This window comes from Sceloporus occidentalis, unplaced genomic scaffold (genome assembly GCF_023333645.1).
Source record: "Sceloporus occidentalis isolate IW3139 unplaced genomic scaffold, rSceOcc1.0.p SCAF_79, whole genome shotgun sequence".
Taxonomy (NCBI): domain Eukaryota; kingdom Metazoa; phylum Chordata; class Lepidosauria; order Squamata; family Phrynosomatidae; genus Sceloporus; species Sceloporus occidentalis.
In genome coordinates, this window is record NW_028317059.1 from 1,373,084 (window position 1) to 1,445,172 (window position 72,089).

General features: G+C 40.3%; 1 pseudogene; it reads right to left on the reverse strand.

Annotated features, from left to right (window-relative positions):
- Positions 1-1,309: 1,309 nt before the first annotated feature.
- LOC149285376 (nuclear RNA export factor 1-like) lies at positions 1,310-19,474 on the reverse strand (annotated as a pseudogene).
- Positions 19,475-72,089: the final 52,615 nt, after the last annotated feature.

Genomic DNA, 72,089 nt, shown 5'->3' on the forward strand with positions numbered 1-72,089 from the left:
GAAAAGATGTAAACTTACATAAACGTAAAAAGATAAGTCCTCTGAGGTCTCAAAAACCACACATTTCTCCTGCTACTCCCGCCAAAAAGGCAGCGTGATGCGGGACCGCCCATCAGTACCTGGTATGTCCTGGTCCGCAGGTACCATGTGACCAGGAAGTACCAGGTACGTTCCAGTCTTGAAGGGTTTAAAGTATATTCGATCAAGATAAATATATAAATACATCAAATACAATCAGTCTTGCATATATAAAGCTTTATACATAGTTATATACAATATGCAAAAAAAAATCACGATAATTGGGCATATAATTCATGGATCAATGATCAGAGTGTACATAAAACCAAATTCATTAGTTCATCAGAATTAAAAGTAGATTAATATGATTAACATATAAAAAAAAGACTTTATACATACAAAACAAATACATGTAAATAATCAGAGCAATTTTATATATACAGGGACAATTGCCCCCCAGGCCGCCCTGAATCTGAATTTAAGGAAGCCGCAAAGTTCAAAACTAAGCAGCTGGGAGCAGGACTGGCCATCGTTCCGGTATCGTAGCTGGTAGGGGCGGTCCGCCCGGGGTGCCTCTCACTGAGGGGTGCCACCACGCCTCCAAAAACGACGGGCGTAGCAACTGTGGCTGTGCGCCGGGACTTGATGTCAAAACCCGGCGCACAACACCAAAGCCACGCCCACTTTCTTCCGTGGTCGCTGCACCGGAAGGACAGGACCCAAAAGAAGAAGAGGAAGAGGAGGAGGAAAAGTGACAGAGGTAGGACAATATTCAGGGAGAATGGATTAGTAAGTGTGTGAGAGTGATGGGTGTTATGCTGTAGTTTATGCTGAATGTTTGTGAATGAGGGTTTCAGATAGCATGGATGTGTAAGTGTGGGGGGATAGCATGGCATGTGATTGCTGCTATCTATTTTTTTATTAAAAGTAAATTACATGTGAAAATTGGACAGATAAATTCAATAACAGTATTAATATATATGATTGCAAACAGCAATCACACTCCTATCATGCTAAGTCAGCCAGCACATGCTAAAACCTGGGCATGATAGGATTGTGATTGCTGATTATATATATATATATATATATATATATATATATATATATATATATATCTATAATTATTATTATTTTTTTTGTCTAATTTTGGTGTGTTACTTTTAACAGCTTAGATGCTCCAGAACAATGGTGATATGCAGTATCACTTTTACTGCATATACTTTTAGATTTCAGGTATTTTCAGAAGGGATGCAGCATAATAAAAGTTGATAAAAGCTGATGCTGAATGATGTTACTTGATGATTGAAACATCTGGAATCACGCCCTCTGCCTGCAGATCAAAGAAAAGAAAACTGAATTAATTATTCATTATCGATTAGAAACTACAAAAAAGTAAAAAAAAAAAAAAAAGCATAGGAAAGAGAAAAGCGTGCATTACTTTAAACTTCATAAAAATCTGGGCTGCCCGCTCAAAATCCCATGCATTTTCCTGAAGACACCTAAATAAATAAAAAGCATATGACATCTGGCTATGAACAGCATTTAGGAAAGGACTTTAAGCAATATCTAAGTCAAAAGAACAGTCTTGAGAATCATGTTTTCACACTTTTGAGACCACTCTGCATTCATGCCCGAGAACTGAATAAAAGCTTGAAGCATGTCCTGAGGCAGAGCCGGCCTTAGGCGTTGTGGCGCCCTGTGCGGACTACTACTCTGGCGCCCCCCCTCACCCCCCCCCTCTCTGCCCCTTCAAACTACCCCCCCTCTCTGCCCCTTCAAACTACTTTTTTTTGTTTTTTTTTAAACTGTATTTAACATGAATGATGTTAAATAAAGTTTAAAAAAAACCCAAAACAAACAAAAAAAACGATGTTTTAAGTTAAGTCCCGGGCAGGCGCCCCTGCTACCATGGCGCCCTGTGCGGTCGCACAGCCCTAAGGCCGGCCCTGTCCTGAGGTACAGGTGGTTGGGCAGGTACAGCACTACTGGTAGGTGTGGGAGCTGGAGCAGCAAATGCTCTGTGCCTCTCTTCGGTGGTGGCATTCCTTATGAATTGTTCATCATTGACCAGCAGGAGCCTGATTTAAAAAAGGAAGAAGACATATTTGACTACATGTACATTTATATTTTCATGCAAAAAAACAAAAAAATAAGATCTTGAAGTTCAAACGTACCCTCCATCATGGCCAGGCACAGTTGACTGGCCATCAACTGGAAAGAGACATAATTTGAGTACCATGTTTTTTTCATAACATAGACATTTTTCTTAATGTGTTAAATTAGGATTTCTTTTTCCATATCTGATAAACATAAAAGTATACATTTTGTTCCCAACAAGACAAGTAGGATATTTTCTTAAAATTATAGAAATAGATAAAATTAGCTCTGATATAATGGTATATAGGTACCACTGGTAAACAACAAATCAATTTGTTTGGCATCATTGGTTTACAGTAATACTACATCCCTGAATTGTATTTCTTTAAAAAAAAAAAAATTTTACTTGTGGGGGTAGACTTAAAAATATTGGGCTGCATACATGGAAAGTGCATGGAAATATACCAGTTAAAATACCAGCATTTGAAATACCTTTGGGTGTTTATTTTAAAAAAAAATATGGTTTGATGGGGTAAATTGAATTGGCCGGCTTCAAAGGTGCCCGAAATAGCACATAGGGCAGAATGTCCAGATTTGGGGAAAAATGGTTCTGAAATAGCAAAACACTACTGGTACTTATTGACCCATAACATGCAGGAGAAAAAAAAAAAAAAAAAAAGATTGGGTATTTCAAAACTCAGGACAAATAGTAGGATCTCCTTAGCAGGTATTTTCATTGGTTTTAGTAGATGAGTAAAAGATTTAAAAAACAAAACAATCATCATATTTTAGCATTTTTTATTGTAAATTAGATATGATAAAAATAATGGTATCTAAAGAAAGCCCCACTTGTCCTGAACAAAATATATAATGTGTGTGGGTGCACAAAATGAGAGAAGAAAATTACAGCTAAACAGTAACACTGAAAAACTTTGTCCCAAAATGTACTACGAGTAAGAAACAGTCTTGTCATTAAAGGGTTAAGGAATCTGAGATCTACTTACTTTTAAAAATTCCATTGACAGTGAAGCAAAGCAGTGTGTTTTGTAGTAAAAAAAAAAACCAAACCAAAAACATTTGATTTATAGGCTGCTCAAGTAAGTTCTCAGGTAAAGTTAAGATACTGAATAGGAAAAGAATACGAAAATGGGATAAGATTATTATATGCCACTAAGGAAAAAATATACCAATGGAAACAATGATTAAAGAATAAAACACATCAAAGAATAAACACAAATTAATAAAAAAAAAATCTGGAAGAGATAAGCTGAAATGCAAAGATGGGAAAGGACAAAAGAGAAAGTGACAGAAGAATTGCAAGAAACTGTTACAAATAAGAGCAAGTGCAAACTAACCGACTGGGAAACCATATCCACTACAAAGTTCAGGAAGCCAACAACATTCGGGCGCTTGTGTTTAATTAGTTTACTACAGACAGCTAAAAAAGAAAAAAAAGGAACTTTTTTTTTTAGGTGTGGTTAAGGTTTGTACATCAACACACAATGGTATTAGGTCTGAGAACTTACATGGATCTTTGAGTTTCTTAATATTTCGACTTTTCTGCAAATACGGCTCAAGGCTGCTCCTATGTGTCGAAATATAAGGATTAGTTGGAGAAAACGTTTTGGATCTTGAAACGGAAAGCATGGGGCAGGAAATTACTCACGTGGTGGGGTTTTGCCCTTGAAGCCAGGGAATGCTGATGGAGCAGCACACTTCATCATGGAGAAACTTCAGCAGGCTCTGTCTATCTTCTCCTTCGTAACAGGCATAATATCTTCATTAGGATTGGGGGAATAGAAGAAAGATGAAAACAGATAAAGAGAAAAGTAATACCGGGAACTATGGGAAGAGCTGGAGAATACGAAGGTTCTGGGTGGGGGACTCGATCAAACAAAGTCATCATTGTAAAGAAAAATTAGAATTGTGATTTCAAAACACTGCCTTGTGCTGACAATAGGGTGTACTGTTTGGCAATGACAATGATAATAGACTAATTCCACCTGAAATATATTGCAAAGAATGAACTTGACAGACCTATGTAAAATTCAAATATTAATATTAATAACATTTTGTGACAGAAAACAAAAACCAAGAAAAAATTGGTTGTGTGTGTAATGGGAGGTTGGGGATACTCACTGCTCTAGAAATTGTAGAATGAAAACATACAATTCATCGCTGTTCACGAAACTCCCCTGAGAACAAGAAGCAGGTACATATGATGTAAATAGCATTGAGCATCAGAACCACACCCTATGTACAGACAGACAAACTCACCTTGCTTGTAGGGAGTGTGAGAGTTTCATCCTCAAATATGATTGGTGGTGGAAGTTCAAGACCATCCTAAAAAATAAAGAGGACACTGTTAAAAGGAAAACATCTTCACTAGTATAAATCAAGGCCAATACATAACAAAGACTCACCAGGCGCATTAGTTTGGGAAAGCGTTGACGCACAGCTCTGTCATCCACGGTGAGTGGGCACCATGTAAGAATATACAAGAGAGAAACATACAATGTCAGTTCCAGCACCCAACAACACCCATCTCAAAGAATGCAAGCTCAGTGACTAGGAACTCCCTTTTCCATTACATGAGGGGTGGTATAACCACACTGACCGGAGGAGATGCAGTAAAATTGACTGATTTAACTGAAGCAGCCAGTCATTATTATGTTTAGAATGTAGTCCGTTTGGTAGCTTTTGTGGACATGAAGCACCAAAGTAATACATCTCATAAAAGCAGAAAATGGTAATTTCACTGGTGCAGGATAATGTTTTGTAGAATACATTTTCTCCCACAGCTGCCTACTAGACTCGCGCAAGCGGACCATGAGTCGGTCAAATACGTTTTGTTTCGTTTTTGGTCTGTTTTCAAAGAATTTTGGTTTAGACACAATTTGGAGGGCTTTTCCCATTTTAAACCAAACGTGTTATTAACCATTTCATACTCTCTCAGAGCACTTCCAGAGGTGGAGCCTTTGGACGCGCCCTCATTCCTCCAATCGAGGAGGCAGGATAAGGCTGTAACAAAAAGCTCCACCCTTTTCTGTAAGCACCTGGAGGCAGGAATGACACAGATTCATGGGGAGGTGCAGAAACACTGTTTACAAACCTGTCAGCAATGTACTGATCTCCAAGAGTACTACAGCAAAACAGTGAAGCAACATGGACATCCTCTCCCATGTCCTACCAATGGAGGAGAGGTTGTGCTCAGAGGCTCCACTTTTTGGACGTACTCCTGGAGGCCCGATTCATAGAGCCGATACCCGGAAGAAGCAGACAAAGACAGAAAGTGAGAGGCAAAAAATAAAACCAGTGCTACGAGAAAGGACATTCATAGAAATTGGCAAACTTAATTCAAATTAAATTGTACAAAATTCCAATGCACAAGTATACTGCCACCCATATTTTCCTTGCCTTGTAGACATCATTGTGGCACAAACAGCATTTAATCAACACCTTTCAATAATTCTTCCTTAAATTTGTTTTAGCTGCCAATCATCTGGGGTGAATTATACAAAGACTACCATGCAGGGGAGAGGAGCTGGTATTCTAAATTATACTATCGAACCAGAAACAATTTCATTTTAAAGAGCTTTTAAAAAACGTTCCATCAATTACACAGTGGATCACACTGTTTAACCACAGTGGAAAGGTCTAGCGTTATATATAATGAGTAACCAAAAGTGTTAAAAGCCCAAATAAGGTCCTGGGAATGGACCGAATCTTAACTCCTCGGCATCGATGTGCGCTAGATAAAGATGACATCAGAGCTCGGCAGATAATATAGGATAGAATCTTATGTGATGGGAGTTGGAGTAATCAGTACACTAAAAAAAAAAGTCTTCATACACGGGACGCCTGAAGCCACAATTTACTGCCACTGATCCTTTTTAATAAAATACACAGATTGAAACAGAGTAAATAATAGACTTGGGCGCTGGCCAACTCGAGCGGAAGCAGGAATGGAAAGGAAGGGGCGTGTCAGGACAGACACTCGGGGGAGTGGCTGAGAGAGGCGGTAGATGGCAAGGTAGTCTCTCACCCTCCCTCCCCCTGTCTAGCTATTGGTGCTGGTTGCTGCAGGGAAGCTCCGCCCTTTTGAGTAAGTCTGCTGCCGGTTCCCCGTCACGAAAACCAAAATACCGGCTTCAAAGCGCTGATTACCGGGGTGGGGGAGGGGCGGTAGTTGTAAACTCATGGGGAAATGGGGAAAGGGGTAGATTTTCAGAATTTTACCCCAGTCTGAGTCTTGGGGTAAATGGGTAGATTTTCAGGAACTTTACCCCAGCCTGAGTCTTGGGGTAAATGGGCAGATTCTCAGGGTTGTTGCCCCACTTTCAGTATCTTCGGTTATTTAGCAAATTATCAGCGTGTTACCCCCAGTTTGAATGTCTTGGGGTGAAATAGGCAGATTCTAAGGAGTTTTACCCCAGTTTCAGACTCTCGGGTGAATACACAGATTCTTTATGTTTTTAACCCAATCTGTTTTTTCAGTGTACTCTATGGGTGTGGCTTGGAAGTGGGTGGGGCTTTCCAAAACACACTCATAAAAGATCCTTCTCAAAAACTGTCTGCTTAAAGCCACGCCCACTATGCCATACACCAATCATTCCTGGTGTTCCGTCTGCAGCCTCATTGTGATGTCATCAGTAGCACAGGGTGTCGATAGAGGGTGACTCGTAAACTGGTCATTGCTCAACAGAGCAGGCGACAGTGAAGATGTGCAAAGCCCAGCGCGATGTATATCTGAGCGAACTATTGTGTTTGGGGTACATTGGAGCTTTTATACTCCTCTGTATCATATTATTAATACGTAAAAAGAGAGAAGACTCCGAGAGACATCAACATGGATCCGGACACCATCTGCACCTTGTGCATTCTCTGGTGAACATCAACAACTCCATGTTCCAGATGAAGATGGGACACAGACGGTCCATGTCCTTTCTTGTGGATAGAGTCTCAAATCTGGAAGAACATCTAAATCCAGAAGGTGACTACAGGTGGAGGTATGAAAACCAGTCACCGAGACACCTGAGAGAGCATCGTGCGACCAGCTCGAGAAGCTCTCAGGTGTCACCAGATCACATATCACAGAATGATTTCAATCTGGCTGAGGAAAAAGACCATGGCCTGTCTCAGGAGAAAAAAGAGCTCCAGGCAGTTATCAACAGCCTTCGTAGGCAGAATGAAGAGCTGGTAGAGCGCCTGGAAGACATGAGCAAGAAAGTCACTTTTCTTCAAGAACTAAAGAATTCCAAAGACTTACAGACTGAAGACCTTGAAAAGAGACTTTATGCCATGGAGATGTCCGCATCTGAACATCTTGATGCTGCTGAAGACCTCACGATTGAACTGTTCAAAGCTGAATACACCAATGAGGACCTCATTGAGGACAACATTGAGTTACACCAACAGCTATCTGCTGAGAAACAGGACAGGGAGAATGTGGCCAAATACCTTGAGAAGTTTGAAGATGCTGTTGGAGCAATGAAAGCCTCTCTTCTAAGGGACGAACAGCTGAGCAATCCAGTTAGCACTCAACTTCGTGTGAAGATGGAGCAACTGCTCTCCGAAACACAAGGCTTCGGGTCCACACAAATCCCAATAACCGATGACCCTTCATGTTGTACGGGGCCCTCACCACCAAGCAGGCTGCTCTCTAGGGAACCATCACCCAGCCCTTAGATTCCTGCCTGGCCACGGCAAAGGAGCAACCTCTGAAATCTCTTCAATGTTCTTAACCGTCTTCAGGAGGATGCTCCCTTGGTCACCAGTTGCCAATCAAAGAACATCACAAGTTTCTGTCTGTACTGTGATTTCTTCCATTGATCACAAATTTCCAGCCATTAATCAATTTGGCAATAAAATTTAACATCTAGTATGGATCATACCATTTATTATACAGAAAATAGGGGGGGTTCACAAATTTGAAGTGAAACCTTCTACAAACCTTCTAATAGGGTGGCTCCCATGGTATACACATAATACAGGGTTCTAATACATATACATGCACGTTGTACAGCGCTGCAGAATGTGACGGCGCTATAAAGATCATTACATAGGTATGTTTATTGATTTATATCCATACCTGGCAACTTCCTGCTGTAGAGTACCTGGCGCTCTCCTTCTTCTGGTAGTGATGGCATCATGGGGGAGGGGCTATCTGTGCATAGGCATAAGTGGGCGGGAAGTAGGAGGGAAAATGGGGACCCTGCCCTGGAGGAAAAATCCTGAGAAACTATCCAGTCAAACAAATAAATCCTACCATCAAAACGTAACTCTTATTAGGAAGCATAACATATGAGATCAATACAAAGTATCTAAAAAGTGTCAGTCACCGCTCAACATAGAGACTCCTAACGACAGACACTATGTAGAACTATTCACCCTATCTCTCCTCCCTACATCTAATAAAGCTACTCGCCCATAGTGACATTCTCCATAGCAGATGATGTAGACGGTGCCCTAATCTGTCAGTCTGTCTCGCCTACAAACATCCTAGGACTGCCTGCATCAAATAGAAAAATTAAAAATAAAAGCAGCATATTGCATCATTCCATCAAGGAGTGGGGCTCCCCACTTCTGCATCACATATCAAAATAATTTTTTCATATTTAAGAAAAGCTATGATTGAGACAAATATTTTTTTGTTTTTATTTCCTTTTATTTGCCAACCTGCCCCCCCCAGTTATGCACATCTGCCCCCAGGCTTGCCACTGTGCCCCCAAATTTTTTGAAAAAAGGTGCGTCTTATACATGGGGAAATATGGTATATCGGCAGCAGGGTCTAATATTAAAGAATGAAAAATAACTGCCTGTTTGTGGCACAAACAGCATTTAATCAACACCTTTCAATGATTCTTCCTTAAATTTGTTTTAGCTGCCAATCATCTGGGGTGAATTATACAAAGATTACCATGCAGGGGAGAGGAGCTGGTATTCTAAATTATACTATCGAACCAGAAACAATTCTCCTTCGAATATTTGTATTTTAAAAGTGTTTCAATTTCATTTTAAAGAGCTTTTAAAAAATGTTCCATCAATTACACAGTGGATCACACTGTTTAACCACAGTGGCAAGGTCTAGCGTTATATATAATGAGTAAATAGAAAAATATCTTAAAAAAAGGTGTAGAGATTAAAAGAATAAGAAAAAGCTGTAAAGTTCATACCATGTAGCGTTGACATTAGTTTATTGCAGGATGTGCGTGCACAGAGATGGTGTGGGGGTAGAACAAAGATTGGCACATGAGGAATGCAAAGCTTTCAGACCTCCGGACGTCCACAACCCTCATCCACCTCTTCCATGTTTAATTTGCTGCTTCAGCTACATTATGGGGCCCAAATAGTGGGTAAGCGCCACAATACAACTCTCTTAGGGCATTAAGACATGTCGCATTGATCTCCTCTCAGGAAGACCTTATTCTAGGTTTCTAAACTACCACATCACATGTGGCTTGTAGTTTTCTCCCTCTCCTCGCAGGAAGCGGGTGTATGCATGTGCAAGGTGGAGAACGACAGCAGATTCAATACTCTTACTGACCAACTTCTGAACGCCAGCCCCGAACTCAAAACGCTTCTCACGGCTGTTTTCAGGTCTGCCTTAGGTTGCCCCCCCTCTTCAAGGGGTGTCTTACCCGTCATAGACCAAACAACCACATTCATCAAGAGGGAGGAAAGTTCATAAAGTCGGAAATTGGGGTTTATTTTCATTTTATTGGTTAAGGTACAGAGTGAGGGTACTTATTGGTAAAAGAACCCCAACAGCATTGCACAAGGAAGGTGAGAAGGATGAGGAGAGGAGGCTGGTGCAGGTTCCAGTATGTGCTCATGAGTATGTGTTGTAATGTCTATGATGCAAGTAGAACAGGTGTGTGAAAATGTGATGGTGAAAACACAAAGGCAGAAAATCAACAAGAAAGATGATGCAATGAAATAAGGATGAAAAAGAAACTTCTGCAATAAAAAAAAGGTATATATTATCCTACAGCGTAAACTCTGACACTCAGGCCAAATATGGATGTTAAGCAATTATTTCACAGAAGTAATTACATTATAGGGCAGCTCTTTTTCAAAGTGGAAGTTACAAATCAGAACTATGTAAACATCCCCCCAAATAAGTATATGTGCCCCAATCCTGCATGGAAATCCTTAGATAAACCCAGCAATACGTATATATATATTTTGTTCAAGTGCTCCCCTATGTTTGCAACCAGTCAAATGTACTAAAGAGTGAAATTACATGGCAAACGCCACAATGCACAGACGCAAAGCATTTACTACAAAATTTCTTGAAATGATAAGTCTTGCCAAAAGGTTTTTCTTGGTTAACCGGATTTAACCCCTATTATTTTTTTGGGTTTTAAATACAAATCACAGATTCATATCAAGCCTTCTCTAGCCACTCCCAAAACCATGAGGAGCTGATCTTACAGTATTTACAAGCTGTGAATTCCCAACATTCTCCTTATCTATCTACCAAGTTGTAGAACCGTTCACTGACCTGATGTAGACTGCCTCATCATAGAAGTTGCCACAAAGTGGGTTTCCATCAAGCCAAAGTTCCTCAAGCTTCAATCCCTTGATTACATCCAGCTCACGCTCAGTCTTCAACTGCACGAAGCAAAAAGAATCAGAGTGACTTGTACAGACCATTCCTGCACCTACACTTAATTCCCCACGTGAACCTGGGCAGCTGGCTGGACACACCTTCGTTTCTCCACAGACATCCGTGATATCCTTTTATTTAATCTGTCCTTTCCCCTTAAAGTACTTTTGCAGAGAGCTATTCTGTCTTTATGATGAGGCCTTAACAGGGCACTCAGCACAGTAATTAAAAGGTGACAGTTCATTAAACGCCTGTACTATCCATGCTACATAAAAGGGGAACAATTTACTAAATACTCCAGATAAGTACGGTAATTGTGCTTCTCAAGTATGTAAGTAAATGTAAATGGCCTTACCATGTTGTTGGACAAGCGCAGGATCTTTAAGTTAGGTGCTTTGTTATGAATTTCAGCCATGTAATCCAGTTTGTAGATTTTATTGTTGCTAATATCCAATGACAACAACTGGAAGAATAAAGAACAATGGATTTATGGGAAGTGTGTGGGGGCCATGACTGTAGACAGAAACAATTTAAACGAAGGTGCTCCTAAACCTCCCTTTGCAAATTCTTGGGGTGATTCTGCAGAATCTCCCATATGCATTCCCACCTTCCAGCTGTTTTCTGTTTAGAAGATAAGTTCGAATAAACTTGTGATAAACTTACTGTTGCTTAGGACGAGCAGACTGTCACAGTTAGTGGTCCTACACAATGGGAGTAATTTAATATGCACTCTTTATTTGGACTGTTACTTTAAATCCTCAAGTATTTCAGAATAATGCGTGCATTGGTTCGATTGAAAGGAGAATGTGTGAATGTATGCTGCTGTGGTTGAGAATGGAATTGTATTTACACTGGTATAGCGGAGAACGGTCAGTATGATTTAAAGTGGTCAGTGAGTTTGTGTTTTCATTAGCATAAGGTAGTCAGTAGGTGCGTGTCAATCGAGCTGAAAACAGTGTGTGAGTTTGTGGGTCTCGGAATGGTCAATATGGTTAACAGCGGTCAGAACGTATGTGGGTCAGTCTAACGAAATGATTCTGCTTGCAGTTATCCACGGACAAGGAATTATCTCAGCTTGCTTTAAGTCCCTGTGTGCTACCACCAACGAGACAGTTTAGTGAGGTCCAGCTAGACAAATTCTCCACCTCACAGAACAGCAAATTTCAGGCCAAAATTCTCAGTTATTTCAAACAAGCCAATATACCAAATACAACACATTAGTTCACATATGTATCTTCTGTATGTCAGAAATAAGAGAAGTCTATGAAGGTAACTGGGATATACATACCTCTGGTACATGTTCCTCTATAATCTGCAGCATTGCTTGCATACAGCACCTTCTGTTCAGAACCAGATCTACTTTGTTTGCAACCAAGTCTAGTTAAGAGAATGCAAAAAAAAAAAAAAAAAAGTCACAAAATGAATAAACAGGAATAAAGCAAATACATGGGATGAAGCGGGATAAGAGAGGCGTCAGTACCTGGGTCACTTCTCAAAGATTTCATATCCAGTGGCACCATCATATCTCTTCTGCAGGCAGTTCTGAGGAAGATATAAAACAAGTAAATAAAAGGCAACATTGCAGATTAAGGTGGGGAAAAAGTAAGGAAAACTGTAGTGATCGTATGAACGCCAAACATAGGTTACTAAAAAAATATGACAATTTTCCACATTTCAGGTGACTTTAGAACCCCATAAACCTAACATCCAACAATCCATTTATAGGTGTACCTTAAAATGTCCTATTTCTTCATCTTTCATAAAAACACGAAACTGCTTGGCAACAGGACATAGACACGGGCGCGTCAAGACCGTAATCTAATAATAAAAAAGTAAAGCTATGGAATACAATGTTTGAGAACAGAAGAGAGACAGAAAAAAGATATATATATATATATGAATAATATATTACAATTACAAAGACCTTTTTCTGTCAGAGGTAGGAGTGTGGAAAGAAATACATCAAGATAAGCCTAATGTGTAAGGTCACTAACGTTTACCTTAAAATTCTCCCTGTCCGTGCATGTCCTGGAGATATCTTTCAAAGCTTTGGCAACGGCAGCATCATCCACATAAAAGTGAGCGTGGGAATGATGGCAATGATACTGCATGAAAATACACACCGCATGGGTAAAGTGTACAAGGTGGGCAACAAGAGCCAAAAAGAGAAAGCAAAGTAGAAAAACTAGTACAACAAAATATACAGAACTGCAAGTACACGAAAAAGGAAAACTATACCTGAATTGGAATAAATGTCAGACTGCAGGCATTTTGCAACAGGCTAATCAACCAGTCTCTCTCATATTTTTCTCCATGAGGAACCTGGATGGGATAAAGAAAAAAAAATGTGAATTGTTTGTTTACATCATCATTAACCGACATAAGAAACATCCAGGAAGCAGGGAATTAAGAGACTGCTGGGACAGGAAGGAATATCAAGTTATTCTGGACAAACTGCTTGATGCTGTTGACAGGTCAGTATATTATCTTTATAATAGGGCCACATATTCCAACACATACACCCATTATTACCGTTATTTTGTGCCACGACCATCAGCCTCTGCTCTGTTAAGGCGAGTGGCATCGGAAGAGTGTATCTTATGTTTTCTTCCCAAACGTCCAAGTTTATTAGGGCGAGAAAAAAAAAAAGTAATTAGGAACCGTTCTGTGCCATTCTTCAAAAGTCCATAACGTATTAACTCACAATCTTGAATGTGAAGAGCCATGAGCATCACTCATAGCTGTATCCAAGTCATCATAATCCAACTGAGAACGGGGATTGGGTCCATAACCACCACCTCTTTGATAGTTGTAGGAGCTTTCGCCCAAGTTTGCCTCTAAAGGACCCCCCTCCTTTGAGTTTCTTCATAGAAAGTCCTAACCGGTCACCGTACTCTGACAAAGCAGGAAAATAGATCATAAATATAATTTCAAAATACCAGCAAAATAAAATAATTGCACTTTATCTCCTCTCTTTTAAATCCAACAACTTCATTCAATAAACATAATAATAATAATAATAACGTGACACGCTTGGATTAAGAAAGAACTGCTGCCCGCAGAAACTTTTCTGCTACTTGGAGCGAGACACATCAGGGGGCAGAGTGGCATATAGGAGGAATACGGCATATCTGGGGCAGAGTGGCATATAGAAGGACTACGGCATATCTGGGGCAGAGTGGCATATAGGAGGAATACGGCATATCTGGGGCAAAGTGGCATATAGAAGGAATACGGCATATCTGGGGCAGAGTGGCATATAGGAGGAATACGGCATATCTGTGGCAGAGTGGCATATAGGAGGAATACGGCATATGTGGGGGCAGTGGCATATAGGAGGAATACGGCATATCTGGGGCAGAGTGGCATATAGGAGGAATACGGCATATCTGGGGCAGAGTGGCATATAGAAGGAATACGGCATATGTGGGGGCAGAGTGGCATATAGGAGGAATACGGCATATCTGGGGCAGAGTGGCATATAGGAGGAATACGGCATATCTGGGGCAGAGTGGCATATAGAAGGAATACGGCATATGTGGGGGCAGAGTGGCAAGCTGGGGGTCAGATGTGCATAATTGGGGGGCAGGTTGGCAAATAAAAGAATACAAACAAGAGGCATTTTTCTCAAAGTTTTTTGTATTAAATCTGAAAAAAATAGTTTACGTATGAATATTTACCAATAAAATTTTAGGTATTGAACCTAGTTTTGGAATTATTGTATTTGGGTTCTTGTAGCTATATTTATTATGTCAGTAAAAAAAGAAGGCGAATAGAGAAATGTCATTGTGATAAAGAGCATTAATTAAAAATGTTAATGAAAATTTTAAGTTCCTTATTTTTGCTGTTTTGTTGTTTTTTTTTTTCTTTTTAACACCCAGTTTGTATATTTAAAAAAAAAATAGCATATTGAAAATAGTTGTAGCCCTAAAATCATTTTTGTATCAGGACAAATAGATTGTGCCGAGGGCTACCATTTTAGTCCATAGGACAAGTAGTTTTTTTACATTTCCATTTGGAGGGAAAATTAATTACCCCAAATTATCCGTTAAACAAAAAAATAGTTTTCCAAATATGACCGATTCACCTATTAAACTGAAATCAGTTGTCTTTACAGACAAGTTGTTCTAAATATGAAATCTTCACCTGGCAGCAAGAATGAGTCTTTACATTTAAAAATCAGGATTTTAATCAAGTATTACTGACTGGCGTTTTAAATTGACTTGATTTAAATCAATGGAAACCTAAAATTGCTCAATAAATAAAGCAGAATAAGATGACAGTAAATGGGACATATAAAGAAGGCATCAACCAGCAAACACAACTTTCTGGCTCCTCTACCCTTTCAGCTTCTATACACAGAAAACCCAAATGTTGACAATAACTAAATGTTGCATCACCATCTTGTTACCACCTCCTTATTACAGTTACCTAGCAACGCATAATGAAGAAAAGGTCTCGCCATTCTAAGTAATAAAATGTTTGACAAACACATTTGAAATCACTATAAGCAAAGCATAACAAAAAACACATGCGGTAGCGGTAATAATTTAGGAATATTGGCTGAGATAACGGAATTTAGGGGTTGGATTCCAACTATTTTACAGGTTAATGCAAAGATTTCCTATTAAAAAACCCAAGCATTCAAAACTCAAAATATTGTGGATCACCTCCAGACACAAATGTGTTCTGGTGTCTAGCAAGGTTACAACATCATATTAAACCAGCTGTTCAGCACAAGGTGAAGATGCGCTCTCATTACAACGGAGCTAAATGCATTTGAATAATATGTGACAGTTAGACTCACAAAACACCTACAAGTTCCCAACTTCCTGCCATCATTTCATATGCTTAGAAATACGAACAATCAGCCAAACCAATACTAAATCCCGCCTTTACTACGGCAAAACACAAATTCAACTACAAAATACAACAGGTGAGCCTTACGGCTATAGGATCGGCGACCATCCGCCAACCCGGTCACTCGCCGACTCACTTCCCTTGAGGAATCGGCATTCCACGTCCACCGAACGCTTGTCTGGGAAACAATTTAGGCTGCGGCCGGAGACAAATACAGCTACATTAGAATGAGGCACTCACAAAACAACAACACAAAGGTAATCACATCGTAACTGGCGTACGCAGATTTCAGTAATGCATGCCTTTGTGACATTAGTACGCATGCGTGTCGGGATGGTGGTTAGTTTCAATTGTATTCCGAAACTTTATTTGAAGTTACATTGACAATTGACAGACGTGAGTAAACATGACAAATACTTCAGAAGGCTGGAGAGACGCACACACTAGTGGAAGCGCGACTAGTTGCAAAGGGTAAATAATATAATATATCCAAATATATATGGCTTACCATTTCCAGTTCAATACAAGGGCGAAGACGAGTAACGCTCTTGTGGTAGCGTTCATTTCATGACATTTTTGTCAATCTAATCTCTCATGCATTTTGGACGGGATTGATTGCAGTGGCAACACACCTGTCCATGTGTCCTGGGGTTTAAAGAGCAGGTATCATCTCCTGTTTGGGGCAAAAGGGCCATCACTATGCAAGGTCAAGGGGGGTGGTCTCAGCTGCTGCGGAGCCTCCTAGCAATTATTGTTAATTAGAGAAATATTCGCTAATGAATTTGCAGCATGGGGGATGTAGTTTCACATTAACCAGTATCTCTGACTAGCAAAATGTTCTGCACCAGGTGTTAATGTGTATTTTTCAACTTGTCCAAAATCATTAAAAATTAAACCAGACTTAATTGCAATCTGTCCACTGTATGAATAATGGAAACTCAAGAGACAGCGCTAAGATAAGAAGTATAAAAACAAATATTTTCATAAATACCGTATTTGCTCGATTATAAGACGACCCTGATTATAAGACGACCCCCCAAAATCTGAATATTAACTTAGGAAAAAAAGAAAAAGCCTGAATATAAGACGACCCTAAAGGAAAAAAGTTTTACCAGTAAATGTTAATTCATGTAAACTATTTTTTTTAATAAAAGCTATGATTGAGAAAAATATTTTTTTTGTTTTTATTTCTTGTATTTTCCAACCTGTCCCCCAGTTACGCACATCTGCCCCCAGGCTTGCCACTCCAATATGGCACTGTGGCCCATGATATGCCTTTTAACCCTCTATATGCCACTGTGCCCCATGGTATGCCTTTTGACCCCCTATGTGCCACTCTGCCTCCAGAAATGCCTTATACCCCTATATGCCACTCTGCCTCCAGAAATGCCTTATACCCCTATATCCCATTCTGGCATTTAGGGGGTTAAAATGCATATTATGGGGCAGAGTGGCATATAGGGAGGTATAAGGCATTTCAGGAGGCAGAGTGGCATTAAGGGAGTTAAAAGGCATTGTATAGAGCACTCTGCCTCCAGAAATGCCTTATACCCCTATATGCCACTCTGGCATTTAGGGGGTTAAAATGCATATTATGGGGCAGAGTGGCATATAGGTGTATAAGGCATTTCAGGAGGCAGAGTGCTCTATTAAATGCCCCCTTAACGCCACTCCAGAAATGCCCTATGCCCCCATTTAACACACACACACACACACACACACACCCTATACCCCCATTTAACTAACACACACACACACACTCTCCCCTCCCCTCCCCTCTCAGCCCTCTCTTACCGGTGCTTCCAGCCGGGGCAGCGGGTTGACGTCGCCTTCTGCTGCAGCCGGAAGGAGGTGGAGTTGGCAGCGGGGGTTTGTCTGCGTCCGTCGCGTATACTTTCCCCGGCTGTCAGAGATCAGAGTTCCCCGCACCGGTGCGGGGAACTCTGATCTCTGACAGTCGGGGAAGGTTTGCGCGACGGACGCAGACAACCCCCGCTGCTAGCCACACCTCCTTCCGGCTGCAGCGGACGTTGTCTACGCGGATCGCGTAGACGTCAACCCGCTGCCCCGGCAATACAGCAGGAAGCACCAGTAAGTGTGTATGATGGGGGGGGGGGGTGAGACAGGAGGATCCAGGTCCCCTGCAGCGGTGCGGGGGATCTGGATCTTAGTCTCCTAATCAGACTCTATTTGAGGTCTGATTAGAAGACGACCCCGATTAGAAGACGAGGGGTATTTTTCAGAGCATTTGCTCTGAAAAAAACCTCGTCTTATAATCGAGCAAATACGGTATAAAGAAAAAACATACATATATAAAACAATACAGAAATGAATACAGAAATACCAATTAATGATATATAATAAAATTTCAAAAAGTAAAATACTCAAAGAGTACCGTATTTGCTCAATTATAAGACGACTCTGATTATAAGACGACCCCACAAAATCTGAATATTAATTTATAAAAAAAAGAAAAAGCCTGAATATAAGACGACCCTATAGGAAAAAAGTTTTACCAGTAAATGTTAATTCATGTAAACTATGTGAACATTCTTTTTTTCATAAGAGCTATGATTGAGAAATATATTTTGTTTTTATTTCCTTTTTTTTTTTTAACCTGCCCCCCCAGTTATGCACATCTGCCCCCTGGCTTGCCACTCTGCCTCCAGAATTGCCTTATACCCCTATATGCCACTGTGGCATTTAGGGGGTTAAAAGGCATATTATGGGGCAGAGTGGCATATAGGAAGGTTTAAGGCATTCAGTAGGCAGAGTGGCGTATATAGGGTTAAAAGGCATTTCTGGAGGCAGAGTGGCATTAAGTGGGTTAAAAGGCATTTCACAGAGCACTCTGCCTCCAGAAATGCTTATATACCCTATATTCCACTGTGCCCCATGATATGCCTTTTAACCCTCTAAATGCCACTGTGCCCCATGATATGCCTTTTGACCCCCTATGTGCCACTCTGCCTCCAGAATTGCCTTATACCCCTATATGCCAGAGTGGCGTATAGAGGGTTAAAAGGCATTTCTGGAGGCAGAGTGGCATTAAGTGGGTTAAAAGGCATGTCACAGAGCACTCTGCCTCCAGAAATGCCTTATGTCCCCCATTTAACACTCCCTCCCCCTCCCTCCTCCAAACTTACCGGAGCTTCTGAGTCCCCGGGCAGCGTGTAGAGCGCTACGTGATTCGCTTACACAACTTCCGCTGCAGCCGGGAGGAGGTGCGGCTAGCAGCGGGGGTTGTCTGTGTCCATCGCGCAGACCTTCCTCGGCTGTCCGATATCAGAGTTCGCCTCACGGGGGCGGCCGGAGAGCTCTGACAGCCGGGGAAGGTCTGCACGATGGACGCAGACAACCCCTGCTGCTAGCCGCACCTCCTCCTGGCTGCAGCGGAAGTTGTGTACGCAAATCGCTGCGGGGGATCTGGATCTTAGTCTCATAGTCAGACCTAGTTGCAGTCTGATTATAAGACGACCCCGATTATAAGACGAGGGGTATTTTTCAGAGCATTTGCTCGCCGGAATTATTCTGACGCTCAGCTGTGAAGTGTGCACCGCGGCAGAGCGGGAAGACGGACGCCTCCCGCTCCCACACATCCATGCTATCTGAAACCCTCATTCACAAACATTCAGCATAAACTACAGCATAACACCTATGTTACACACTTACTAATCTACTCTCCCTGAATATTTTCCTACCTTTCCTCTGTCACTGTCACTTTTCCTCCTCCTCTTCGTTCTTCCTCTTTTTCTTCTTCTGTGTCCTGTCCTTCTGGTGCAGTGAGCGCGGAAGGCGGTGGGCGTGGCTTCAGAGTTGTGCGCCGGGATTTAACATCAAGTCCCGACACACACCCACAGTTGCTGAGCGGTTCATTTCTGGAGGCATGCCGGCGTGGTGGCACCCCTCAGATGAGCGGCACCCGGGGCAGACTGCCACTCCCCGCGCGCCAGGTACATTACAGGCATAACAGCCGCATTCAATCCGCTTAATTTTGAACTTTCCGGCTGCTTTGCATGTTCATCTGCCTGCCGTCCAGCCCAGCTCAGCCTGCCCCTGCGTCTATGTAAGCAGGAGATTGGAAAGAGCAGTTTATCCCAGTGACTAATGTGTTAACTGCTGGTCCTATTAACACAGGTGCCCCAGGTTTAACGCTGTACCGTGAGATAAATGCAGGGTGGAGGAACCAGCCCACTGCAAATTTGTTTATATCTTGGAAGGAACAGGAGGTGTACCTGAGTTCCAGTGTGTTACAAGGTGGGCTGGTAGGAGAGATGACTTTTGGGAATTTGATGTATATGCTGTTTTATTTTATACTGTAAACTGGCTTAGCTGGCCAGTTCTTTGTTAGTCAGGGAAGACTACTGTTTAGTAAGCCTGATAAATAGGAGTAGGTTTTTCTTTGTGTATTTGTTTGATTGATTTGGTGCAATAAAAGCCATATTGTGTACCTTACTACAATTTATATATATATATATTACTGTACATATTTTCTTTATCTTGCATCACAATATCAGTAGAATTTTTTTTTCCTCATAGTTCATTGTATACATTTTAAAAAAGGCTGTTTATTTTTATCTTGTTACAAAGGAATATCTTTCTCTACAAATTCTATAAAGCTAAACCTCAAATAGCAAATTGTAGCTGTTGTAGAAATGTATTTGACCACTAGATGTCACTGTGTCCTTCACCTACTTTCCACCAAATATCAGGGTGATGGATACATATGTCAATGCCTTAAACTTAATCAGGACCTAATATAACCCCCTGAGGTCAAAAGGGACAACCAGTGAGATCCCTTTCATCTGGAAATCAGTTGCATGATCAGTGTGCACCCCTTGCTGAACGACTAATCTGTTCAAGCTGTAAGAAACAGCAATGTCTTAAGAAAAACAGCTACTCTGTGTAAAACACTGTGTTGGCAACATACTTCTACCTATCAAACGCTCTAAGACGCATTGATGTATGTCACTGATTATGGGATCAATGGTAGGGGCTTCAAAGGTAAACAAACACAGGCTTATAACTAGGCTAAAATGTTATATCTGTTTTTTTTATTATTGTGACATAATATTATAACTAATCTGTGTCACATTTACACCGACCTCCTTCATCATCTGGTAAGGGTCTGTACATCACTGGAGGCCTTAAGAATCTGATTAATCTGTGCACAGCTAGCCACAGGGCCACTGGCTTTTGGTTATCTGACCATAAGACTTACAGGGATCTGTTGTATCTGTCACAAACTATATGAATTCATAGTTCCAGGTTATCTGATTACAAGGCCCATAGCTCTCTGTCATCAGCTGTGAGACTCATGGCTATCTGCCACCACCTGTAACACTCACAGCAATCTGTCATCTGCTATAAGGCACACATATTTATCACCCACTACAAGATGCACACCTGTCACCAACTACAAGTAACGTAGCTATCTCTCACAAACTGCAATAAGTCAAATGCTATAAGACTCAAAGCTATCAATCAATGGCTACAAGGCTAAGAGCCATTTAAAACAATACTTTTAGCAACTAACTTCCACATGCGTCACCAATTAAATGCATTACAGTCAGGGCCACTTTATCTGATGGGGATTTTTTTTCTCTCCAAAAGGCGTTATCAGAAGATTCCACCAAAGTCCAACTTGGTCTCATTGTGGCCTCAGTCTGATAGCCTATTCCTAGTTGTTACAAGACTAACTATTGGGTACACGTTGCTAGTAATATCGGGTACCGGTTAATCTAAACCAGCTTTCATGATCCATTCAGGACACAGGTATCTGCAATGAGTCCATGACATTATGCTTTCACCTGTCATTCGCAATAGTGGATTGTCAATTGGCCATGAATAAAGACATTCTTTTAAGGTCCCATCTCCAAAGTCACTGATCCAAACTATGTTGCTCAGAGTGGTCCTAGATAGTCCTTCTTATTCCATTGCTGCAATAAACTATAACCGGTGTCTATAATACGTGTATCTCTACCACCTACTTAAGTTCTCCTATCACCAGGTCTGAGTTTCACAGCTACCCCCACTTACACAGATGCATAGCTGTCACCAGCTCCTGCAAACTAGCAGCTAATTTTCAAAAACTTACAAATGTCACCAAAGTTATCTGTTGCCATTATTAGTATCAAGCCCTTTGGTAAATCACGAACAAATACTTTCTCAGAAAATTGGTTCGTAAGTGGGATTCCATGGAGTCTTCCACAGACAGTACTTATTTTAGTACCAGCCATGTGCTTGTGCGGTTTCAGTTAGTGTGTGTGTGTGTATATGTATGACAGTGGCTTGTGTGTCACTTTAATTGAGGTATATTTAGGCTCTTGGAGGCTACCATTCTAAAAGCCTTTGACACAGTACTTGACCTCCGAAACATCATTTTGATGTTATGACTAATAAAGTATTGACTTTTATGCTTGTTTGGAAACCTGCATTGAGAACATAGTTGCTTGCTTTCAGGACTTAGTATGCTGGAATGAATCATTTTATGTTGAGGACTCAACATCAATAGGCCCAACCACCACCCGTTTAAACCTTGTCTGTTCACCCACAATTTTTTTTTTCCATTTTTTTTTATTGCAAGATATTAGTAAACTCTATATTATGAATGAAGTATTCTGATTGCTGTTTCCCTTACTCTGGTGTGACGCCATTAGAAATGTTCCTTTTATTGCAGAGTCAAAGTATTGTGTTGCTGACTACCTTGACTCTGGAATTTGAGCCCCAAAATATGGAGGGCTATCTGTGAATGATTAAAAAAATGGGACTACAGCAGCATGATCTCTATAGCAGTGTGACATAATTGTTGTTTTTTTTTAAAAAAATCTTAAAGTGAAAGTAATAAACCAAATCAAATAAATCAGTACATCTATAATGTGAAAAACTGAAAATATTATGCAAAATTATAATAGAGAAAAATATATTTTATATAGATTGACCCTTAAATATTAAACAGAAAATTACGAATAACAAAAAATGCATATCAACAAACAAATATACATTAGATTATAATAAAAACAATCAATTGTTTCATTATATAGATAAATTAATCCATAAATCAAAATCCTGATGGGGGGGGAAACTATAATTGAAAAATATGAATCAACTTATCAGTAAAATATGAATAAATAAAAGTATGTAATTTCATAAATTATCAATAATGAATTTATATTGAGGGGGTCATCAGATCAAAAATTGCCTCTTTTAATTATCCTATATTTTAAATAATCTGAAATATCAGATTTAAACTTGGTTCTGCCAGGGCACCAAATGAAGATACAGAAATCTCCGAAGAGCTTACAAACCTGCCACAGATCCACCTCTAGGGCCTTTTATAACTTTCTTAATACCCTGGAATTATTATTTATTTATTTTTTAAATCCCCAAAACAGCATTCAAAAAGTCAGGCTACCAGAGAAGACATATAATGATCCCCAATATCTTATATTCATAAGATATTGTGAAACCAAGCCCCAATGATGTGTGCCAGCAGCAGCAAAGACTAGTGTGAAATGTCCCAAAACACTTGTAAACAGACAAAATATCAAAGTGTGTAGTGTTTAATAAGTATTTAATAACCTGGTTTATTTTAAATGAAAATCTTCTCCAAAAATATATAACTGATGACATGTAAAAAAAAAAAAAAGAAAATCGTATCACAGTATACACTGCGTTATAGAGACGTTTATTTTGTGTTTATATTGTTGCACTCACAGACAAAGTTGATATAATGGACCCACGGTGCAATACTTCCAAATGGTTAATCAACAGTGAAAATAAAAGGAGACACATTTTCAGGAAAATCCTAAACTATACATACGTTTATTGAAATGTAGTATCTTACATCTCCATTTGTACTGCAGCAGTTCCGTATTCTGTTAAAAGTAAATTCTGCCAACATCCATTGAAAATTCTGTGTTGACTCTATTAACCAGTCTGCATTTTTTGATGGGGCTCACATAAAAAGAAAGGCTTCTTCAAAGCGGGATTCCAAAATGCTTCTGGTAGCAACAGAGAGAGATTCATGAAATGGGTTTCCACGGCCCAGCAGCCACACACAAGCCAAAGATATTTATGCACAATGGTTGACCAACGTGCCCACTGGACTCTAGAGCAGTGGAAAGGTGTTCTCTAGAGGGATAAATCAAGGTTCATCTGGAAGTCAGATGGACAAACCTGGGTTTGGCGGATGCCAGGAGAACGTTACCTACCAGGATGTATACTGTAAAGTCTGGTTGAGGAGGAATAATAGTCAGGGGCTGTTTTGGTAAGGTTTGGGCCTCCAGTAAAGGGTAATGCTAAGGTTGCAGAATACAAAGACTTTGTGTCACCAGTTTGGGGACACCCTTTCCTGTTACAGTGTGACTGTGCTCCAAGTAAGGTCTATAAAGACATGGTTTGGGGTGGAGGAACTCAAGTGACCTGCGCAGACCCGTAACCTCAACCCCATCGAACGCCTTTTGGATGAATGGGAACGCTGATTGCAAGCCAGGCCATCTCATCCAACATGAGTGTCTGACCTCACAAATGCTCTTGTGCCTGAATAGCCCAAATTCCCACAGATTCCAAAATCATATGAGTATGATGGCCAGGTTATGTACCAAATCTGACAATCCAGTTTAATTGGCTTTGTTTTGCCTCTTAACCCCTTCAATCCCCTATAGACGTACCGGGACGTCCAAAAAACGCCCACAAAGAAACCCCTATGGACGTCCCAGTACGTCCAGCCCTTCGTGCGGCGTCAGGGACACATCCCTGCCGCTGCACGGGAGACCAGGCTGTCGTTTGACAGCCTGGACTCCCCACTGACAGCAGAAGCCGGCTTTGCCGGCTTTCTGCTGTCCGATCGCCTGTAACAGCTTCCGGCATGAAAGCAGGTAAGCTGTTACCGGTAAACTGCCCGATCGCGCAGTTGCAAACGCGCGATCGGGCATTCCCTTCCGGGTTACGTCACTGCTGACGTAACCCGGAAGGTCATCGGAGGAGAGGATATCCCCTGCGGGGATATCCTGCCCTCCGATGAGGCACAGAGACGCTGCGATCTCTATGCAGGTCTGTGAGGACCTGTATAGAGATCACAGTGTGATCGGTGCAGGGGGATCGCGGGGAGGGGAGTGAGAAACCATGTCTCTCACTCCCCCTCCCGGCCTGTAACAGAAAAGCTGAAAAAAAAAAAACCGGTTAGTCATTTAAAAATAATATTAAATAAATCATTAAAATAATAATATAAATAATACTAAAAAAAATTATATGAGCTGTGATGTCACTGTGACATCACTGGTATGTTCAGGAGGTCCCTAGGAGGACCTCTAACCATTACTGTGTAAAAAAAAAAAAATAAAAAAATAAATATATAAAAAAAAGATAATAAAAAAATTCTTAAAAAAACCTTACATCCCATTGCCCTAGCATAACATCTAGCCAGTATAACCCTCCTGCCCCCGTTCACAACCCCCAAACCCGTTAAGCCATAGGCATACAAATTATACAAAATTGTACACCTAATAGTATGCTCCCTGGTGCTGGGAAAGTCTGGAAAATCTATATAAATTAGGTATTTCTGAAATCAGGGCACCTGAATTAATAAACTTGGAGGGGATTTTCCATCACTTTACCTAATTTTGTGAGGATTCCGAGGGAAAATGTAAAAAAAAATTAGTTTATTTTTCTAATCTTCGCTAGTTTTTACTAAATTTCTCATTCTAAATTTTCAGCTAATCATCCAACTATGGTATCAAACGAAAGCTCTATCTCTCCTTGAAAAAACAATATATAGTTTACATGGGTACACTATTCACAGGAAAAGAGAATCATCGCTAAACCGACATACCCCAAAAATGGCAAAATTGCTCTGGGCTTTGAGGTACCAAAAACCCCTGGGATTGAAGGGGTTAATAAAATGAGTGTTGCTGTTTTAGGTAAATACTGCTCTGTATACCATAATCACCTCCATAAGTAAGGGCCACTCTGGGTCTGGCTAAATCGAGCTTCAGGCATCACATGGCTGATGACATAAGAGGTTGCAATCTATTGGAGTGTCCTGAAATGACAGCTCGTTGAATTGTAGTGATAGGTGTTATGCTGTACCCCCATCAATGTCTTCCTCAGTATATAATGGTAACTGTTATGCTGTACAACCGTCAATGTCTGCCTCAGTATCTAAGTATAATTGTTTTGGTTCTGCTGATATATAGCTTACGGCTGTGTAAAACTCAACAGTGGGATAAATCCATAGACAAATGTTTACATTTTATCTTTTAGCAGGGATTATAGTAACCCAGGTGTCCTGTAAACATCCACAGCTACTGGGTGTATGTCTGCATTTGCTACTTGAAAATGCTGCTCTTGGATCAGTTTTGAGCTTTTTTGCACTTGGTAAAGTAGGAAAGGGAGTTGGGGATGGAGTTAAAAGCCATCATATTCTAGGACTTACTGTTGGAACATACCCACAAACAAATTATCAGCATCCCATTGTTGCCAGTCTCACAACATCACCTAAACATAAACTTTCATTAAGAGCTCAGATTGGGCCTTCAAGTTGAATAGGTCATCTGCTATGTTGGGGGTATTGTCTTATGTGTGAGTTCAGCAGTTGGCATTCTTGGGCAATGTTGAGTGAGCTAATTTATTCAGTAGAATAACACTTTTAATGATGGCACATGCAGGAATGTATTTAAGACATTTGCTACCATAATGGGGCATTAAAGGTTGTTCTGTGTATACTTCTTGGGGAGTGGTGTGGAGGGCTGTAGATGTCTGGTCAGTTTTATGATGCTCCAGTTCCCCAGTTAAGCAAAGATTTTCATTACATGCTTATAGCACCAAATATCACATTAACACATAGGTCGACTCCTGTATCAGCCACAGTAATCACAAAAAGGGTGAAAGAATCTGAGAGTGAAAATCACATGGAATTAAACTCAACTAACTTCTTTACAGCCATGTTATCTACTTGTGTGGAGTAATCACAGAAATGCACATGGACATGAATGAATACAACAAAGTACAGGAAATACGGATACCGCTGATTGATTAGTCACACCACGAAGATAAAGGCAGAAATGTAAACCTTTGCTGCTTTTTGCAAAAAAGGTGATTTCATTATGGAACAGCATTGCAGCACAGACAGTAGAATAGAATTATAAAAAAAATATTCCAGAAAAATGTTGATGGGCAAATTTTTGGTTTAAAATAAACAGTCACATTAAGACTTTATACCGTATCTACTTGAAAAACAACAGTATATTCCATGGCAAATCATTATCCTTTAATAGTATTACTATTTGATTATTATTAATCTGTAAGGAATCTATCAGTGATATATCTGCATGCACAAACACATTTTACATGTTTTTTGTTTCTCCTGTCTGGTTTCCAGATTGTACAGGCCAGTCAAGAAATTCTGGCCGGCCAAGCAGCATTGGGCCTGCGCTGATGTCTATGCAAGTCCGCAGCTTACCGCGGTGAACCAGAGAAATATACAGGTGAGGTAAGGTGATGCATGAGGCTGACTGAATAAGTAAACGTGTGACAGAATTAATTTATAAGTATTTGGGGGGGCAGACATGGCACACAAAGGATGTTTAGGGGCATAGGTGGGACAGGCAGGCTGTTTAGAGGTGCAAATGGCACAGGCAGGTTTGGGGACAAAGATGGCACAGGGAAGCTGCTTGGGGGCACTGACAAACTGCTTGGGGCAAAGATGGCACAGGTATGTGTGTGAGGCATGGTCAAGCTGTTTGGGGACACAGGGGGCACTATGGGAGATGTTGCTTGTGAAGTTAAGGTGCCCCAGGGCAATTTTCACACCAGGGTCCTGTGGTTTCCAGTTATGCCCCTGTTGTGTCATATAGGCACATGACCTCAACAATGCAATAAAACATATATGGGACTGGTGTCCAAATATTTCCAGGGCTATTTTACATTCCTAGCCTGGCCGTGGTATAGACCCGACCCAGTTCACTGATCCCCGGTGTCTCTGTATGATTTGTCTTCTCTTGTGCATAGGAGAAAAGTAGCCAACATAAGTGTAAATGTAGTACAATGCAGATGCTTTGCCATGAGCACACGTAAAATACAGAGAGCTGGTCACGAAATTTTACCTTCATCCCGCCTTGGCTGATAATGACCCCTGAGCAACCCACCTTAGAATACTGAGTGGAGGTTTTCTTTACTTCTGTTGTAGCTTCATTTATAGAAGTCGATGAGATAGGTCAGTTTGGTAAAATTCCTTATTCAAACCTCCTGGTCAAAGATTTGGATTCTGGAAGGGCCCACTCAGCCCTTTATCATTCTGAGGTTGTTAAAATGAGTACCATTAATTCGGTAATCATAACATCTATTATTCAGCTGCCGACTCAGTTAATTCCCAAGCTTGTGCATTTAAAAGCACTTTGAGTCCCTCTGGGGGGGGTGCTCTATAAATACTAGTTATTATTATTCCTCTTGCATTCCTTGTCTATTGTCATTTCCATTTCCCTCCAGTTAGATGCGTTATGTTCTGTTGAGTAGACAGGTAGGCAGTTTGGAACTCTGTAGTGAGTGATGCTAAAGAAGACAAAGATTTTTACGTTCTTCAGCACTCGGCGGCCGCTCTGTGGATGTGCGTGGTCTAGGGATTCGTGGCTGCTCTTACTCCTAGACGCTTCCACTTCACAATAATAGCAATTACAGTGGACGGGGAGATCTAATGGGGCAGAATTTTCACAAACTGAGGGGACCTCAAATAGGTCTGACTATGAGACACCTAAGATCCAGATCCCCCGCAGCTGCAGGGGACCTGGATCCTCCTGTCTCCCCCCCCCCCCCGCGCCCCACTTACCGGTACTTCTGAGTCCCCGGTGTGTAGCTAGGGCAGCGTGTAGCTGTCTACGCGATTCGCGTAGACAACTTCCGCTGCAGCCGGAAGGAGGCGTGGCTAGCAGCGGGGGTTGTCTGCGTCCATCGCGCAGACCTTCCCCGGCTGTCAGAGATCAGAGTTCCCCTGCGGGGAACTCCGATCACTGACAGTCAGGAGAAGGTCTGCGCAATGGACGCAGACAACCTCCGCTGCTAGTCACGCCTCCTTCCGGCTGCAGCGTAAGTGCGTGGGATCTACACGCTGCCCCGGCTACGTGACAGGGAAGTCAGAAGCACCAGTAAGTTTGGGGGGGGGGGCGGGGGAGTGTTAAATGGGGGCATAAGGCATTTCTGGAGGCAGAGTGCTCTGTGAAATGCCTTTTAACCCCCTTAATGCCACTCTGCCTCCAGAAATGCCTTTTAACCCCCTTAATGCCACTCTGGCTCTAGAAATGCCTTTTTAACCCTCTATATGCCACTCTGCCTCCTGAATGCCTTAAACCTCCATATATGCCCTCTTCCCTATAATATGTCTTTTAACCCTCTAAATGCCAGAGTGGCATATAGGGGTATAAGGCATTTCTGGAGGCAGAGTGGCACATAGGGGGTAAAAAGGCATATCATGGGGCACAGTGGCATTTAGAGGGTTAAAAGGCATATCATGGGGCACAGTGGCATATAGGGGGTATAAGGCATTTCTGGGGAAGATGTGCATAACTGGGTGGCAGGTTGGAAAATAGAAGGAAATAAAACCAAAATATTTTTCTCAATCATAGCTTTTATTAAAAAAAAATAGTTTAGATGAATTAACATTTACTGGTAAAACTTTTTTCCTATAGGGTCGTCTTATATTCAGGCTTTTTCTTTTTTTCCTAAATTAATATTCAGATTTGGGGGGTCGTCTTATAATCAGGGTCGTCTTATAATCGAGCAAATACTGTACTATTCTGGAAGATAAATCTCTATGATGTAAAGTTTATATTGAGCAAGAAATCCATTTCAAACCCTTATTGTGCTAAGCAGACGTGACTTAGGGATATAAAGCAAATGTATATAACGCTACGTGATATATTCATAAAAGCATCTCGCAGTAATAAAATATTATTACACTCCCGAGAGAAAGGGCTTCTGTGTACCTTTTTATGTTTATATTTGAAAATGCTTAGAAACTATATAAATGAACCTGATTTGAAGCTGAAAACCGCCCAAAAGAACTTTCTTATCAAAGGCAACCCTTTCCCTGCCGGACGGGGTAATACAAAAACACAACAGTATAAAAAGACAGTGTTTGAAAAGGGGAAGCGTACGATTTGAGATTTGAAGTGTGGATGTGACCCTAGAAGGCAGGGACAAGGTAAACATGATACGTGCTGTTTGAGGTTTTCCAACGGCCCCTTCACCTGGCGTCTGCTTCCCCCTCCCTCTCTCAGGGAAATAAAAGCCAGGTGTCAAGGATTTTTCTTTCTGGCTGAATGGCCCCTTATAACTTCTGTAATCGGTCTGTCCTTAAATACACACACACAGTCCCCTATTAGTCCTCCATGCTGGAGAGTTTAAGGTGCCCTGCTGTTTACACTGCATTCTGTATACTATGGATGCCAGAAATATGAAAGAAACTAATTTTATTCCAAATTATATATATTATATATATATATATCTCATGTATCTGTGTCTAGCGTCCAACAGCTGGGATCGGATTAGTGAGTGTGGGGCCATGTGCCACCTTATTCCACTGCACATAAAGTATATTCCGCTAGTAGGTATGATTTCAGAGGCATAGACCCTATTGGGTCCGCTCCTCTCTCATAGTAACTTTTTTCTAACCTAAATAGTTTTAGTTTTTGCATAATATAGAGTTTTCAGGCAGCTGCTTCTAGCTGTTAAGGAGCTGTGGACTCCTTATCATAATGCCTGTGGTAAACAATAGAATGGCTCAGTCTTCATCACCCAGCTGGAGACATTGACTAAAAAAAAGTCAGTCAAGAAATGGACTTCATCATCAGCACTGCCATAGAAAATCGGCTTAGTGTGAGAATCTAGATGGCATAGCCGGTGGTCCTGCAAGCTCTGCTGAGGAGCACCCACCAGGCCCGGACTGGCCATCTGGGACACAGGGCAAATTTCATTTAGTATACATGGGGAGAGTGTTTTCTCTGCATTTATACCGTCTTGTCATGTGATGCATGGTTTATTGGACCGTACATATAAAAATAAAGCCCTATACTCCCTTAATATATCAAATGACACACTGGTTTTCACCGGCCTATTATAACTTGATATGTTCTGTATTGGGGTAAACATAGTATGTAAAGCTAAAATATGGGTCAGTGTTTCATCACATTGTCTCGTCCTAGTCACTTATTTTAACAAAGGAGTGCAGAAAACCAAAATGAGTGTGTTTTGATTTTTGCTCCACTGATGTAGAAATGGTCAATGTTGAGAATGATGTTGGAAACAGGAGAGCCATGAAACATCTCCGGCGTGATGAAAAGTGTGGCCCCTGCGATAACTGAAAGGAGGAAGATCGATAGCTTGGAGGAAACCAGTTAGTCTGTAAAACATCAGCTGGAATTTGAAGGGAATTCAATTTTAACACCTTAAGGGAAAAAATCAAACTGATTGAGAGAAGCCCCGACTCTGTAAAGCATCTCGGGGAGAGCATGTAAATTACATGATATTCAGTAAAATGTTAGATTTCATATGGTTCTCTTCTGTCTGTTTGCATTTTTGCTCCTGTATGGATAACTAGTAGATTTGGGGATACCATTATTGTGTGTGTGTGTGTGTTTAAGTAATTTAGTCTGTAGGTTAGTTACCTAGATAGGTAGTAAGCTACAAAAAATGTGTGTTACGAATTTGTAAGCAATTTAGTCTGTAGGTCAGTTAGTTACGTAGAAGCTACCACTAATATGAAGGCGCGGATAACTTCACAGTTTGCCAAGCTCCTCATGAAGATGGCAAATCTATATGACGCCTAATTTCTTGCTGGCAATCCAGGTAGCTTTATAGCTAGCAAGAATATTTGGCAACCCCCCTGGTTGTCTGGGACCTAATGATCCCCCTGTTCAGTAAAAGCTATGACCTTTTTATCTTGATCATTTTACACCAGTGTCCCTTTATTCCAAATGCTATACTGCTTGTAGACAGTGGCCTGCGGTACAGCGACACAAGAACTCAAAGATTTCCTAAGACAACTTGCAGAAGGCCAGACTGAAAAAGGGAGAGGCAAAAGATCTGCGCAAAGATGAACTTATAGCATTTAAATTAAAAGATAAAAAGTATGTTTACCCACCATCCATGACGGACGTATGGCAAAAGTCAGTAGTAGTTCTTACAACAGGCACATGGGGGTGTAGAGTTGTCTGATCAGCTACTGCTGCCCTATCTAAGGAAATCAAGAGCCTCGCATAAAAAGGTGGCAACACATAATTATTTTTTAATTATACCTGCCATACTAGAAGAAGGTCAGGTGGAGTCAAGAATTGGGGCTACACACTTTGCTTTTAAATTACCCGTAGCTGAGAGAAAAGGAAACCCCAGAAGCTACTTGGTGCTGTCCCGATTGACCTTCACAACCCGCTCTGTGTATATAAAATAAAAGCCAACTTCTAAAATGCATGTCTTAAACGTTAATTTTTCTTTGTTTTAGTTAGTAAGATTCTTTTTTAAATTTTTGCCATATTTTTTTTTTATAATAAATGATATGACGTGTTTAAAATAATGGTAGCTAAAGAGAGCCCTTCTTATCCCGAACCGCCCCCCCCCCCAATATGTATTGTACTTGGGCAAGGTAAATTAGAGGAAAATGAGTGTAGTTTTAGCAGCTAAAAGCTAACTTAAGGTCCTTAAGGGGTTAATGTACAACATGGCCAAAACAGTCCAGCCCTTAAGGGGTTAACATGTGAACCCTGTAACAAAATGACAGTTATTTGATTTATCACAAACTTTTTGCTTCGGATACTTTACAATATATTTGTTGTTTGCATAGTGATTAGGATTATCAGTTTGTACAAAGGAATTGTCCCCTAATACAACTCTACAGACTACACAAAATACAATAAGCAGGCCTGAAAAAAGACAACATATGTGTTGGAACTATGAAAAATATGGTCTATATTTACGTAATAAATGTCAACCATTTTGACCTTCTGCTAAACGTCCAGGGGTTGCCCCTAAAACATAATGCCCCGGCCCACCTTGTGCCCCGTATCTAGCATTTTTGCCGCCATACACTACCTTCCTGCTTGGCTTTGTCTGTCTATCTGCTTCCATTCTGGCAGCCCTGGCACATCCGGCCCTTGTACTCAGTTTCTTTCCATTAAAACTGATTTGGATCTATATGGCCATATTGTCCAGAAATAGGCCAGTAATATCACAAATACCTTATGGACCTCTCATAATAAATAGAGAAATCATTAGCCAAAGATATTATCGGTGACGGCTTTTATGTGTCCTCTAAGAACCCTTGGGGCCCAAGACTGGGCATGGCATTGGCCCCTGGCTCCCCACACAATGAAAATCGATTGCTAAACCCTTTACTGTTAGGTTGATATCTTTTAAATTAACTATTTCATGATGGGTATCCATGCCTCCCAAGTCCCACCGAGCTCTACCTCTGTCCCACTTTTCTGTGACACTGGAAAATGTATACTATTCATGTGCTGAATTGTGCGCATGCGCTGACACTCTAGCTCCCAAGCTCCAAGAAGTTGGGAGGCATGGGTATCATTTACAAGTATTTCCAAACAATACATATTTAGGCATAATGCTATATATATAAAAAAGGGGCCTCTTCACATGCTCCTAAAATATAAGTATTCTGTAGAACATTATGTTAAATTAGACAGTATTCATAGCATTCTGAGCAATCTTTGTATCATGTAATCATAATGTTTGGGGGAAATGAACTGCCGTGTTAGTACTGATATTTGTAATTAACCACCCAGGCGGATGGTAGCCCTACTTTTTATTTATTTATAAATGGCTTATTGTGCCACTTTTAGAGGACAGACAGCCACAGAATATTCCCCCTTTAGTCCAGCAGCTGTATACTCACTCGCCCCGTTGGCAGCAGATCACAGGTAATTGAATCTGCCAGCCCTTTGTGTTTTAAAGTGTTAGAGTGTGTGTGTGTGCGTGTGTGTGTGTGTGTGTGTGTGTGTATATATGCATGTGCTATAGAAGTAAAATATCAAATCTGTGCTTCAGCTGCATGTGTAGATTAAATAGTTTGTAAGGAACTGGATCTGGCAGTTTTAAAATATAAAGCCAATTTCACACCAGCGGAAATCCACATGTGAAAACCAACTGGATCTACTTTACTGCTTTGAAAAAACTGTTTAATTTACTGTGTTAACCCCTTAATGACAAAGCCCGTAATGCATTGTTTTCAATGGGTTTAGGGACCGCCCATTGTCCTTAAGGGGTTAACTGTGACCCATGGGTAACTTTTTATGTCTTTCTGATACATTGTGTTTTATTGATACAATTTATTTTATAAACACATTCTCTGTTGATTCAGTACAAATTGTTGTGACTTTTAAGGTTGGAAAACACAGGGACAAACTCGGCAAACATTCCAATCGTCTACGAACGTCATCAGAAAAAGAAAATAGAGGAACAAGGGACACTTGGAAGGTATGCCATGGAATTTGAGATCTTTTTCCTGATTAAGGTTGGAAGAGTTTGTTGAAGTGTTTACCAAACCTTCCACTACTTGTTATATATATAGGAATATATATATATTTTAAGGAAATATTAATCAATTTAAAATTAATATATATATATATTTAAAGATGTGATCCATTTTCCTCTACCACTGTCATGGATTTAGCACACAGTACTATGATTGAGGAGGAGAGGTGTCTTGTGACTCTTTTTTTCCGTGGCTATGCCCTGTATGAATGAATTGGATCTGTGTTTAACGTGGCCAGATACCCCAATCCTTATGAATTGCCTTGTGTTTTCCATAATGTATGTAAGTGTGTTTGCAGAAAGCCGAAGCCCCCTCGCCACAGACTGAGCGACTGCAGGCTTCCTGTGATAATGGTCTGCTGATCATAACAAACTTCTGTCTGTCCATCCCTGTTTAAATATAGCCTACCCTAAAAAAAACACTTCCCGTCCAGTTACTGGCTCATCTTGCTGATTTAATGTAATAATGTCTCTAACCAAATGTAATGCAATAATGTCTCTGACTCAGTAACATGGGCAATAAGAATCCCCATAGTGACCCTTTGCATCTTTTCTGAGATCAGCAATGCATAAAGGAGGATATTATTTGTAAATATCTGTTAAAAGGGTAATTGTGAATGCGTACCAGTTGCCGTGAATATATGCTTGTAGCTTACGCTGTGACTTGCAGTACTTGCCCCTGACTCTGCTCTTATAAAGCAGACATCTGTCTGCAATTCACAGTTTTGCTACTGTGAGGAAATTCTGGAAGATGCCTCGGTTGGGGATCCTGATTACCAATTCTAGTAACCCACAGGAGGTATGATTAAAGGCAGAAATCGTTCTTAGCATCTTGGTGTGCATCCTCTGATTGGTCCATTCGATCTGTAGTTTAATGGCGAAGCATAATATAGTGCTCCTTTTGATGTTTTAATGTATAACAGCTAGCACTATCCAAAGATGTGTCTGCCGTTACTGGACCAACTTTATTCAGATGTATAACTAAGATGTAAATGCGTTTTATCATATAGTGCGGTTGCCCAAGACAAAATGCCGCCTGGGGCGAAGTTTAAAATGCCGCCCCCCATTATCTTCCTCTCCCTGCCGCCCCCCCCCCCCCGTACTTACCTTTCAGCAGTCCTGAGGTGAGTCTCCCTGCTCGGTCTCGGTGCCGGCTTCTAATGCTCAACATTAAAAGCCGGCACTGAGACCGAGCTAGAGGGCTCGCAGAGGAGATATGGGAGAGAGGGGCGCCGAGCGTGTACTGACAACTTGGTAAGCGAAAAGCACTCGGCTCCATTGTCGGGCCGGCCCTGAGTGCAACAATCAGAGGTAACCTAAGCAGCTAATCAATTGAAGGTGCAGATGAAGCTGTTCAGACTGATTTATGTCTTAAATCATACCCCATACAGGTACAGAGTAGTAGTTGCCCCTTGGTCTGGTTTGATTTGACAAATTAGGGCAAAACTTCCTTAAGTTTTTAGTTTTTTTCTTTTCAGTTCTACATAGCGCCATAGAGTATAGAGCAAGATACCATTGGCAGTATTTATCTCACAGCTGGGATGTTTTTCGTGGTCTTCCCAAGTACCAGTTTTAGAAATACAAGTGTGTGTATGAGTCTGTGTGTTGGAATGGGATGGTCAACAAGCAATGGCTTAAGGTGGCTAAGAATTCAGGATAATGCTAACTTGGGGCTATTGAATTTCTTGGGCTATTTGTTGGTGCTGGCCTGAAAGTAGTCAGTCTGTTGCTTGGGGTCTATGTGTTAAAATCTGGTTATCACCTTATTGCAAATAGTTAGAAAAGTTCCATGTCACATGCCTGGGATGCAAATAAAGAACATGTTTGAAAAGCTTAATATCAGGAGGTCTTAATACAGAATATTAAGAAATGAGGGGCTTTCTGCAGCTTTTGTATCAAGTTATTTAGTCAACATAGGACAGTTATTTACCTTAGAATTATATATAGATATATATATTATATAGATTTAGTAAGATTCTTACCATGTAATGAAAATACGACACTGTAATATAAAACATTCTTTTCATGTATTTTCCCCTCTAAAATAGACATCTGTGTATCACAATATAGAAAAAAAAACATGACCTGTAGATTGTCAGCTCTGGGGAGCAGGGCCCTCTACATGTACTGTTGCTGCTTGAATATGCCAGTAATTTGCTACTTAGTCCCATAGCATTATATAGCCAGAATATAATAATAATAATAATATTTTTTTTCAGATTATGTGTGGCTACTCAGGGATATCTTTTAAGTTAATATGACCCTGTGAAAGCTTCTAGTTGTGTTCCTGTAGAACCTGCTCTTTGATGCTTCCCTTATTCCATATCCATCTAAATACACCTCCATTACAGCATCACTTCTTATCCCCCCAATCTCAATTCAGACGCGAGGCCAACTGCAGCTGCCCCTTTTTGCCGGATTCTCGCCGTTATTCTTCTAAGTGTCATGAACTTCTTATACACTAGTAAATCAGCACTATTTTTAATACTTAACTGAATAAAAGTCAATGTTTTCAGACTCTTTATATGCACAGTGTATTCCTCTGATTGGTAAATAAGATGACATAGGAACCAGGGACATTTGAGACAAAAATGATCACTCTTATTAAGTGCTGTTGTCCCTATTTATCTGCTAGATCTGTGGGTCCAGGAATACGGGGGCTTTATAAACCAAATAGACTAAGCCTCTAATAGAGCTTTACAAAGGGGGTTATTCATTCACTAAAGATGGAGGTTATGTTTAACTAACACACTTCACTATACATTATGAAGGGTCATCTTAGCATGTTTCTCCTGCTAAACTGCTCCTGAATAATGTAAAGTTCAATCGATGAAATTGTTGAACTATACATTGTATTTAATTAAATAAACCCAAGGATTCTATTACATGACTCGATCATGGCACCAAATAGTTCTAATACCTTCACTTGTCAATCAGTAAGTATTCAAGTGGGATTCGGTTGGAATATACTAGTTAAAAAACATTAATTGGGATGCTCAGATGTCATTAAAATAAAATATGAAGGTGTCACCGTCAGACTGTGTGACCAGGAGCCTCTGGGTCAATCATTGAACATTCCTAGTAATGCGTTTGGGAGGTTAAGTTCTATAACCATTTGGCAATAATGCATTACTACAGGGCAGGTACTGGTGATGGTCATCTGGCACTCCCTGTCTACCTGTATTGAATGGCTTTGTGTATGAACTTATCATCGTCTCTCATATTAAAGATAAGTTAAACCAATAACCAGCACCTGCAAAGTGGGGCTTGCTGAGATGGAGGGGAGGGATGGGGGCGCACAGGCAATGCTCAAATAGGATTATCAGTTAACTGTGTGTCAACATCAGCAGCTGCCCTGTTAGCCTTATCAGAGCGTGTATCTAATAGAAACAGCACTTGGGATTATCAGGACCCTTGTAAAAGATCTTGTAAAATGACAGTCTGCCACCCCCTTAAAACATTATCCATCCTCCCACTGTTTGGACATAGTTAACCCTTTCTGCAGTACACAGGTCTCGCAAACCAATGAACCAAACAAAATATAATGAAATATTTAAAACAGCCTATAAATGGTCATTTGTCCCGGATCAGCTTTTAAAGGGACATAAACTGGAACAAACTATATTAGTAGTTCTATAAAGTGCAGCCTAGTCTCACTTAGCAGTTTGTTCTCTATAGATTAAAGCTTTCTCGGTAAAATGTGGAAATTGCTACAGAATGTGTGAATTAACCAGTAAAAACCCAGACAATCAGACAAAACCCTGAGAATTCTCAGCCAACCAAAGTCAAACTTATATTCTTTGTTAAAAATAAAAATAAGGATTTCATGTACTTCCTCCCTAAATATCATTATACTACCAGGCCTGGACTAGCCATCTGTCACACCGGGCAAATGCCACATTCTCAACTGATCCAGTGTCGCTCCACTGGCAGATCGGGTGCTGAAGCGTGTGGCCAGCATCTGGATATGCCGAGCTTCTAACTGCGTGAGCAGAAGAAAAAAAATCCCGGTCCTGGATACTACTATTCAACACAGTAGATGTACATAATTAGCATTAGCCACATGCACAACATTATTAGTCAACCTCTGCACTTAGTAGTAAATGCAGTCAATGATCTAGGAGTCCCTATTGGCCAAGGTTATAGCAAACAGTGGTTTCAACTTGTATGATACATTGTACTCAAATAAAAAGCGTAAAAGATGATTAATATTATATAAGAATAACAGTTCTATTGCATAATAAAGTGAAAGGCTTTGGAAGAAAGTATTTTATAGAATATTCTGAATCAGGGGTTAAGGCTTAAATGATGGAGCCTGGTTTTTGAAGGGGTTTCTCTAAACAAAATCTAAAGTAAATACCATTAGGTCTTTGGGAACCCGGAAGTAATTATGAAGTAACAGTCTCCCATGTCATGTTTATCTCCCTCGATGTATAAATGCTCAAACCGCTGGCAACTGAGCACAGCTGGCATAATATAGAGGCCTGGCTGTGAAACTATAATCTTTTAAAAGGACTTTAGGCTAAAATAAATATTCCGAAGAATCAGCTGACATGGTCTAAAGAAACGGAACATCTGTACGTGACGAGTGAACGCGGGACTATCACAGGAAGCTGCAGGATAATATGAAAAAGAGAATGCTCGAAGTTCAGCGGCTACTCTAAAAAGTGTATTTCACCCTAAATTATACGTGTTGTATTGTATAGAGTGATGTGTGGTTTTCTTGATAATTGCACCTATATCTCTGGTAACATTCATGTTAAAAAACATTTAAAAATAGATCATAAATGTGAGTGGGTGGGGCAAATATTAACCCCTCCTGTTTTGCCTCCTACCGCGCAGCTGTAAAATGTATACGCGCTAGCGCTCACTTTTGTATGATCCCGGGGCTCGGGTTATGTGAAAGCATTTTTAAGCATTTCATCCAATAATTTAAATGTCTCGTTTATTACAGAGGCAAAGGTTATACCCAAAAAAATCCTCGTACCAAGAGGCTTTGTTTTGGCCACCCAACCATTGCATTATGCCACTTGTGGGTCTGCCCATATTACATGGATAGTGTTGCGACACTCTATATTTACCGCTTTTGTTAATGCTCGGAGCCTGGGTTGGTTATACACTAGAGAATAACAACACTGGACAGGACGTTAGTATCGTTTTTGGGGATATGTTCTTCAAAATCAGGATTACCGACAACTAGGGAATGTCACAGTTGGTACAAAGCAATATGGAGTTATTCTAGCTCTCTGCGACGGTAAAGTGCTAGCAGTCTGGAACGGGGAAATAGATGTCCTTTGATAATCGGAAATCCTTTTACCATTTTTAAAACGCAAGCATTCTCTGAAGTCCTGTATATCATGAAACAAGATACGTATTGAAATACAAAGAGAGAAGAGGAGATGAGAGTTTGACTCTCGAAAGCTTACAAACTAATGGCAGCGATGGGAGATTAATGTAAAAGGGGATAAAGGAATTGATGTGTGGAGCACAATGTATACTACTACACATACCACACACGTTAATATACACACTTCATCTTGGAGACCTTAGACCACTCTCCAGTTCATACAGACACTCACTCCAGACCCAGAATGGACTAAAATAACAAAACTTCACTCATAATGACGTTAAACAAACACCACAGTGTACACTGAGTCCTAACAACAGGGATTTGTCATTCTATCGACTCCTTCACGTCTTTCCCTTCTCTCCTAATCCTACCCTTTCTCTCTTTTCTCTCTGGCCTACCCCCACCTTTCCTTCTCTTCCCTCGGATTTGACCGACATACATATTTATTTCTAATATTTGCACAGTCGGTTACTTGAATACGGAGAAAACATTTCCAGATATCTGGACAGTCTAGTTTGAATCTGGCGCCAAAGAAGAGGAAGGACCTCTTTATTATCCTGTTATAAATTATGGCAGCTGTCCTCCGCCCCGCACCCACCCACTTTTTTACCTGCCAGTTCAAGCCTCACCTGCGCAGACAAAGAAGAGGTGAGGCTGTCCCGCCATCTGCCAGACACAGAAGCCTCTGATTAACCCCTCCTTGAACGCGATGGTTGGAAACATTACAAACGTGGCCCTGCGGTACTAATACTGTTTGAAATTCAAAGTGAATCCCATCTACATAAACACAGGAGAACTTTATGTGATCAATGAACTTGTTATTCAGACTCTGTCTCCATGCTACTGGTTTAGCGTGTTAATTATTCTTCCACTATGTGTCTATCACCTAAAGGGTTAAATGAGGCAAATTGTTTGCTCAGCAATTTACACATTAGAATACTGATGAAATGAAGCAGAAAGAGGAGATACATTGAGAACTGAAAAAGCATAAGAAAAACTTTATGGACTCTGTCCAGAAAAGTTTAAAATCTAAACAGAGGTGGAAAAAAAATATAAAAGTTCACTATGCATTTTGTCCCCATTGTACAGCGCTGCGGAATATGATGGCGCTATATAAAACAATAAATAATAATAGTAAGGTAGGGGTCAGCTGGGTCCTTCAGTTAGGCAGTTCCATCATAATGGATAGATAAACCTTCAAGCTATATCTTTCGTACCTACCATCCACAACTCACCAGTCATAGGTACTAAAGTGCACATGTTATTAGTGTGCGTCAAGAAGATCAAAGGGAAGTTAATTTAAAGTAATTACCATTTTAAAGATGGATTTTGCTCCAGGCATTATAAATAGAAACACTTGAAAAGTGTTATTTGACTCCATAGGAAGTAAGAAACGAGTTCATATATATTAATATATATTTTTAAGTATTAAAAATTGTAATAGAATCTTTAATAGCAAGATGTTGCTACTGTTTAGTTTCCTGATGGATGCTGTGTTGTTTCACGTATCATGACTATATTATTTGATGTTCATGTAAGTGCACGTTTGTCTCGTAGTACACCCAAGCATTACACTCCAATTACAGTTTACAAACTTTACGATTCACTCAATTCAGAAGCAGTTGGTTCTTACAACCCTGCAGTTGTAAGTAAACTTAACATTGACAAAGTAAAATGATCTTCCAAAATTCATCTTAAGAGTCCCACAGAATACCTTCCTTCACATTGTCAAGTTTGGGACAAATCTGTACTTGTAATTGCTTCCAAAGACTTTGCCAACGACCTGAGAAGCTCAGTGGCAGCCAGCTCTTAACGAGTTCATTTGAACCCTGGACTTATCATTTAACTCAGCAGGGTATGAATAGACAAGAGACCCTGTTAAGTTTCATTGCAGAAGCACTGGAACTGTCTTAGATTACAGCTGTGGAACTTTAGGTCAACTTTTACATGACACCCGAGAAGGTCTTAAAAAGCGTTATACAATCTGTAGATGGCATGAGGCATGTTACGTGTTACTCTGAGGTTTTCTGGGTTTGTATGGGGCTCTGTAGACTAGCAGAAAGCTAATAAAAATATTTCTTGCTCTACGATATCAGTAAATTGCTTTTAATACCCACCGGTTTGCATACCTAAAGCATGTTAATGCCTTTGTACGCCAGTTATGTACTGATACCTTAGTTCAGTTCCAGATGTTCTCTGTCTAGGATCTGGCAACAACACTACCAGATTTGAGTCGTTTCCAGGCAAACGTTACCAACTTTTTGTCTGCAGCGGCACAGTGATGCCTGGGAGATTAGAAATGAAATGCGGAGACAGGGAAAGGATACACAATTAAAGGTAGACTCCAGTCATCATATACATTTTAATGCATCTGAAAGCCGAGAGTCAACTTATATTTTACCTTTTGACCAATTTTACCGATTGATCAGAATCCCATTATGCATTTGGTGTTTTTCCCTGGAAGTCTAAGCCCCTGTGCCCACATGTGCTTCAGATACTCTCATTTAAACGGGAACACAAAAAAAGTAAAATCATGGGGACCCATGACATAGTACCAAATTACCATATAAGAATAGAACCATATTGAACCTCCTTTGGTTTCTGTTGGACACCACGCAGACTCCCTTGTTGTCAGAACCCATTGGCAAATTCTCAATTGTCATGTGGTTAAAGGCAAAGTAAATCCTCATGGCCATTGTGGGATACAAGACACGAGTAACACAACTGACAACATCAGCATTCTCTCAGAAATAATAAAGTTATCCACTTCATCCTACGGATGCTTTCCTTATTCCTGTTGACAGGCGAGCATTTTATAGTATTTTTGCATGGAGTCACATATGTAATATCTGGAATATATAGCATTACGTACGTTACTTTGATTCTGTCTTTGAACCCATATAAAAGGCTTACCCATACATCCCATGCCATTAATTTCAAATTCTTGAAGCCCCAACTAGTACTCCTCAATTGTACATGTTTTTTTTATCAAACACATGGACAACACTACGCTAAAGAAGTATTATCATCGTAACACAACAGCATTTATAAGATGTTCTCTAAAATTCTTCTCACACCTTAAAGCATTTCCCTCATTCAATTTACTTCTCCATTCCTTAAAACATTTCCCAGGACCAGTAGCCTGATTTGAATGTTTTAAACGGTCCCTAATCCACTTCCCCAAATTCTTCTGTGCCCATGTCCTGTAGCTTATCACACTTCCCCCCTCTGCATTTCTCTTCTTCTTGATTTCCCCATCCTTCCCTATGTCGCTTGTAACTTTATACAGTGGCAGATTTCTGTAGGCAGAAGGATTTTGAAATCACATCAACAGGAATAACCAGTAGCAGATGGGGTGAGATGGAGAAAGTAGAACCTGGGACATCTTATCCTGTGTAATTTCACCCTGGATGTTGCAGCCTTGCGCTTTCTTAAGGTTTATTAAAGACAGAGGGCAGAGGAGGCTCCACAGTGATAAATGTGCTTCTGACCTGTAGGGCATTGACATAATGTGTCACATATGGACGTGCATCCTTAATGCACGGATTCAAGCATCTAATTCGAGACAGGAAGTCTTTAAAAAACATCAAAGTCTTTGCAGTATTTTTGGACGCCATAAATATAGTTCACAAACAGCTTAGCTGGCATTAAATTAGAAGCACATATAGAAATACATATTGTATATAATGTATACAAATTTATGGCTATGTTGAAAGACAGTCTGTACCAAATTCTCTTTGAGTGTCTTTTTCTGGGAGATATGTACATCATTTAAATATATACATAATACAACAATTGTTCATCTCATTTTATTTAAAGTCCTAGCATTCTAAGAAAGTATATGAAACTCTAGTCAACAGATCAGGAATTGAGGTCCTTTTTAAAAGAAGATCAGAATCTATAAAAAGAAAATCAATGGATCACTTAAATACCTGAGAAGTTTCTAAATAAACTGAACCTTAGACTTTTCACAATTTTGCGTTCCCATGGTCGCTACTTTTCAGCAAGTAGAGTTATTGCGTGTATAGTGATATCTGTAAGCAAAGTTTCCGCACTACCCCTGCAAGTGTTGCATAAGGGAGGTTTCACAAAAAAGTTATTTTGATACTGATCATGCATTCATTACCTCATTATTGCATATTATGACAGATCTATGATTTTTTATCAAGAGAGAATAACAATTCGTCACTGAGTCACAAATGCAGCATTTGAATGCTCAATACATGTCACAAGCCCCTCAAATTCATGGTAAACCTGGTAAAACTCCAGTGATGGTTTTCTAAAACAAAAGATATGATGTCACCAATATGTTATGTCATTAAGTACTGTGGGGATTCCCATTACTTGTGTTCTGGTGTGATGCCCCTTGCATGGTGACATTGAGCAACTAATCTCTGGAGTTCAGCTCATAAATTTTCTGCTTTATACAACCTCTCTTGCATTATGGATCATATCCAGGGCAGGCCCGACAATGGAGCCGAGTGGGGCAACCGCTCCAGGCGGCACTTTTGGAGGCACTTTGCCGCCCCAAGCCCCCTTTTTTTTTTTTTTTTTAAAGCAAAAGAGAGAGAAAGGGGCGCCGAGTGGTTTTCGCTTACCAAGCTGTCAGTACCCGCTCGGCGCCCCTCTCTCTCTCCTCTGCGGTGAGTCTCCCTGTTCGGTCTCGGTGCCGGCTTGTAATGCTGAGTGCCGGAAGATTTCCGGCGCTCAGCATTACAAGCCGGCACCGAGACCGAACAGGGAGGCTCGCCGCAGGACTGCTAAAAGGTAAGTACAAGGGGGGGGGAGGAAGGGTAGATAATGGGGGGGGGGTGGCAGGGACGGAGGGAGAGGAAGGGTAGATAAGGAGGGGTGGCATTTTAAAATTCGTCCCAGGTGGCATTTTGCCTTGGGCCGGCCCTGATCATATCCACAAATCCCTGATTATAAGATGACCCCCCAAATCTTAATATTAATTTAGGAAAAAAAGAAAAAGCCTGAATATAAGACGACCCTATAGGAAAAAAGTTTTACCAGTAAATGTTAATTCATTTAAACACTTTTTTTAATAAAAGCTATGCTTGAGAAAAATATTTTGGTTTTATTTCCTTCTATTTTCCAACCTGTCCCCCAGTTATGCACATCTGCCCCAGAAGTGCCTTATACCCCCTATATGCCACTGTGCCCCATGATATGCCTTTTAACCCTCTAAATGCCACAGTGCCCCATAATATGCCTTTTAACCCTATATGCCACTGTGCCCCATGATATGCCTTTTAACCCTATATGCCACTCTGGCACTTAGAGGGTTAAAAGGCATATTATGGGGAAGAGTGGCATATAGGGAGGTTTAAGGCATTTCAGGAGGCAGAGTGGCATTAAAGGGGTTAAAAGGCATTTCACAGAGCACTCTGCCTCCAGAAATGCCTCAAACCCACATTTAACACTCCCCCTCCCTCCTCCAAACTTACCGGTGCTTCTGAGTTGGGGGGGGCGCATAACACAGGAGGGTCCAGGTCCCCTGCATCTGAGCCCCAGGTGCTTAGTCCGGGCAGGTCTAAGGTCCCCTGCATCCTCCTGTGTTATGCCCCCCCCCCTCCAACTTACCGGTGCTTCTGAGTCCCCGGTGCTTAGTCCGGGCAGCGTTTAGAGCTCTACGCGATTGTATCGTGTAGAGCGTAGAGCTCTACACGATACAATCGCGTAGAGCTCTACACGCAGCCCGGACTAAGCACCGGGGACTCAGATGCACCGGTAAGTTGGGTCGGGGGTTAACACAGGAGGATCCAGGTCCCCTGCATCTGGGTCCCCAGTGCTTAGTCCGGGAAGCGTGTAGAGCTCTACGCGATTGTATCGCGTAGAGCTCTACACGCAGCCCGGACTAAGCACCGGGGACTCAGAAGCACCGGTAAATTGGGGGGGGGGGGATTAACACAGGAGGATCCAGGTCCTCTGCATCGCTGCGGGGGATCTGGATCTTAGTCTCATAATCAGACCTATTTGAGGTCTGATTATAAGACGACCCTGATTATAAGACGAGGGGTATTTTTCAGAGCATTTGCTCTGGAAAAAACCTCGTCTTATAATCGAGCAAATACGGTATTTACTCTTGGTTCACTGTTTCCAGATACCCAGTTAATTCAAAAGTCTCAGATAAATGGGATTTCAATAACTAGAATGTGTCTTATTTATGAAAAATCAGCATCGAAGCTTGAGCAATGGGAATATACACTATATGGACAAAAGTATTGGGACACCTGACTTATATATCAACAGGGACTTCAATGACATCGCATTCTAAATACATAGACATTAATATGAAGTTAAAGTTAAAATTATCCCACTAATTGTAACAGTACTACAGAATCTGCTGGCACTAAATAAATAAATGTAATGCAGTATCCCATCTTTGCAGCTATAATAGCTTCCATTCTTCTGAGAAGGCTTTCCACAAGCTTTTGGATTGTTTCTGTGGGAATTGTTGACCATTCATCCAGTAGAGCATTTGTGAGGTCTGGTTTGTAATCTCTATTCCAGATTACAAAGGTGTTCGATGGGGTTTAGGTCAGGGCTCTGTGAGGGCCAGTCAAGTTCTTCCACACCAAACCCATCCAACCATGTCTTTATAGACCTTGCTTTGTGCACTTGGGCACAGTCATGCTGGAATAGAAAAGGGTTTTCCCCAAACTGTTCCCACAAAGTTGGAAGCATGCATTGTCCAAAATGTCTTGGTATGCTGAAGGAAGAAAAGTTTTCCTTCACTGGAAATAAGGGGCCCAAACCCTGGGTGCACAAAGCAAAGTCCATAAAGACATGGTGGGATGCGTTTGGTGTGGAAGAACTTGACCAGCTGCACAGAGCCCTGACCTCAACCCCATCGAACACCTTTGGGATGAACTGGAACGGATATTGCGAGCCAGGCCTTCACGTCCAACATCAGTAATCTGTTACAGCTGCAAATGGGGGACCAACTACATATTAATGTCTATGTATTTAGAATATGATGTCACAAAAGTCCCTGTAGGTGTAATGGTCAGATGTCCCAATACTTAATACATTGGACACTACTCTAAATCAAAATCTAACAAAATCTAACAATACAATCATAGGGCAGTGTTATAAATCTGAAGGCAAGGAACCATATTTGGACTGTGTTTTTGGACATTAGAAAACACCACTTATTTAACCATAATTCACAAATTTGCAGGCAATTTCATGCATTTTCATATGTGGCTTCCCTAAGTCATTTATCGGAAGGTAGTGTCATCCTGCGGCTTATGGTTCAACTTTAATGTAATTCACAATGAATTAATAATATGCACACTCAATAAGCACATTACCCCTCTATATAGCTTATATGTGTGTGAATATATATATATATATATATATATATATATATAAAATCATTATGGATATGTCTCTATATTTTGATTTATAGCGTGTGGAACTCCTAATTAAGGGAAAGGAGACAATATTAAAAGCAGACGGGGAAGGTGAGGGGGGCTGTGGGTATCCTGAATGTCATGTAAAGCCTTTCATGTCCTAACTGGTATTAATATCGCCCCCTGCCTCCCCTCCCTCCCCAGGCTGGTCCCCATTAGCATTGATGCAGAGCTTTGAAGATAAGGAAATGTAGGAATACAAATCTTGGCATCATCTGACAGCACACGCTTCTCTTAACCCCTAACAGACAGAGGAGTAAAGCAGTGATAGGGTGGCTTAGGAGCAGCTGGTGATTTCAGGGTTATCCTGCAGAGAGGGAGCAGACACAATGAGTCCATAGGTCTATGAGTTTGATATTGTGTCACCCTTCAAAAAGAGAGACAATGTTCTTGGGTCAAAGGTTCCCTTTGTCATTCTTATGCAGTCCATACAGATGCAGATCACAGGTTCCTTCTGTTTATACCACCATGTGACAGCAGATGAGTAGAGTCTGCAGGCCAAAGGTCTCTGCTGTCTTTGTCACCCTGTGGTAGGAGGGACAGACCTAGCGGCCCTTCTGTCTATATCAAAAGATGTGTTCCTAAACTGCAGAGCCAATGCAAACTCCAGATTAGATTTAAAACCTTTGAAATTAGAAAACACACACAATTATTGTTCCCACTTAAAAATGCTTGTTTGAGTTAACCTCATTTTCTCCCACATGATTCTACAAACTCACAATGCAGAGATGTACTCTTCAGGACTCTTCCAGCAGTGCTGGGGTTAAAGATATGTGAGTCTTAGACAGGTTGCCTGCCTGAGACCTCAGGGTCATCTCCTTGATTATCATGCAAAGGAGATGGATAAGATGTTTGTGTTGGTCAGCTCACTGAAAAGGATTATATTGATTCCTTTAGCCACTAAAGTCAAGTAGCCGTGATAACCTCTTGTTCTCCTGTTGGTTTGCTGGTACTATTGTTTGGCACGTTCTGGGCAGAATGGAAAGTGAAATAGACAGAAATGGACAGATGAACTAGGAAAAGTTCTATAGCCATGGATGACCTATTCACCACCTGCCTTGGTCTTTTGGCTGTCTGGTAGGAAGCCCACGTTGTAGGATCGGTCCAAATACTGCACATTTAATTTATTCTAGTAACCATTTAGCTTTGTAACAACAACAACAACTTTGGGAGTTGTAAGTTGGTCCTTTCCCTTTAAGTATTTGCGATCACCCATGGCAAAGATCCATCTCCAGAGTTGGGTGAAACAAAGGCTTCCCCAAAACCGCATGGTGCAAAAGACCCAAAGATAATATCCTCCCATTTAGCCAGGGAATTAAAAACAAAGATAGCCCAAACAATGAATGACATTGATCTGGTAGTGTCAGGATCCTGTCTCTGGACGTTGGTGTATCTCCTGCGATGAGGAGGCACTTTGAGGCCATTCTACTCATACCGTCTATGTGCATGTACCTTTGTAACTGGTGTCTCTTATAGCATTTTATCGCTTTGCTAGGGTTGTGGATTTGTATTGCGACATCTAAAATGTAACTGTTGTTTCACGCCTTGCCATATTTATAACTCACATACCAGTGTCACATCTTTGCCTGTATAGTGAGCCTAACTGATGATCTTCAGGTGTGCTTATAAATTTGTTGGTCTTCCCTAGTTTTGACTTTTCCTTTCACTTTGCTGGTGCGCTGCTAGCCCTGACCCTTTGGCCTGTCCTTTGCCTTTCAGTTAGATTTTGCCCTTAGGTTCTGTTTGTTTGAGAGATGTAGCTAAGTCCTGGTGGTCGTGCTACCCAAAGGCTTAACTAAAGGGGAATGTGATTGTTATAGGCAGAAAACGTTCTCTTCTAGGTTTTCCCTAGTCATCTCTGACCAAGGGCCAACTGTGATGTGCTATTGTTACAGGTAGTTTGCTGTGTCCTGTGGCAGTTTACTGAACACCAGGCTGGGCATCAGTAATGTCACTATATAACACCACTGTTAAAATGCTTGTGATTTTAAAGAATGAGACAAAGATGAATCATGTCAGAACTTTTTCCACCTTTAATGTGACCTATAACGTGAACTTATACTAAGTCGGTCTCCGAGATCATATTTTGCCATGGAAGCCAGATTGCCTCATAATTATAGATGTTACTATATGTCCTATAAAATTGTTTTTCCATTTTATATTGATAATTTACCTGAGTAATTACTTCAGACCATGACGGTGCTTGTTCCATTTTCCAGTTTCTTGGAATACAAATTTTGATAGCAGCCAGAATGTTAATGGCCAGATATCGATTTGATTTATTTTGCAAGGATATGTCGATATGAAATAAAAAAGTTTGAGGGTACAGTATTAAGTCGAACCCAAATAAGTTCCTAAATAAATCAACAACTTTAAATTTCATATTGGAGAGTTTGTCACATTGCCACCAGATATGTAGCATGGATCCTAATTCTAATTTACATCTCCAACATTTGTTAGAAATGGATCCATACATTTTATGTATAGATGTCGGAACGTAATACCATCTGTGAAGGAGTTTAAAAAATTGTTCGTGCAAATTTATGCAATGTATCGCCTTTCTTGTGTTAATCCAGGCTGTAGCCCAGATATCAGATGAATACGAAATTCCCAAGTCCGTTTCCCATTTTAAGATAGTATTAGGTTTATCTGGAATAGATTCTTGTTCAAGCAGTTTAGTTATTCGCATAATTGTATTTTTTTTATGATGTCTGTTCAAAAACCTATCCAGATTAGTCAAAGGTCTGACCGGATTATGTTTAATCAAAGTATTAGTTTAAGGGTGTGCACACTTATGCAACCAGGCTATTGTGAGGTTTTTTTATTTTTTCCCCCTCAAAGATTTCAGTTTGTTTTGCAATTGAATTGTTCACGTTATAGGTCACATTAAAGGTGGGAAAAGTTCTGACATGGTTTATCTTTGTCTCATTCTTTAGAATCACAAGAACCTGGCATTTAAACAGGGGTGTGTAGACTTTTTACATCCACTGTATATATACATACATACACACATATATATATAATTTCTAGTTTTCCCTTTGAAGCCGCGCTGGGGGTAAGCCTTGTCTATCTAGTCACATAGGCTACGTTGCATTAATTTTCTTTATAATGTGTTCATCATTCCCAAGGCTCAATGTGTCTGTTTCTAAACCCTTGCTTTGAAGTGATATAAGATCCCACCCAATTTGAAAAAGATGACACATTGTCAAATTAGAAAACAATTTGAGTATAATTACACTGGCTTAAACATACCCGACTAGACACAGATATCTTGACACCGTTTTTATTTGTATATACACTGAAAATTATTTTGATATAAAACGTATTTGCCAGCAAATTAGTAAACATCCTATTGCCAGGTATAAGAAACTGTAATTGATACCAGAGGCTGCTAACTGCCCACACCTGGAGACAGGAGGGAGCTGATAGAAGCCACAGCTCAGACGTGACCCTGCTTTTGATCACAGAGACAGGGATTTCATAAAATGGAGGGATGAAGCTTTGAAGGTAGAAAAACCAAGTGGAGCTATGGGCGTTCACAGATGCCCCCCTGGGCTCCTTCAGCCTGACACCTTCCAGAAGCTCCACGAAGACCTTTGTTACTTTCATCTTTCAATGCAGTAGGGAAATAAAGAACTGAGGAGTGACCGGACCTCAATCTCAGTGCATTCAAAATACCCAATAGTTTGACCTATTATTCTTTCTAGACTCTAAAGACCACAGATTTAAGTGTAGTATGGTATTTGGTTGTTCCGTACCCCTCCCCTTGTTTGGACTCTCGCCTGTTTGTGAAATGACATGTTGTCCTTTCAAAGAGGTGACAGCAATGCTCTGACTGAGGACGGGGAAACATTTGTTCAGCAGAGGGAGGAACACAAGGACAGGAGTGAAATCTTCAAAGCAAACTATTCACAGCACTACAACAGTGACACATGCATACATCCTCACTCAGGTTAAGAGCACTTCTTGAAAAGGAGACGGCGGTTTGCATTGTGTGTACAGTAGATGAAAGTGAAAGACATTAACACTGACAAACCAACCGCAGGAGCAGGAATGGTAAAAATGATACATTTAGTGGCTTACTGAATTGCATTAGATTGTAACCTCTTGGTATTTCTACCATGAAGAGAAAATGTAAGTAGTCTTGAAAGCTTGCAATCTAATGCAGTATGGTCCGCCAGCAAAGGTATCACCTTAACCATAGTTACTGTTTTTAGGGAAAAGGCACAGGATTCCCTGCTGTTTTAGACTGCTACTGTAAATATTGTCCTGTATGTACAAATACCATGATGTTAATGGATACTGCCAGGCCACAAAATGGGCTGAATGAACTCACACTGCATTTAATGAGTATGTTTTCGATATAGTATGCAAACCTACACTTCTGTACAGCCTTTGGATGCTCTACATCCAGAGTGCCCACATCCAGCGTTTGTCTGCTTTACAGCTAGAGTGCCCAGGTTCCATTGAGTCAATGTTGGTGATCTACATTTAATTCATATTTACATTAATGACATTGAGACCAGAACGTTAATATAAGTAAAGGCGTGCTATAAAAAATTAAGCTGCCCTTGCCTTATCAAGCAGTCTATGATCCTGATATCATTAGCTATGGATCCCTTGAATAAAATCGACTTTATCCTAGTGTATAACTGTCAAAAATTATCGCAAAAATTTACGCAAAACAGGTGTTTGTTATATTATTATCGATGCTCAAATGTATTTGTCTGGATTACGTGTTTATTAGAAAACTTCCAAAACTCGCAGGTATAAGGCCCTTTTGGCCCGTTTGACATCCCTTTCTTATTGGATCTTAGACTTGGGTTTACTGTCCACTTTCTATTAATTCCTTATAGTGAATGGGCCCTCTTTACTTAATGTATTAGTTTGCAATGTCAGTCAAATCTAGTTTTGTGATACTCTTTGTCATACTGTTTAAGAAGCTCTGCATTGCTGGCGCTATATAAATGAAAGATAATAATAATTATTTAAATATTTATCTAGTGCCATCATATTCTGCAGTTAGCATAGTGACTAAACAGGACATAACATAGTGAATTACATAAGTAGGACTTATAGAAACAGAAAGATGAGAACAAGCTTCCACTCTTACTATGCCTTAACATGCTTTAAGAATGCAGTAATATTCATTAAATATGCTTTAATATTTAATATGAGATTACCATGTAGTGAGCAAGCCCACACTCCATATGTGATCCCCATCCACTCCCACTGACATGACCATAATAACCTTCTGCTTAAATTCTAAGCTTTGCAGTAACCTAGAACTAGAGGTGGGCAAGCTGGAAATTGGCACAACAAGACTTTGAAGTCAGCATTTGGTGAGATCCATAATGATCACAATACCAAACAACCCAGCTTGAGTCAACACTGACTAACCTAATTATATCTGGAACCAAACACTCCAAATTAGCCCCCCCCCCCCCCCCACACGGTCAGGCACCGGGGTCCTGTAACGAGGCTTCTTTTGAGCCAGGACAAGGAAGATTAACAGAATAGTGAATACTTGTATAGCTAAATACTTGAAAGACAGAGAGAAGCTGATTTAGAAACAAATTTGGTGAAAGCAGCATTTAAATGCTGAAAAAACACAAAATGGAGGCTATACTTTAGTACTTTAACAATAATTGAGAGGGCAGTCACTGCTTAAAATCGGCTCACTTGCCAACCGAGGCCTTTACTAAATGAGAACCTCTGTTGGAGGAAACAGTGTGTCTATGCTGAGCACCATAGCATGTTGTCAAATCCCTGTGGTTGGCCACAGAAGGTCACTTGGCACAGGCGTAGAGATAATACAGGGGTCTGTGAAGCCTAGGGACAGGACGCCATAGTATAAATAGGTCAGTTACACCTGGCCAATTTAGCACAAGTAGCCTGATTTGCCGGTAGGATGATTTGTCCTAGTAATGTGGCAATGCGGCTCTTGGACTTTTTTCCGCCTAGGGCACAATACCTGCTAGGTCGGGAGGGAACGTCTGTGAGATAATTAGTGCCACAAAGTGAATAATGTAGACTAAGTCATCTTCTCTGATGCATATAATTTTCTACATAATCTGGTTAGGTATCTTCTAACCTAATATTGGGAATAAACAGAAGACTGGGAGTTAAAGAACTGATTCCCTTACGCTATGCAATATTTCAGCGACTACATATTACATCGCTGTTCTGCCCCGCTGTGTCAGAAAACAACTAGCCTGAGAACGGATCTGATATAAAAGGTCAAATATTTCCCTGTATGCACTTCAGATATCAGCCGATACACATGTATCTAAATTACTCTGTAATGAACCACAGCAAACAGTTTTCTGATAGCAGATGTAACTTTATACAAAATACCCGTGATCATTATTCTGGCTCCAGACACATCCTTGAATGAATTCGAAAACAAACATTTAAAATACAGTTAAAACAGGTTTGGGTACATTTGGGTTACAAGTTGCACATTAGATTTGGCTGATGCTCAGGCAAAGATGAATTAATATACCGTAATTAACATTTTTAAATTTTTTTTTACATATCTCCTGCTTTTTCAGAAATATTTAGCCGGAGATATGTTGGGTTTTCATATATTTCCAGGACAGCTCTGGGGCTCTAAAAAAAGAAAGTTTCTATTGGTGATGAACTCATCACTATGAATGCAAAAGCTGTCAGTGTCTTTGAGTTTGAGCTGAATGTATATAGGGCATCAGGTCTAGGGAGGCTGCAGCCCGTCTGCTGCAAAACAGGGAGCCTATTGCCCTCTTTCGCAAGATTAGGCTTGCTGTAGCGCCACTGTTAAGCAGCCCAGTTAAAAGTGAGAGCAGTCAGATCCTCAGCCGGCCCAATAACACTATGGAGGACTGAGCTTAGACCTCACATCCTCCATAGCTCACTTTCGCCTAGTGTCATATGTCCTTAAAAGGTGGAGCACCGGGTTATGATGTCATATCCTCGGCAGCAAAGAAGGGCTGCCTAGGGCAGCACCATCAATAGCTCCATTACTGCCATTTGTTTACTAGACCCATATTCTACTGCATCTGTCTAGTTAAGGATCACCAGCAAAACATTTCAGACCCATTATCAACTTAGACCCAGGCAACCACCCTGTCATGGCCCTCATGTTAGTCCCCAAGATGCCCTCCATGTTACAAAAAGCCTACATCATCTTCCCCTAGGTCTACCCCATATTAACGAAATATAGCACCCCTCCCCAGCCCCTGAACTTAATTTGGTTAATTCAACTGATCAAATGCGCTTTGAGATTCTGTTTCTGTGTCACAATGTAACTCTCTGCACTCAGATTGATCCATGGTACATTAATTGCTGTCATTCTATCTCCATAGTAAGACTGAAATGTGGAATTTGATGATTCCTTGCAACTAAAATGACTAATTAGGAAATCCACTGAACATTTCTTCTGATTATTATTTCCCCTGGAAACCACCTATTAAAAAAAAAAAAGACAGCCCCAACCCTGCTGGACGCGCACCGCAGATAGGGGGAAGAATAAGATGCTTTAATTGTTTAATTTTGTGGAGGAATAGAAGATTTGTATAGAATAAAAAGAAGCCAAATTGTAAGTGTAGGGAAAGGGATGGTTCCGCATTATAAAGAGATCACACCTCTTTTAGGCATAAAGCAGAAGGCAGGTGACAAACAGGAATTGAATCATTTCAAATGTTAATACAAGGCTGCTAATTGACTCACATCACGAAGAACTAATATAACCCCTAAAGTGCTGCTCTGAAACAACCACTAAAAGGTGCAATATGTACCAGAGAGCACTTAGTCATATAACCCCCTTCTATATCATCACTATTCAGTCATACAGTAAAATGTCCTTAAAGAATGATGGCTTTATACTATAAAAGAGTATATTGTTAGGCCTCCAGAAAGCTAAATGGCTCTGTAGACCAGCGGTTGCAAGAGACAATACTGATTATTTTACAACCAACGTATTAAAGATATATATATATAGATAGATAGATATTAGAAAAAGGTCTGTGGGGCGAATCAAGTTTATGCATGCAATATAATTCAAATGTTTCTTCTGTTAGGTCCTCAATAAGAGAAATACCGGTATTAAAAACTAAAGTTGGTCCAAGATGCCACAGGGTAATGCCTGCTGTGGCTCCTAGGGGCTACCCACTGGACCAGTGGCCATAATCATTAACCAGATATCTTGTGAATAATTCATATTGGTTTCTCTAATTTTTGGAAATGCATACACCAAAAACATCTACTAGAAATAAATGTCTTCATGCACTTTTTGGAGGGTATAATTTGGATTTCATGCTGTATATAAACGAGAGGTCTTGTATGTGGTAGAGGAGGGTGGTAATATTATACACTGCTTACCCCCAGCCCGCCCCACCTTGTATGAATTCTACAGCCATTCATTTCAGTTCTATAACAGCTCATTGTCATTCTGTGAAATCCCGATTTTAGCTTCTGCCACAAGACAGACACCGTTCAGTCTCTCACCAGCCATAAAATTTGTTGCATTCTTCTCATCATGATGTATTGAAGAGGACCACATACATATTCTACAAGGAGTTCATTTAGGGCACTGCGGGGGTGATAGAGGTAGCGGAGGGGCCTATAAAACATCCTCTCATCCCAAGAGCACAGTTCCAACATTGTGAGATGTGCTGCTGTCCTGCAGGCATATTGAGAAAGTCACAGGACTGTGCAAAAAGCTTCATTAAAATCCAATTATATCATGAAAGGGCTGCAACCTCATGACTGGGGCAAACCAGACCAATCATGCCCCCAGGACACACGCAGAGAGACGGCACCCTTCAGAGCAGAGACTGAAGCTTTCAGACCAATTCCCAAGGACTGAAGTAGTCAACCAATTAAATCTTCCATCTGTTTTAAAGTGAAACACTCGTTCATAAAATATAAAATTTGAGGAGGGTAAAAACTTGAATCCATTCATATTTAAACATTGAAAGCAAGTAAACACAATGGAAAGAAAAAAAACACGCTTACAAAGCAGGAGAACCAATTCTCAATATATAGACAAACATTCTGCAATTGTGTAATATATAGTCCCAGGGACCCCTGAAAACTGTGTTTAGGATCTTTATAGAGCAAAAAAATGCGTGTTGTCCCAAATATGAGCCAGTGGTATGTTTAACAAACACTCTGAGTTTGTTAATTAATAAAAATAAAAAAACAGACCTCATTATCATGAAATTAGGGTGAATATTTCAAAGAGCTCACTTCTGGCACCTGGGGGCCTTCCCATCCGCTGCAGGGACATGTGTTACACGCCTGATGGGATCAAGAAATCGGTCGGTTCCATTAGTGTTAGATAAATATAATCTGACACCTTTACATAAAAGAATGTTGAGGCTATTTTGACAATAAACTGACCCTGACCTTGCCCACTTCTAGTGCTGCCAACACAGGCGTCTCAACTGGAAATGTTGGGTGGGATTCCAATGCCCATATCGGTTCTAAAGAGTAGTTCTACGAAGTCATTGATGACCTTACAGGTCATTTTCGTAAATGTCTGATTTTTAAAGAATTTCGGCAGCTATGGCGATGCACATGCTTCACAGTGGGTCTGTCATCTGGCAAACTCATGCTTAACTTCTAGAGTCCTTGAATGTATAACGTTCCTTAACCACAGCAGACACAGAACGTTGAAATCAGTAAGGGCGTCCGTAAGACATTGTTCCCTGTCAGGAAACCTCTGGTTCACTGACTTTTCAGATACAAACTGGCAAATTGCACCAGTTAGGGTGAAACCTCATTATCTATGAATGATAAGAAAAGATCCAGTGTGGTTAGGAAGTATTACAACATTACACAAAGTAACATACATGAAAATAACTACATTATAAAGGGACAGTCTTTATGTTCCACTGGTTAGTCAGAGGCAAAAAATACAATACTTTGCATTCTATGCCACTAGTTGTCGGTAACAGTCTAATCTTACACCCAAACCAGAGATGTATTTAATTATCTTTGTCTTAGACCTGCATTCTGGAAATGTTGACTATCGGTGTCACCCTGGAGCACAGAACCACAGAGCGGACGCGGGAGCACAATGTTTATAAAGCGCAAAAGGGTGTACAGGAGAAATGCATTGTGAATGAGATCCTCATAAAGTATACAAGGGATCTTTTAAATAAACAAGAGGCTGTGTGTGAGGCTCCAAGATTAAAAATATCTATCTACTGTATATGCATTACGAAGGTCCAACACACTCCGTCACACAGCAGACTCCCGTCTGGTTGGTCCTTTATAATACAAACTTAATGCTGTAAGATAATTAATTTTTCATCTTACAGCAACTTCTCCCACAATAACCAGTTATATATGGATAAGGAGAGTTTACACAGAAACTTAGTGTAAGCAAGTGAACTCAGTCTAATTGTAGAACCTGAAACAGACGTCATGTGAAGCTTAAAGGGCACTTTTTACACACGAGGCAGCAGTGACACAGATCAAAAATTAAGAACGTGAAGACAGATCCTAATAACAATAAAGTCATTAACGTCAGCAACCTTTAGGCCTACGGCCATGTATTAACCCTTTCAGAGATGCAAGTCATGTACCAACAGTTGTTGAAGTGAAGGGGTTAACCCTTATCACGATAGTCTCCTTGCAGGAAACCTGCTCCCCTTCTCCGCATTTCCTCAGGAACACCCCTTCCCCTCTGCCCCTCCACCCCTCCTCTCTCCGAGGCCTGATTTATTCCTCTCACTTCCTCAGGGCTCCTTCCCTGACCCCAGTTTCCTGCCTCGGCTCCCAGTCCCACTCCAGGGAGGGGCTTTTCCAAAATACCATTTCTACCAAAGTCTGCTATATGTATTGCGGGGAGCTAACAGTAATAAGAGTGTTTTACAGCATGACGCTCTATCCTGCGTGTAAAGCATGTTACGTGTATCTCGCCTGTCTCGTACATATGATGGCAGACACATCATAGAAAGTATCCAATGCCTGGGTCACAGTGTAGACAATGGTGGTCATACAATAAAGCCGTGTCGTGAAGGGGAACAGAAAATATTATACCTACGTATATCAAGGGATAATATGCATTGTTTAACCCTTTGGATTCTCTGGTTAATTCCCTTAATCTCTTTTTATGTGGCCTCCACATAATATACAGTACACGTTGTATTGATAAGAATAATTTTTGTGCAGTTGAACTCCTCGAGGCTGAATTGTATCCCAAGGATCTTTTATAGCCCCCATTACAACTAAAAACATTCTGCCCCGGTTATTTACACAGATATATCATGGCATTGTGTTATGCAGTGGCTACTTCACGCTGTCCCGTCTACATAGTGGACACATGTTTAGTTGAGTTCTCTTTTATGGGAAGTTTCAGTCACGCTTGAAGCCCCTCACGATATATGTCCCTCCTCATGGACTTCCAGTCTAGGATACGCCAGGACAGTTGACGGGCGCTCAACAAATTTGGTAATGTGGGCAGCTATGCGCATGTGCTATACCCAGCACTTTCCTCCTATAAACTTAGCCTTGTACATATGCCCTGAGCACAATGGCAGCCTGTCAAAGACACCGGTTAGGACATCTGTCAGACTCTCTCAACCAGATCTGGAGATTTGGCGATATACACATTCTGGCTGAAAAGACCTCAAGTTCTATTGCGTTCATTAACCTTCTCATCGATACAGTATGTGGCTTTCTAGCACCACATTATCGGGTAAATATTGTACATATAAATTGAGAGTGTGTCAATAATAAAATGTCAACAAATGAGACAAAATCTTAGGAATGTTCCTGATCACATGTGGCCGTTTCAGAGAGCATTCCCTTCCTCTGCCCCTGTTTATTATTGATGTCAGGATTGGGTTAGCCATGCCAGGGGAGGAGCTAGCTGTGCGCATGGGCGGAGATAGCCCCAGATAGCATAGAATTGTATGGAAGAGAAAGGAGAATTGGGAAGGTAATGTGGCAAAAAAAGAAACGGAGAAAGAGCAGTCCTTTACCCGGAGACTCCGAATGAAACCCAGGGAGTTCCCTCATATTGGTGGCAGCCTCTCTCCTATCAGGCTGGTTAAAAGGGAGATCACTGATCTCCCCAACTGGCCCATTAACACTATGGAGGATTATGCTGAGTCTGCACAGCCTCCATAGTTTACTTCTGCCTGTCAGCACTTGTCCATAATCTCAGATATAGAATAGATGGAGGCAGCTGGTGATTTAGGCCTAGGACAGTGCTGAAGATTTAATATGCATACCTGGGAACTTATAGGTTCCGGCTACCTGGAGCCTTCTCTTGTGGGACGTGACCATGACTGCCCACTGACGTCAGCTGGCGATCCCGCTGAGGGCAGTTGGCGATCCCGCTGACGTTGACGGTCCCACTGATGTCGGTGGGCGGTCCTGCTGATGATGGTGGGAAGTCTCACTGACTTTGCGGGAAACACCCCCATTTAATGTGGAAATGGGTGGGAGTGGGGTGTGTCAAGACCGGTGCTTCTCCTGGAGTTCCCAGGTATGTTAACATGGCACTGTATTACTCGCCTAAAGAAATATCACTTGACACCATCTAAACATTAATCATATTTCAAAGTATAGGCTTGTATTTTAAATAATTTTAATTCCCGTTTAAATAAATCTTACTATAAAAATCACCACAATTCATTTTATATGTAATATCACCCTTAAATAACCTATTACTAATACAGACCAAAAACATTACATATCAGCTATGTTAGTTTGATGGTAAACCCAAGCTGTTTCTGATCATCAAGCCATTTGTGCTCAAATATGTAATAGGTAAGCAAAGTACAAGTAGAAACAGATGTAAACTGGTAAATAAGGAATCTGAAAACAGAAAGCGGGATAGCGTCAGAGAAAGTGTATGGCTTACATGTTATTGCCTAGAGGAAGTATCGCTTGTTAAGCAAATGGTAGTTCTATACGGCTTCTAAAACACGCATGGGAAACTGAGGTTTATGGGTAGGTTATAGACCAGCTCTGATAATGTCTTTTTAAGTGACACTTCAAGGATTGCATCTTCAGAGAGTTCTGTATCAGTGAAATAAGAAACATTCAGAAGTGACATATGGATCAGGGTCTAACTTAATTAGAAGTATTACTATAATGAAAGTGTGGTGTATCTACAGAATAACCTCCGAGAAGAAGTGTCATAGGTTAATAGACAAATTCAGCTCAGATATGCTTTGGGTACACATATGTCCATTCTGCATACAAAGAGAGGTCAAGGATCATACAGGTTTTAAGGATGTAATTGACCAGAATAGACAGAGCCTACAAATGTTTCTCGTCTGCTATCTCATCCTTTGGGTAAATGAATCAAAAACATAAAAGGAACAAAAAATGAAAGGATGTTCTTTTTTCATATTGAGACAATTAAGGAGTAATTTTTGGAGCCATGGTACCCTCGAACCTTTGGCCTTAGCTGAACAACAATCCAACTCCACAGTATGTCTGCAGTGGCTGTCTTACAGTGATTAAGATTCAGATCATATCTGAATATATGCATCATGTTTGTTCAATGACTCTGTTGTTCACATTTACTAGGAGCTAAGTTTGTTCTATTTAATAATTTAGCTGTTCTACATAACTTTAAAGAAAGTGTTGAATAAAAAAGATGTCTCTGTGCCGATTGTCGATGTTGTGACTTGTATGTAGAATAAGCGTCTCATGCGTGGTCGTTCCAGCCACGTGGAGTGCAGTTGAGAGCAATAGCGTGAAGAGCCTTGCCTTGAATATTGGCCCTGAGGGCTATGTGTTAGCCCAGCGTGGGGCTTATGGGACCGAGATACAATGAGACTTACACATATGGTATGTATATATTCTGGGGCAGTGTTATAAGAGGAGTACAATTTAGAATAACAGGAACATTTTACCGGTTTCTAGGGTGGTTTATTCTCTTATTGTATATCTTGTTGAAATCCCGGCGTAAAGATCTTACAAAAAATAGAATTCATTAAGTGTTCATTTAGCATTTCGCAACCATAGCCAACAATACAAAGAATCCACTCAAACAACTTTGCATTAATAAGACTGGAAAATGAAACAAACAAGCCTTTATTAAGTATTTGGACGTTTCCTTTTTGATGCAACTGAATGCTTTAAATAATTATTGGAATTGGAGAGAGGTGATTAAGGCTGACAGCAAAAGTAAAGATGGAGGGGAGGTGGAGGAGGTTCCAAATCTGGGGTTAAAAAAGAGCTCCCTTGTTCCTTCTCCATCAGAGGGCAAAATATGGTACCTATTAGAAGTTGCCGGGGGTCACAAGCTTCCCACGCACAAACTCTTGCCCACCGCTACCAGACAGGCATTAGATGATGGCAGCTGGTATATACTTTGCTATTCTTAAACATTCTGATAAAAGCAGGAACTGGAAACGAAAGACAGGAAATAGGTGATTAGGTCAAACATTACATTGCACATTGTGACTGAGTATTACCAGTGTATAATTATTTGTCATAACAGAGCTCTGCATCTGTTTATATAAGTATCGGATTACAGGCCGCAGGCAGGATGTTGAAACCATATTTTCAAAGAGGAGTGTAAGAGGACCAGAATATTGAAGAATGTGCCGTCAGCAGCACAGCGAAGAGCTATTTATACACGAGAGTACTCATACTCAGATTGCGCTGCAATGTATTTTATTTATTTGCAAGGTGTGTCTAAATAGTTGACACACAGAATATATATTTACAATATTTATTCAGTACACAATCTAAATTTTTTATGGTATAAAAAATTATATTAAAATCATATACAAATAAATATAAAATATAAATATAAAAATAAATATAAAATATATAATATATGCATATAATATATATACTGGTGTGTATATATATATATATATTTATTTTTTTTATTATTATTATTTATTTATTTTTTTAATTTAAATGAAAAATATTTATTTTTTTATTACAGAACTATTTTGTTTTTGATTAAAGCCATATTGACCCCATTCCAGTTTATTGGGCTCACATGACAGGTTTCTATGCTTTGATCCCAGGCTTGCTAATTTAACCATTTTAATACCAAGTTAATCATCAGGAATACTTCTAGATGCATTGAGTACCAACAAGACCCAGAACAACAGATGGTAATTTTATACACCTTATTAATAAATAAAGTAATTTAAACTTTCTCCATGTAATTGCCCTTTCAATCATTTACAACCAGGAGCTGTCATTTTAATTCAATTTAAAATCAATTACAAAGCCCAAAAAAGATTTTAAAAAAATGGGTAGCCAATCAGAAAAAAGGTGCCAGGTGGACAAATGGAAATGTTTAGTTTCAAACACAAAAGGTTAACATATGTTTGCATTTTTAGGGGACAGCCCCACTTTTGAGAATCTGTCGCTGGTTACTCTATGTCCCCAAAATTGCCCCCCTCTAAAATTCAAAAATAAATTATATTTAAAAGTGACGTTTAAATTATTTACTATACTCAATTATAAAATGTCTCCACCAGACTACTTTATTTTAATACTACACTTAAAAATAACATTAAGGCTAGTGAATGTTATGGAAAAAAAAAGGGTATTTAAAAATATCGATTTACAGAAGTTTATTTTTATAAGAAACAAGTTTATTATTGTTAACACTTCCTATATTATGAATACATTTCTTTTTTAATTCAATTAAATAAGAAGTATACTTCCTACTCCTGTGCATATCACTCGTTGGGATAATATAAATAAAAAATATAAATAAATCCTCAATTCGGGATTTCATTCAAATAATATTTTTTTTTCTAGATTTCATTGCAACAATCTCATTATATGGTAAATGCAAGTGTGAAAATATTTGTGTGTGAAACATTTCAATATTACTAAAATTAAGCATTTTTTACTGCGTTAGTCTTTTTTCCAGAGATTGTTGCGACTTTCTTTCAAAAGACAAGTCTTCGGGCTCTTTCTTTAATGTTTTGAATGGTGCATTTTGGTGGATTAAAGCTACTGTTCCACTTAGACCAAACATTTATCGAATACTCTAGTGTGTTAAGCAAATAAAGATTAGGGGATCTGTTATTTTATTCTCTTTTTTAAATGTTTTATCACATTAAAACAATGATTCAGTTTCTATGGCTGGAACAGCCCATCATTGCCTGTGTGGCATAAAATTTGGGTTTTCCAGCAAAAATTATATATAATTACAGTTTCTTTGGCAGTACTAGAATTGGTATTTCTAATGCTGCATTAATTAAAAAAATCAATATCCTATTTTTGAACAGCACCTTTAACTGCTAAAGGCTTTCTGGTGGCAAAATTAATGGAAAAACAAGGATATAGAAACAAATGGTGCTAATGTTTTGGACGGCTTTTATTCTAGCTTTGCACTAGAAATAAAATAACCTCTAGATCTTTTGCTTTGTGTAGGAACCTCAATTTATGCAGGTCCTCTCCATCTCTGTAATTTAGAACCTCTCTCTCCATATACTTTTGAATGTCTTTATCTCCCTCTCACTATCTGACTTCCTATCCATCTACCTATATTTATCGCCCCTTTCTCTCTCTCCATCACCTTTAATCCATCCATCTCTCTCTGTTTACACAATGTCCAGGGCTCGGACAACCATAGGACATAATGCTAATAATTAAAGGCCAAACCTGTGTTATGGGTTATTGTACACGGCTACGTGTGTGTCCAGTGCCCTGCCCCCAATACTGAGATATATACCAATCCCTCTCCCCTCCAAATAAACACAAGGGGTTGTGAGTCTGCCTGGAGAGCAGTGCAGATGTGCGCAGAGTAAACTGTATATGTATACATATATATAATATAAAGTCCAGCGGACCTCCCTGCTTATATTGCTATTTCCTGCTTCTAGTGACCTCTCGGCTCAAAGCCCATCTGGGAAATTAGCCAAAACACAGACTGGTTCCCACAGCTCTTTCTGGTTTAACCCCTTACTGTCTAACCAACAATGGGTATAGCTAGAAGCATAACACACAGTAGTTATAATGGCCGATGAAAAAAGTATAAATTGGTATTTTTCTAGTTGTTTTGTGCATTGTAACACATTGACCGGTGAATATATCTACGGAGCATTAGAGAGTAGAGTATATAAATGCGTGTATCAACAGCCCGGCTTAAGAATCATAGGGCCGTTGGAGTCACTGATGCAAATTCCTTTTATTTTACTGTACATCAGGGGAATCCTTCATTTACTAGTTAATTTGTGGCATCATCTCCTGCTGATTATCCCCGGGGAATTAGATCATTCTTCCAACCAGCATGTAGGCTAAGCCCCCCATTTGGGACAGTGCCCTTGTGGGCAGATGTCCCTCCAGGAGGGAGACCACCCCATTGCTACCATTTGCTACTGGCTAGCATTTGCTCTTGGCTACAGCTGCTTCTTAGCCAAAGACCTCCTGTATGTCCATTAAGGTCCACAGACGTGGCATTAGTTTTGTCACGTGATGAATGTCTGCCAGAAATAGATTCTGGCGATTGAATATTCTCACGTAAATGCCTGAAATAACCCCCATACTCACCTTTTCGTAGCTAGTTACTGAAGCAAACTAGTTCTTCATCCTTGTTCTGGTGGGTTAATTACATTTGCACTTTTATAAATTAATTAGTGCAATCACCATTACACCCTTTGCATTGTAACAACTGCCCAATAACTACTAATTTGCATAACTGAAAAGAGTCTATTGGTAAAAACTCCACAGGAGTCCATAGAGTGTTGTATGGAAGGGGCAACGCCATTATATAAGTAACTTCAGTATAGAATGCGGATACACGGATGCTGCAGATATACGTGTACCTCGTTATTTAAGCTGTTTGGAACATTTGGCTACATTACTTAAAGGGGAACTCCCGCCAAATTGTTTTTGTTGCTAGAATCTGATACAAATAAGTATTCAAAAGTGTTGTTTTCTTTTTAAAACAAAATCTATTTTTTGTACAATGTTTTGGGCAGCTGTACATAAGGCTAGCTGTGTTATCTAAGTCCAATCAACTGAGTCTTTATCATACTGCCTAGTGGTAAACAATAGAATGGCACTGTCTAAACCAACCAGCCTGACCCTCTGAAAGTCTAAGAGGAAATTATTTTGTTTTACAAGCAGGACTTCAATAGTATTCCCATAAAGAATCCTCTCAATGTGATGTTTGAGCAGGGAAAGTCATCCAAAATATTAATGGCCGTCTCCAGATTCTACATTTGCCAGGAATTCAGTAAATTCAGCTGAACGTACAGTTCTCTTTGGACTTAAAATGAAATTCAGCATGGTCAAACCTTCAGAGAGATTCTGACAAATTAAATGATGGAGTCCACAGGAGATATGTTCCTCTTCTTTCTATTAAATGTTCTAATGAGCATTTAACAACACCCCAAAAAAATTCTGTGTATGCACAGAGGCAGAAGACATTTAATGTTTATGACACAAATTGCGATGTTTAAAATATATACCGTAAGTTACAAGGTTTTGCCATTTTATGAGGTTTCTTCCACGGCCCGCTTAGAGGCCATTAAGACCACCCACTAATTTTATATAGGAGCATATCAATTCCTGGAGGTATTATATATTTTTATACTAACAAACACAAGCTGATCGTTTATGAGTCTCTTTTATTCTCAATTGCGGTTTGATGCTACATATATAAGTAGAAATTGTTATGTTATGCATTATTTGCTATGTCCTGGCTACCTACTGTTCAGTTCCGTGGAATATGATGACACTTTATAAATCAATAAATAATAATATATGTACAAAATTCCTTCCTGGATTATTACAGATTGTCATCAGGATTCCACTATTGGGATCCTTTGAAATCATTTAAAGAGATATGGTTAGATCCCATGATCTAACCATGATCTTGGTATTTACACAGATTTCTGATTTTTGCCGATTTTACCGAATTTGCTGATACTTACAGACATTGATTTCCTGAAGAAGCCCAAAGGGCGAAACGCGTAGAAAGACTCAATTGGACTTCATTTTTTGATGAGTTTTTAACCAAACGCCTACATATGCACTTTGTGCATGAAAAAACTGTGAGTGCATTACCATTGGCATATACTGTTTTACCTGAAGATACTGCACTATTTTAGTTTGTTTTTTAGATTTACCTTGAAGAGCATTAAAGTTTTTTAAAAGTCCATATTGATGGGTTGGATTTGCCTCTTTCACTTGTGAGTGCAATATATCACTTAGTAATTAATATTGAACATACCATCTACACTATATCGTGTTGTTTTTTGTTTTTTTTCCCTATATATGTACCTGCGCCCCATACATTTATGGTTTTCTTGTATTTTCTACACTTTGAGGAAGAGTGTCGCATGGGCAGCTGCGGTCAATACTAGGGAAGTATTCACACATTTATTTATTATTTATCACATTTCACTTAAGTAGCACGTATTTTTTGGATTTCTTCTTTTTTGTTGTCATATTTACTTTAACCTTAAACATCTCAAACTTTGGGTAGTTGCAATTATATTTGAGCTAATTTTACATCTGTATGTAAATGATATTTAGATTACGGTAATATGTCTCCAGCTAGCTTTGTCTGTCCTTTATGAGATGACCATTCGATTGGCTGCTATTGTGAGTTCACTTTTAAATCTCTTTTTATTTTGTTTATTTGTTGTTAACATACGCATCTCTTCAGGTATCTCAATTTACTATTTGTGTACGTTCCTATTTAAGATCTAGCCAGTGCGTGCAGGATAGCAATCATCGGAATGGTTACGTAGTAATATCTATACAAAGAGGGGAAACAGGAAAGCCTTACAGCGATCAGCCATCCCCCTCAACAACAATACAACAAACACTTGTGCTTTTTTTGTTTGCTTTTTTGTTCAAAATAAAATGGAGACTTTATCGGTGAATTTCAAGCCTTTTTGTACCGCAGGTTGAACAATGCAAACCGCAAAGCACAAAAATAATGGATAAGGCAAAAATGACCAATTATCACAGGATGTAATATATATACTAAACGCGTCCTTATTACCTCTCTGTGAAGAGGCTCCTGCATTTTGTTAAGCCATTACCGCCATTAGCATTATACAGTTTACATATCTGTACATATAAGCACCTCTCTTGGTAACCACCTTGCACTCAAATAATTGGATTGTTGCACTTGTATTACTGTATTGTTTTCATCCCTTAATTATATTTTCCATTTAGGTGGATTCTGTTGATGTTAGCTGAATAAAAGCTGATAAAAAATCATGAGGGCTAAGCCAGTCTTTATAATAGTTAGAGCGAATGAGTAACTGGAATGGTGTCTAAACACGTTACCCATATCTTCAAAATTCATTGGGAGAATCACAACCTAGGCTTCTGCCTTAGCCAAGACCAAGCATGATATGTTCACAAATGGGTAGCATCGTCCTTGTATATTGTGAGTTAAGCATGGGGTGTTCATTTGGTTCAGCTACCATGGCATGGTGTAATCTCTGAAAGTATAAAAGACATCAGTGAGCGCCTCAGGGCTCTCTGTTTAAGCAGTTATGGGTTCCCTGTTGGCTGTCACTGCTGCCTCTGATGCCTTCACCATTCTGAGATCTGTCTACACAGAAGATGGAGAGGATCAGCGTTACACTCATTGAAGGTCTATGAATAATAAGCTTGAAATCTGTCCCTCCAGCAGCCCAGGTTTCAGACAGGATCAATATGGCTTATAGGCATGGGCTTCTGCAGTCAGGGGCAAGAGGGAGTATTTGTCCCTCTGGAAGATTAGCCACAGGGGTAGTGCAGCTAAAGGGCTATCTGAAGCCGTGGCAATAATGTTTAAGAAAGTATGTGGTCTATAATTAAAGGGTTTGTAAAAGCGTATGGAAGTTAAACAGGGAGATAGAATGGATTTCAACACGAAGGGATAGAAAGATTTGAACTTCAGGCTTTGCCTCTCTTTTGGAAAATATTTCTGTGGTTGCTCACGTCCACAAGAACAATAATACCATTGAATATTCAGTGAAATACTGTTGGGGGGTCAGCTCAGTTGGTAGAGTAGATACAGCAGAGACCATTGTTTCCTTTGCTCTTGCAATAAAGGCTCCAATCTATTGCAGTTTGGGTGGTGTATAGATCTACAGCTTTTGTTGGTCTGCAACTTCCACAATCCTCAGCCAGCTGGAGAGGCACATGCCGGCCCTCTCTGTGCATGTCTGCATCCATTAACAATACAATATGTTACTTTGTAGGAGGGATGGGAGATCCTCCCAATGAACAGAGAATCTTTTTGCAATCTGTGTCTTTTACCGCAGTCCATTACCATTCTAATCCCATTTGCAAGGCCTTGTCCTGCTCCCGCATTAACATTTGGTTGGAGTCTTTATTGGTTTTGTTTGTCATGTAATCAGGGCTAGCTGATGGACAACTAAAGCCATGGATCGTCGCTGTCCCCACTTCTTTTATTCATATTAGTAATCTAATATGCACATCCCACTTTAAGGTTTGAAGGGAACTCAGGACACAGTTTACCTTGTCCCACTGCCAAAAACATATAACATGTTATAAAAATGTTTTGGGTGACAATGCTTTCAGTTTTGGACACAAGGCTAGATTTAGGGCAAAGTGCTGAGACATCAGGACCACTGGCCAGTAACTTGTATATATATATAAATATATATATATATATATATATATATATATATATATATATATATATATATATATATATATATATATATATATATATCCTGGAACAAATGGCTGATGTGGCTGTCACTGGTAGCACTGGTCAGTTGGCACTTCTGCTGCCCTAAAGGTTTTACAAGGGCAACAGAGACGAAAGCCGACTTTTGCTCAGATTTGGCTCAGTGAGTGCAATATAGCACAATAGTGTCTCAGCAGGGCAAACGCTAGGGCCTGTTCCTTAATATATAAAAAGTGACTCTAGTGCAATGTTTGATAAGCAGTCTTATCATCATAGCAACAAATAGAATTGCCCAATTAGGACTTTAACTCTTGTTCTATCTGTGTCTAGTCATTTGTATCTTCAAATCCATGTTTCTAATTTGTGTATTATGGCTCTTTTTGGCACAATGGTACGCTAGTGCTCCACATTATTAAGCTGGCACATGGCAAGTGAAGGATCCAGTCCAGGCTCTCCAGTACTCTGTAATTCCTCTCACCTGCTCCATTAATTCATTGTAGAGGCTTCTGCCCATCTGCAGCACCGAGGAAGGTCAGTTCTGTTCCCTGAGTGTCTGGAGTTGGGGCCCTCAAACTTTGACCTGAGCAAACAGGGGTAATTTTGTTGTGTCTGTTAATTGTCATTATTAACATGCTTTGTTTTCATGTTAGTGAACAGAAGAGCCGGCCAACCTGAGCCAGGAACCTGTCTGTAATTTGTAAGAGCTTTGCACACCATGGGGTTTTTGGTAAAATTTCGTGCTATTGTTCCAAACCAAATAAAACCAAAAGTATCATGTTTTATTTCTGGGTTTAAAAGGGTACAAAGTATGCGAGCAGGGCACTCTCTTCACCTAATGTATCGGTTTCTCTCTGTCGATTCTCGTCTTGTCAGACCCCTTGAATATATGTATTGTATTAAACGCTGCGTAAGATGTTGGCGCTATATAAATAAAAGATAATAATATGAGTATAATGCCATAAATCCAATACCACAGACTGGAATCACAAAGTAAAGTTATGATTTAGATTTAAGTGAATCACCGTATTGGCTCGAATATAGGCCGCACTTTTTCCCCCCACTTTAAGTCTTTAAAGTGGGGGTGCGGCCTATATTCAGGGTCTAGCGCGCGACGCCCAGGACATGCTGTCCCGAGCGCCGGGCAGGGTTAGGATACAGATCCCCCGCAGCGGTGCAGGGGACCTGCATCCTACTCCCCGATACGCTCAGCACTTTCCACGGGGGGGTGCCGGCACGGGAGGTTGTCTAAGCGCATTGTGCGGATGGTCACCGGCTGCGGAGGTTGTTTACCCGCATCACCGCAGCTGGTGACCGTCCGCACAATGTGTTTTACCTCTGCCCCCAAGACTTACCAGAGGAGACTCCCGGGTGTCTTGCGGGGCCGGCGGGGGACATCTACGCAATACGCGTATACAACTTCCGGTGCCGGCACATATCTCGGGGGTGGAGGAGGACAGTGGCAGCATATCTCGGGGGGGGGGAGACAGAGTGGCAGCATATCTCGGGGGGGGGAGACAGAGTGGCAGCATGTTTTTTTTGGTGCTTTTTTAAAGAAAAAAACTTTTTTTTTTTGTTGCACGATGTTCTCTATGCACTAAAATAGTCCCCCGCCGTGACAATAGTGACAGTGGAGCTTTTGCAAAGAATGCTTCACCGGTTGATATGTAGTGGCATATTCTGGCCTAGGGCACCGGTTCAAGGGGCAGTAGCCCTTCTGCAGCATTACAGGGGCAGATTGGGTGATCTGATCCTCTGGCACACCATTGTTTCATGGACTACCTGGTCTGATCTCCCTTGTAACTGGTCCATAATGATCATATTCTATGTAACACGTGCTTTAATTGCAGCACTCGGGATATAATGGCATAGAGAACAAAGACAGAGGAGGTAGGTGGTGGGACAAGCCTAAGGCAGCTCCCAGCCAAGAAACGCTACTGCTGCTGTGGTGTTTGAGCCAGTTTTGCCCTTTGTCTTAACACAAAGCCCACAAACTCCTTTCTGTAACTAAAATAGGATAGGCTTCACAAATGTCAGTGTTCATACCTTGATTTGGTAATATCAATAAAGTTTGTTCTGCAATCGGTTCACTATGTCAAACCGTTTGAAATATTTTGCCATGGCGAGAAAGACATTTATTGTTCGTTTTAAGGTAAATAGCTCAACACACATTTTATGCTGGTGCCCTTTTAATAGACAAGAGACAAGGTCTGTAGGTCCAGACCCTTCAGATAAAACTTAATGAACATATTATCAGCTGTAGACAATTCTTAGTGCACTGTGTTAATCTCTATATCAGGACAATGACAATAAATCAGTTCACACTGAGGTCTACAAATGAGCTCATTCTTGTTCCTGAAAGAGTTATGGTGACAGCAATGCCCGCTGACCCCCTTCCAGGACAAGGTCATTGCCAGTCTGACACTGAATGTCCCTGCTCCAGTTCTGGGTCAGCGGCACGGGAGTATGTGCTACAGTTGGACACCTTTAGACATCTATGTGATAATTAAAACAGACAAATCACCAACCTGATTGTAAATCACAGTTACAATTACATTGCTATCTGATGTCAAATAACACTAAAGTGACCTTGGCTTATCAGTTAAAATATTGCATTTTGAATGTTTATGTACTTTTTTTTTCATTTTCCTCCATGAGTCCAGCTATTGATGGATGTGTGTAATATATATATATATATATATGTGTGTGTGTGTGTATTATCCTCTAAGATTCTTATGGATGCGTAACATATTCTAGCATATGTATTAATTGATTGTGTTAAGTCTTTTTCCTAGTTCCCCCTTTCCAGTAAATATGAGTTAACTCCCAGTAAAAAGCCTGTTCTTGTACCTTTCCAGAAATCATCAGGCAATTCCTAACTACCGAGCAGCTGATTTCCTTTTCCTGTCCATATCCCTTGCAAATTTCACCAGTCTATTAGTTTTGAATGTGCGGTGCTGTTAAACATAACTGTGTGGATTAAAGTAGACCTTTTAAAATATCACTAGGTCACCTCTGTCTGGATTGTAACTCGAGTTAGATTAGGCAGTTCCCAGCTGGTTGTCATCTGCAGCAATGTGTAGGCCAATGCAAAACTTGAGTTTTCCATAGGATAATTTGGTATCTGTCCAAGTCTCACACATCTGCGGCTCTCGTGTTATATGGTTTCTGGTCCTGTTATGTAAAAGAAACCAAGGTCAGTATCTCAAGTTCTTCATTATGTATACTCTGGGCAGGTTATATACACTAAATGTGACAGCATTGGAAATGGTTCAAATAAAAAATGAGAAGACACTATGGATTTCTTGTGTCAAGAAATTTAATTTCCAGGTCGTGCCTAAGATCACATTAAATTAATGTAGAAATGATAAAGAGGCAAAGACACACTGATTCTGTTACAAAAGTTGTCGTAGCACCATAGCAACCAGTGGTCTGCCCCTGCTAAGTGGATCATTCCATTAGTTGCTATAGAGACAAGACCACTTTTCAAACTTTGCACCAGAATTAATCTGTGTTCATAACGGTCATGTTCCCATGCTCGCATCCCTTCATCGTGCTTCTTCTTCTCGTCAGTGGTGCGTTTATTCTTCAGAATGGTTTCCA